This window comes from Giraffa tippelskirchi, chromosome 4 (assembly GCF_054371585.1).
Source record: "Giraffa tippelskirchi isolate mGirTip1 chromosome 4, T2T-mGirTip1v1.2.pri, whole genome shotgun sequence".
Classification (NCBI taxonomy): domain Eukaryota; kingdom Metazoa; phylum Chordata; class Mammalia; order Artiodactyla; family Giraffidae; genus Giraffa; species Giraffa tippelskirchi.
The window spans coordinates 99,116,471-99,185,542 of NC_137278.1; the positions used below are offsets into that span (position 1 = coordinate 99,116,471).

The 69,072-nt window shown below is 53.8% G+C and overlaps 3 protein-coding genes and 1 long non-coding RNA gene across 4 annotated transcripts; 3 read left to right on the forward strand and 1 right to left on the reverse strand.

Annotated features, from left to right (window-relative positions):
* The first annotated feature begins 4,203 nt into the window (after positions 1 to 4,203).
* On the forward strand, positions 4,204 to 6,709 carry DUSP2 (dual specificity phosphatase 2). Its single transcript, XM_081484748.1, has 4 exons — positions 4,204 to 4,709; positions 4,846 to 4,967; positions 5,465 to 5,684; positions 5,813 to 6,709. The coding sequence occupies exons 1-4, from the start codon at positions 4,322 to 4,324 to the stop codon at positions 6,025 to 6,027; spliced, it is 945 nt and encodes a 314-aa protein (XP_081340874.1). The 5' UTR covers positions 4,204 to 4,321; the 3' UTR covers positions 6,028 to 6,709.
* Positions 6,710 to 11,282: 4,573 nt separating this feature from the next.
* On the forward strand, positions 11,283 to 27,561 carry ASTL (astacin like metalloendopeptidase). The gene is made up of 9 exons (XM_081587434.1): positions 11,283 to 11,328; positions 12,341 to 12,466; positions 14,287 to 14,348; positions 16,950 to 17,040; positions 18,054 to 18,171; positions 18,938 to 19,119; positions 21,766 to 21,847; positions 21,938 to 22,092; positions 26,187 to 27,561. Exons 1-9 carry the CDS (start codon positions 11,283 to 11,285, stop codon positions 26,456 to 26,458), a joined length of 1,134 nt encoding a protein of 377 aa, XP_081443560.1. The 3' UTR covers positions 26,459 to 27,561.
* Positions 15,415 to 34,858, reverse strand: LOC145544522 (uncharacterized). The gene is made up of 2 exons (XR_014081465.1): positions 34,133 to 34,858; positions 15,415 to 17,320 (listed from the first exon to the last, which is right to left on the reverse strand). It is a non-coding gene; the product is annotated as an uncharacterized LOC145544522 (long non-coding RNA).
* Positions 34,859 to 34,948: 90 nt separating this feature from the next.
* ADRA2B (adrenoceptor alpha 2B) lies at positions 34,949 to 38,897 on the forward strand. Its single transcript, XM_081484749.1, has one exon. It carries the CDS (start codon positions 35,401 to 35,403, stop codon positions 36,742 to 36,744), a length of 1,344 nt encoding a protein of 447 aa, XP_081340875.1. The 5' UTR covers positions 34,949 to 35,400; the 3' UTR covers positions 36,745 to 38,897.
* Positions 38,898 to 69,072: the final 30,175 nt, after the last annotated feature.

The window sequence follows — 69,072 nt, forward strand, 5'->3', positions numbered from 1 at the left end:
ACGACTGAACAGACTTAGCACTTAGCACGGGTCTTAGTTTTGGCATGCAGGCTCTTTGAGAGGCATGTGGGACCTAGTTCCCTACCAGGGGTTGAACATGAGTCCCCTGCACTGGGAGTGCAGCATCTTATCCACTGGACCAGCAGGGAAGTTCCTCCAGTACAGGTTATTACAAGATATCGAATATAGTTCCCTGTGCTGATGCTTTTGAACTGTGGTGCTGGAGAAGACTCTTGAGAGTCCCTTGGACAGCAACGAGATCCAACCAGTCAATCCTAAAGGAAATCAGTCCTGAATATTCATTGGAAGGAATGATGCTGAAGCTGAAACTCCAATACTTTGGCCACCTGATGTGAAAAACTGACCCACTGGAAAAGACCCTTATGCTGGGAAAGATTGAGGGCAGGAAGAGAAAGGGCCAACAGAGGATGAGATGGTTGGATGGCATCACTGACTCAATGGACATGAGTTTGAGCAAGCTCAGGGAGTTGGTGATGGACACGGAGGCCTGGTGTGCTGCAGACCATGGGGTCGCCAAGAGTCGGACACAACTGACTGTACTGACTGACTGTGCTGTATAGTAGGACCTTGTGGTTTATCTGTCCTAAATATACCAGTCTGCATCTGCTAACCCCAGACTCTCAATCCATCCCTCCTCCTCGGCAACCACAAGCTTGTTCTCTAGGAGACTTTCTTCTTGATGCATCCATAGCGTCCCGTGACAGGACACATGCATGGGGACAGATGCCAGCCCTCTCAGCCACCTGTGGGCCACTTCTGAGTCTGCCTTGCTGAGGGCTGGCTGCCCGCGGGGACTCTTTCCTCACTGGCTCCTCCCTGCCCTCCCCACTGGGCCATCTTCGCAGAGCGTGGAGCCACTGTCCTCGCCTGGCAGGAGCCTGTGGGGGTGGCCCCCACGCGGCTCAGGCAGGGGCCTGGCACCGGAAGCCTGATGTCACCATGACTCACAGGCTCGCTCTGGCATGCTGGGGGTGGCTGTCACTTGTCACTCTCACCTTCATACCTGCTCTGGCCTAAGGGTTGTAGTCACACCCTTCGTTTCTTCCTCTCTCCCCAGGGGCATCTACTGGGGGTGTGGGTTTGGAAGGACGAAGGAAAACACCACCACCACAAAACGCAACAACACAGAGCAAACACAGGGCTTTGTGCGCCTATGGAAGGGAAACCTCTCTGCAGAGGAGGGGTGGAGGCGGAGGGGAGCTAGGTCGATGCGCTGGCCTGGGCAGGGGAAGACGGGGAACCCCAAAGGCAGGAGGCTAGTGACACATAAAGAGCCGTCAAAGTAGATGGTTACAAACAAGAATGACATTGGATCATCACTTGTTCCGGTTGGGGATTTTAATCAAAGAAAACTGAGCCCCAAACCTGCTTGATAGTGTCTGCTCTGTAACAGCCAGGCCAGGAAAACAAACCCCCCTAAAACCTCTGACTATGGCACCCATCGTACCCCCCCCGTCCTGGCCCCTGCTGTCCCCTTACCAGCTAGTGAAGAGGGCCGGGGTCTTCCCTCCAGGACCTGTAGTCTGTGCAGGAGCCAGTGTGACCGAGACCCCTCTTCACCCTGTTCTCCACCCATATGTCCAGAGCCCCGCCTCCTCTCTGCCAGGCACGGTGGTCCTGGAGGGGGTGGCAGGTGGGAGAGAGCCCTCCCAGGGCCATGACTCACCCAGGGTGGGGGGGCCTTTAGTCAGAGCAGAAGTGGGGGTGGGACGTGGGTTCCTGAGCTCAGACTGTCACCCCTTCGGGGGTGGGGGTTTCCCTAGTTTGGGAATAGAAGAAAGGGGGCAAGGCGAGCCCTTCCCTCGTGGCTAAGTCAGGCCTACTTGAATATGTGTTCCAGAGCTGAAAGAGGGACAGCCCCAAACACAGAGGCATTAGCGGGGGACATGCATGTAGTCACCTCGGGCAGAAGTCACTGGTTCTGACCAGAGGGCTGGGCAGGGCCCCCCAAACTTCACCAACAGGCTCCCACTCCCGAGCTCACATGGGGCCTCCCGGCATGGCTCGCGCCCTTCACCCAGGAGGGGAGGATGCTCAGCCCGGCACAGGAGTCCCAGAGCCCCTGTGTGGCTGAGCTGAATTTCACTTCTGAGCCAGAACCCCAGCTGGCCAGTCCTGTCTGCTTCTTCCCCTGGAGCTGGAAGTCCATGGCTCCCAGCAGAGCAGGTGACGCCAGCCCACGGATCAGCAAGATGGGACCTGACTATCCTTCTATGTGCTCTGTAATTTGCTCCCGGAGTCAGCCATTAAATCATTCACCAGGCTGATGCCAAGGATAAGCGCCCGTATCAGCTGCTGGGATCTGTGGCCCAGACTCCTTGGCTCTGTTGTGGGCTTTGCCACCTCAGCCTCTGGACTGGCCTGGGAGGGAGGGACGGAGCACTGAGGGTGTCTGGGCCGTGGCACAGCCTCGGAGCCTTCGGACCAGCGTGGGTGAGCAGTTGGTCTATTATAAGCTCTCATCTTACAGGTGGGAACACTGAGGCCCGAGAAGGTGACCTGCCCCAGGAATCTTTGGAGTCCTTGAGGCTCTTCTCCCCTGCATTCCCCTGCCTCGCAGCACACAAGCTACCAGTTCTGTCTCCAGCATTGCAGAACAGATGTGATGAACGCACAGACACATCAACACATCACTGGGAAGAGTTCAGAGTTAACCAGCCAAGTGGAGGGCTTTGGGGGCCACAATGGGGCCTGGTGGTAGTCCTCCGAGACAGTTTAGACATAGGGGTCTCCAGCAGGACTGGAAGGGTCTTACCAAGGGCACAGAGTAGTCACAGAGGGCCTAAGTGGGGACCTGGGGAGTGGGTTCTGAAATCCCATGCAGCTGGGGTGGGGGTGGGGGCAGCTTCCACTGCAGAGCATTGTCCCCACACACTTGAATGTCTCTGCTTCTGTGGAGTTCAGCTGCCAACATTACTGGCCCCAGTCCAGGGGCCCAGACCCCCACGCACACCTGGGGCTCACCACATCCGGCCCGAAGGCTGGCAGATGAGGTGGGGGTGGGCAGGATGTGGACTAAAGGGCTCCCCAGTCTTACTGCTCCTGGCCCTGCTCAAGTCCAGTGCTGGGTCCCTGCTGCCCAGGGGAATCTGCCGCCGGCCTCTGGAGGGCTCTGAGGGGGAGTGATGGGGCGGGGGAGGCAGATTCAGGTAGCTCTTCTTCTTCCCCTTGGAGAGGCTCCTGAAATTCCCACAGGCCCAGGGACAGCCCAGCAGCGTCAGCTGAGTTCCCCTTCAGGGCCCGCCTGCGACTTGGGGAAGTGCTTCACCCTGAGCCCTGGGGTTTCCCTGAGTTCCACGGGAGCAAGCCTCACTCCACTAATAACTGGAAGGTCATCACAGGTCCCCTGCCCGCCACACGGCGCAGTCCAGGGGTCCTCCTCAGGCCACTGCTCTGGGTCTTGGGCTCAGAAGATGACCTTCTGGTCTCGGTTGGCCTCTGAGTGGCAGCAGTGCTGGTCTCAGCCGTGAAGTGGGTGGGGGGTGTGGGGGTGTGGGTACAAAGCTCCTCCTGCCCAGGGTCTCTATGAAGAAGAGAAAAGGTACAACAAAGCATGACCCCCCACCACCAATGTGGAAATCATCCTTGGTAACAGCGTGTTTAATGGCTCAGCAGTGTCTGGCTCTGTGACCCCATGGACTGTAGCCCGCCAGGCTCCTCTGCCCATACCCTTTTCCAGGCAAGAATACTGGAGTGGGTTGCCATTTCCTCCTCCAGGGGATCTTCCCGACCCAGGGACTGAACCCGTGTCTCTTGTGTCTCCTGCATTGTAGGCGGATTCTGTACCCACCGAGCCATCACAGAAGTCAATTTTTGTAGTAACAGATTCCTAGGAGTGGGGAGGCTCTGGGAAGGAAAGGGAACAGGGAAATGGGAGAGGAAGCCAGTCAAGGGGCATCAAGGCCCTGAGGTGCGGCCCAGGGGTGGGAGCTCTCAGAAAGAACCCTGGGGCGCAAAGGTGGGAGGTGGGTATTTGGGCAAACACCTTCCCTGCAGAGCTGGTCCCCGGCTTCCTCTACCAGCGCATCCCTCCCCCCGAGCCTGCCCCAGTCCCGGGCCCGCCCCTCCTGCGCACCGCGTGAGACCGCGGGGGCGGCACCGGCGCCTTCCTGCTTTGCCCTTGTTTGGTGACCGGGGAGGCCGGCCCACGGCTACTTAAACCGCGGCGCTGGAAAGGGTGCCAGGAACAGACGGCTGGGGCAGTGCGGCCGTCGCGAGAGCCCGGCGAGCGCGCGCAGGGACAGGGGGAAGGAGAGGAAGAGGAGCGGGAAGAGGGGAAAGAAGGCTTCCAGGGGCTAACATGGGGCTGGAGGCGGCGCGAGAGCTGGACTGCGCGGCGCTGGGCGCGCTGCTGAGGGAACCTCGGGAGGCTGAGCGCACGCTGGTGCTCGACTGCCGCCCCTTCCTGGCCTTCTGCCGCCGCCACGTGCGCGCCGCGCGCCCTGTCCCCTGGAACGCGCTGCTGCGCCGGCGCACGCGGGGCCCGCCCGCCACCGCCCTCGCCTGCCTGATGCCAGACCGCGCGCTGCGGGCGCGCCTGGCCCGCGGGGAGCTGGCGCGGGCCGTGGTGCTGGACGAGGGCAGCGCCTCGGTGGCCGACGTGCCGCCTGACGGCCCGGCCCACGCGCTGCTCGCCGCGCTCCTGCACGAGACCTGCGCGGGACCCACCGCCGTGTGCTTCCTGCCAGGTGAGCGCCGGCTGGCCGGCCGGCCCGCACCCCCCCACCCCCCCCCCCCCCCGCTCGCGTCCCCTGCCCGCGGACGTCCGGTGTCCGGCCCCAGGCAAGCCTTCCCGGCTAACCGTGTCTTGCTCCTCCCTTGCAGGAGGGTTCGATCGCTTTCAAGCCTGCTGCCCCGATCTGTGCTCTGAGTCCCCGGTCCCCGCGATGACGCCTGACAACACCCACAAGAACCACTCCGACTCCAGGGCTCCCTCTTATGACCAGGTGAGTTGAGATAAGGGCTCCTTGTCAGTGTCCCACCCACCCCACGGTGCAGGGTAGTCTGCCATTTGTGGATGCAGGAGTGTGCCCATGTCCACAGTCACCTAGTCACCTTGTCCACACACAGTCACCTGTGTGTGTGTCTTTGGCCTCAAATGTCCGTGTCCACAGCCCCGTAGGCGGGGTGTGTGGGTGTGTCTCTGTTCTCAAATGGTACTACAACTTTGGTGTGCCTGGGCAGGGGTTGCTGGTGGGCACCACTGTGAGTCTGGGTATGTCCTGTGAGCAGCGTAATTTGAGGGGTTTGAGAGGAAAGAGTGTATCTGTGGGTGTGTATCCCTGTGTGTCCTCCCCGTATTCCGAGTCTGATCCCTGACGAGTGATCCCTAGCTAAGAGCTCCTCTGGCCCGGGCCAGTCTGCCCTGTCTCTGCCCACCTGGAAGGCGTGAAGCCCTGTGGGCAGGGCTGAGGCCTCATCACTGCCCCTTCTCCCTGTCCAGGGCGGCCCAGTGGAGATCTTGCCCTATCTATACCTGGGCAGCTGCAGCCACTCGTCAGACCTGCAGGGGCTGCGGGCTTGTGGCATCACCGCTGTGCTCAACGTCTCGGCCAGCTGCCCCAACCACTTTGAGGGCCTTCTGCGCTACAAGAGCATCCCTGTGGAGGACAATCAGATGGTGGAGATCAGCGCCTGGTTCCCGGAGGCCATTGGCTTCATTGGTAAGAGGCGGGCCACAGCCCTGGGGCCTGTCGGGGCTCCGGGGAGGAGGCAGGGCATCCGTCTGCTACTCTGCCCACCTTCCGGTCATCCTCTGACCTCGTTTCCCCTCTCCCCATTTCCCTTGCAGACTCAGTGAAGAACAGTGGGGGCCGCGTGCTGGTGCACTGCCAGGCGGGCATCTCGCGCTCTGCCACCATCTGCCTGGCATACCTGATACAGAGTCGCCGTGTGCGGCTGGATGAGGCCTTTGACTTTGTGAAGCAACGCCGGGGAGTCATATCGCCCAACTTCAGTTTCATGGGGCAGCTGCTGCAGTTTGAGACTCAGGTGCTCTGTCACTGAGGCTGGGCCCCACCATGCTGACCCCACTACGGCGGAGGCACACAAAGCTGTCTGATTTCTGGGGACAGCTGGGGCCCCAGTTCACCACTGTCCCTCCCACCTCAGGGACAGCTGGCCCTTTGGAGTCTGAGAAGCCTCCAGGTGGGGTCACTGGAAACACGCGGATGCTGGACATTCTCATCTGGTGCTCTTCTGCTAGGGAGTTGAGGGCAGCCCTCAGCCTCATCCGGGAAGGAGATTGGAGGGCAAGTCTGCTTCCCTCCTCCCCCGTCCTCTGCCAGAAACTAACAGGACTCTACACCCTCGACTCCCACTGGTCCCACCACCCCGTTGGAGCTCTTGGCAGCCTGAGGGCTTTAGGGAACAAGCTGTGACAACCAGCGCCCCTTTCTAGGGGGTGGTCCACCCCGGGGCCTGGAGCCTGAGCCCTGTACCGGGGCTCAGGGAAATGACGCCGATGCTGTGTCTGAACTTCTTGCTTGCGTGTGTGCGTGAGCGTTTCACGCCTGTATTGGCGCTGGAAAGTTATTTGTGTTCAACTGACATTTAACACTCCCTCCTCCACTTCCTCCCAGCCCTGTGGGCAGCGGGGAGGGTGGGGGAGGTTTGGAAACTTAGCACTTTATATTTATACGGAACATTGAGGATGCGTCAATAAAATATTGTTTTGTTTAAGAAACAACTTAAGCGTCTGGTCTCAAGTCAACGCCTGGGGAAGTGCTCAAAGCTGTTTATTAGTCAGACCTCACCTTCCGTTGTGTGGCCGAGTCTGGGAAATGAAAGGAGGAAGATGCAGGGGTGACCTCACCTCCCAGGCTGGTCCTCCCCCTGTTGGTGCCCTTTTCCAGGCAGAGCCAAAAGCGGGGATTTCTGGGAGGCTGGCTCCAGCCTTATTCCAGTTATCAGCGTTGATCTTGGGAGGAGACTGTGTACCATTGAGAGCTGGACTCAGGTCTGCCCTGGTCAGACCCCACTTGCGTTTTGAAGTGTGTGGGTGGATGTGTGTATGCAGCCATGTGTGTGCTTCTTCCTATGGGTATGGTTGTCTATTTGTGACCTGCACATACCTATGTGTCACAGATGTTCCTACCTGCCGGCGTGTGTCTGTGTGTGCCTGTGTGTGTGGTTCCCCTGGGCTGGTATATCATGTCCCTGTACTGGGGCAGTGCTGCTCTCACCTCTTTTGTTTTTTTAGTTCATAAAATTGCATACCTAAAAAAATTATAAATTTATTTGACTGTGCTGGGTCCCAGCTGTGGCGCTCGGGACCATGGATCCTCACTGCGGTATGTGGGATCCCCAGTTGTGTCATGCATGTGTGCGTGCATGGTAAGTCGCTTCAGTTGTGTCCGACGCCATGGCCTGTAGCCCACCGGCTCCCCTGTCCATGGGATTCTTCAGGCAAGAATACTGGAGTGGGTTGCCATTTCCTCTTCCAGGGGATCTTCCTGACCAGGGATGGAACCCACGTCTCTTGCACCTCCTGCATTGGGAGGTGGCTCCTTTTACTGCTAGTGCCACCTGGGGAGCCCCAGTTGTGACATGCGAGATCTTTAGTTGCAGTGTGTGAACTCACAGTTGTGGCATGATTGAACCCAGGCCGCCTGCATTGGGATCGCGGAGTCTTAGCCTCTGGACCACCAGGGAAGTCCCTCAGCTCTTATTCCACATCCCTGGGCTGGGTCCCCTGGCCTCAGAATGCCTGTAGCTGCCAGGGCTCATGGCAGCCCCTGACCCAGAACTCATTCCCATCCCCAGAAAGCATGTGGCCTGATGTCTGGTGGGGAGGACAGGTGAGCTGGGGTGGGCTGCGTTGCTCTTCACACCCGTCAACTAGTGTGTCTTCACTGAGCATGAGTTATGTGCCCAGAGTGGACTGCATGTCTGGGGAGACATGAGGCCTGGGCCCAGCCAGAAGCAGAGGGTGCTGGAAAGGGGGTGCTGTGGTTTTCCAGAGAGCAGGGGTACAGAGGCCCTGGGGGACAGCTCAGTGAGCAGCGGTCCTGCCTCCACGCTGATCCATCTGGCTAACTCTATTTTGTCCTTCCAAACTCAGCACAGGGTCACCTCTGCAGTATGCTGAGTTTTATTCCGAGTGTTCCGACTGTCTGGCAGGATACACCTGAGGAGGGCAGTGTAGTTTGACAGTTAGGGGCCTGATTTGGCTTACCTCTCTGTAGTTTAGTTTCCTGGTCTGTAACATGGGGTTTTGTCATTGGCCCCCACCGAGTAGGGTGGTACTGAGAATTAGAGAGTCAATTCAAGTAAAGGCTTAGCTCAGGACCTGCACACAGTAGGTGCTCAGGAAATGTTAGCTTCTGAAGACCCCAGAAGGGAAGGTGTTCAAGTGTGTAGCTGTGCACCTCAGCCAGCCCGGATGCTCTTGAGGGCAGGGCCTGTGGTCTGCTCAGCCCTGTGCTCAGACCGAATGAACACCGCCCGCCCCCGCTCCGCGGGACCCCCTCCCCTGGGACACTGTGCCCTCTGCTCTAGGGCTGGGGGAGGTGCTCCCCCGTGAGGACTGAGCAGAGCTAGGGGTTGTTTGCAGGGATTTTGCAGGCTCCGATTAGGTCTGTTGGTTCTGTCTACACAACCCCCACACACAGCTCGAGGTGGATGGGGGGCATCTGGGGCCCTGAGTCATCTGGGCCTTCCCAACCCCCAGCTCCTTCTCACTCTCAGCAGGACAGCAGGCTGAGGCCCCTGCTTACTCTGCCGTCACCCAGCTCCATCCCACCCTCTCTCTACCTCACCCCACCTCCCTCTACCCTCCCCTCCCTGTTCTTAAGTTTGCCTTTCAAGAAAACTGCATTTCTTTCCCTTCTTTTCTTTTTTTTAAAGGGACTTTGCAGATAAGATTCTTTTAAAAAATATTTATTATTTTTGGCTGTGCTGAGTCTTCATTGCTGTGCAGGATTTTCTTTAGTTGCAGCAAGCGGGGGCTACTCCCCAGTTGCGGTGTGCAGGCTTCTCATTGTGGTGGCTTCTCTTGCTGAGGAGCACAGGCTCTAGGGTGAGTGGGCTTCAGGAGCTGTGGCACGGGGCTCAGTAGTTGTGACTCCCGGGCTCTTGAGCACAAGTTTAGTTGCTCAGCAGCAAGTGGGATCTTCCCGGACCAGGGATCAAACCCCTGTCTTCTGCATTGGCAGGCGGATTCTTTACCACTGAGCCATCAGAGAAGCCTCTTCCTTCTTTCCTTTTCCTTCTTTTCTCCCTCCCTTCCTTCCTTCAATTTGTGAAAAAATTTTCAATTGTGGTAAAAATATGTAACAAAATGTACCATCTTTACTATTTTTAAGTGTGCACTTTAATTATGTTGAGAGTGTTCATTCACATTATTATGAAACAGATCTCCAGAACTTTTTTGTCTTGCAAAACTGAAACGCTGTACCCATCAAACAATTCCCCATTCCCTGCTCCTTCAGCTTCTGGCAACCGCTATCCTGCCATCTGCCTCTGAGTCTGACTCCTCCAGAAACACCCCGAAAGTGGAACCATACACCATTCGTCCTGTTGTGATTGGCTTATTTCACTTAGCACAATGCCCTCAAGGCAAGCTGCATTTTCTCAAACTACGAATCTGTTTCTCTTATGGTTATCTTACTGAGCACTCATCCGAAGTGGTCAGCTCCATCCCTATACTGTTAACCATGGACAGAGGAGCCTGGTGGGCTGCAGTCCATAGGGTCGCACAGAGTCAGACATGACTGAAGCAGTTGGGCACCTGTCTTCATCATGTTCTCCCCATGATTTCTTTTTAAAGATTTTTTTGATGTGGACCATTTTTAAAGCCTTTACTGAATTTGTTACAATACTGCATCTGTTTTATGTTTTATTTCTTTGGACAGGAGGCATGTGAGATCTTAGTTCCTTGACCTGGCCTTGAACCCATAACCTCTGCCTTGGAAGATGAAGTCTTAACCACTGGACTGCCACAGAAGTCCCTCTGCCCATAATTCTGACTCCTGCCTTTTGAGAAACGCTGGATTCCAGGGAGGGCAGGATGCCAAGCCACCTTGGCTCTGTCACTTCCGTTTACTGGGCGTTGGTGGGGAGGATGTCCCCAAATACTTCACCTCCAGGATTTAAATCCAGGTTGTCCCTTAGTGACCAAGCTCTGAGGATGGGCCTTTTGAGAGGCCAAGGGGGGTATGGAGAAGGGGGAATATGGTTAAGGAGCTTTAATTCTTGAAATGGGGATAAATGTTGATTTTGCAAGGCTATTGTGAGGGTGACAGAGGCAGTGTCCTTGCGAGGGTCTAGCTATCCAGAAGTTCCACTTTTCCACAAATTAGGCTCCTCTGAGGGTGCTGTTGATCCCAGTGTTCAGTTTAGGAGTTTCATTTCTCCCTGCTTGTGTGATTGTTTACTATTTTGCACGTCTATGGGATTTCCCAGGTGAGAATACTGGAGAGGGTTGCTGTTGCCTTCTCCAGGGGATCTTCCCAACTCGGGGATCAAACCCAGGTCTCTTGAATTGGCAGGTGGATTCTTTACAGTCTGAGCCACCAGAGAAGCCCGTATACCATAATAAAAGCTTATAAAAACGTAGTGATTTTTTTCTCCTTCCACAGTCAGACTGGGGGTGCCTCAGGATCTCAGGTAGTGCTCCTCACGTCTGAGCACAGGGCAGGGACAGGAAAGGGGTCTCCCCAGATTGGAGGGTGAAGCTCCACCCTGTGCTGGCTGCCTCTCACCTTTCTGCAATGTTTCTCTGCCCTCTGGTGGTGGGAGGGAACCTGAGAAGTACACCCCCAAGCGGGACACCTGCAGGGTGCCTTGTGCGTGGCTTCTTCCAGTAGTCCCCAACCTTTCTGGCATCAGAGACCTGTTTCGTGAAAGACAACTTTCCCATGGATGGGGGTGGGAGGACAGTTTCGGGATGATTCAAGCATGTTACATTCATTGTGCACTTTACTTCTATTATTACCCCATCAGCTCCTCCTCGGATGGTCAGACATCAGAGCCCAGAGCTGGGGACCCCTGCTAGCCCATTTAGCCAGGCCAGGGTCCAGAAGGCACGGGCCTGGGCTGGGAGGGGGAGTACAGGTAGGAGAGGACAGGGCTGCAGGTGGGAGTTGTTGGGTGGGGCTCCAGGCGGAGCTGGCTGCGAAGGGCCTGCAGGTGGGGGCTGGTGCAGATGCTATTTAAGGAAGGCGGTGGTCCTAAGTCTGCGATTAGGCTGCTTCATCTGGCAGGAATCGGTGCCCTTGCTAGCTGAGGGCCCCCGGGGGCCCACTGTAGGCAGCGTGAGTATGGAAGGTCTCTGGCCACGGGTCCTGATTCTGGTCTATCTGCTTGGTAAGTGGGTTGCCTCACTCTCCTACCCCCCTCACTTTGGCTCCCGCCTGTGGAGCCTCTGTGGGGAGTGGCCAGAGGGCATAGCTGCAGCTTGCAGGGATGTAAATTGATCAGCATGGCTCAGAGAATGGGCTTCCAGGAATGCCCCTAGAAGTCAACTCCCACGGATCCCCCCAGGGGGACCTCCTGAGGATGCTGGGGGGCAGAGGGCCTGCCTAGCAGGAGACAGCAGGAGTGACACCTCCAGGCATTCATGCTCTGCCCTCCGTGCCAGGCTTGCCCAACCCATTTCCAGAGGCCTGGGCTGAGGAGGGGGCCAGGAGCAGGGTCTGAAGCTAACCCACACTGTGTCCTCAGTGTTGAAGCCTGTAGTCTCTCCCTGCCTCCTTTTCACTTCCTCCCCTGCCTCATACTTGCCCAGACAATTGGAGCCCAGGACTGCCTTTTGAAGCCCAGTCTTGGTCCCCCTAGTGGGTTGCCATTTCCTCCTCCAGGGGATCTTCCTGGCCCAGGGATGGAGCTCAAGTCTCCCGCATTGCAGGCAGCTTCTTTACTGTCTGGGCTTCTCTAGTGGCTCAGGCAGTAAGAATCTGCCTACAATGTGGGAGACCCAGGTTCGATCCCTGGGCCAGGAAGATCCTTTGGAGAAGGGAATGGCAACCTACTTCAATATTCTTGCCTGGAGAATCCCATGGACAGAGAAGCCTGGCAGGCTACAGTTCATGGGGTCACAAAGAGTCGGACACAACTGAGCATCTACACTTGTTCCCCCTAAGGAAGCTCCTTCCGCAAGGTTGTCCAGGCCTCAGTATCAGGTGGGGCTGACAGGGGAGGCCTGGTGGGCTCCCAGGACTCCCTCCTGAAGGCCTGCCTTTGTGAAGGGCCTGAGTCCTGAGGTCTGATACCCCACTCCCCTCACCCCATGTCCTGTTATCCTGGGTAACCATTGTGCTTATGTACCTGTGTTATCCTGGGTAACCATTGTGCATATGTACCTGTGTGTCTGGGCCAGGCTTCATCCTAGGAGCACCCTCAGCCTCTCACTGTGCTGGAGCCTGTGGGACCAGATTCTCAGAAGACCTCAGCCCTGAGGAGACCCAGACATCTTGGGACAAGGACATACCTGCAATAAACCAAGGTGAGGGCACTGTGTCTTCTCGGGGGGTGAGGAGTATGAAGTTATCCATGTAGCCTATGAAAACCACGCTGGACACTCAGACGAGTAGAAAAAGCTGCAAGGAGATGTGCCAGCTTGCTAAGTGGGTCGTGGTGAGCCATAGTTCATGGGAAACTTCTTAAGTCTATTTTTCTGTGTCTTCTCTACTGGGGTGTTAGTTTTATGCTGCTGCTGCTGCTAAGTCACCTCAGTCGTGTCCGACTCTGTGCGACCCCACTGACGGCAGCCCACCAGGCTCCACCGTCCCTGGGATTCTCCAGGCAAGAATACTGGAGTGGGTTGCCATTTCCTTCTCCAGTGCATGCAAGTAAAAAGCGAAAGTGAAGTCACTCAGTTCTGTCCGACTCTCAGCCACCCCATGGACTGCAGCCCACCAGGCTCCTCCATCCATGGGATTTTCCAGGCAAGAGTACTGGAGTGGGGTGCCATTGCCTTCTCCTGTTAGTTTTATGAGAAGGGGGAAAAGTAGAGGTTTTAAAATATAACGAGCCCCTTTCCTGGTGGCTCAGATGGTAAAGAATCCACCTGCAATGCAGGAGACCCTGGTTCGATCCCTGGGTCAGGAAGATCCCCTGGAGAAGGGCAGTCCACTCCAGTATTCTTGCCTGAACACAGAAGAGCCTGGCAGGCTACGGTCCATGGAGTCACAAAGAGTTGGATGCAACTGAGCAATTGACTACGGACACACTTGACTTTTATCAGGCTGAGTCTGGTGTGAGTGGAATTATTAGTGGCTGTTAGGAAACATGCCTTCCACCTGGTGTGGGATGACCTGCAGGTGTGAGACGCTGTGGGTCTCAGGAAGTGTGAGTCTCAGGCCTCCCTGCCTGGGGATTTCCGCTGAAGACTTCGAACACACAGATAACCTGGGGCAAAGCCCATAGAAATGAAGACAGGGATTTCAGAGCAGAGCAGGAGGGGGTCGGAGGGAGAACTTGTCCTGGGAGATGTGAACCTGCTGGATGTGGCTCGCCCCACTCCTGCTCTGTGAGAAGCTGGAGCAGGGTGGCTCACCACCTTTGGTTCACTAATTGGAGCTGGCCACCTCCAGATCAGCCTGAGGCTGCGCTGGCACTGTTTTTCAGCGGCTGTGGAGGGCACACTCTGCTAGGGCTGCTGGTGGCCTGATGACTCCCTGTGAGCCTAGCCTAGTGACAGTCGTGAGGCCCTTCGCTGGGAGGCACACCCCCTCCCCAGCTGCTGGGGATGCTGCTGCTCAGACCTCGTAGTAGTCCGAGGCCCTCGACCAGGGATGCCAGGGAAAGTGCTTCCTCCCTTGCCTGGGGCGGCCCTCCCACAGGGACACACAGACATGGGTCTGGCCCCCTGCCTCAAGGTGGGCTAAGTCTTAGGGTCCGAAGGTCCTGTGAGGTCATTCTGGGGCTGCCCTTCTGCTGAACCCAGTCCTTCCCCGGGGTGCTCCAGCTATCAGTCACCTGCAGATGGCTCCCTGGCTCAGGCTCTGCTTCTAGGGAGCCCAGCTTCTAGGACACACTGGAGTTTGAGCAAACCCGGGGAGAACAGTGAAGGACAAGGAAACCTGGCATGCTGCAGTCCATGGGGTTGCACTGACCAAAACCTAAACTTTAGGATGCCAGGCACTCTTCTAAGACTCCTGTTGGGGCTGGTGTCCTAGAGACTTGCCTGAGGTCACACAGCCTCAGTGCCCAAGGAAGGGTGGACCCTGGATTTGCTTGGCTGGAGGTCTCTGCTGGGCATGTCTTAGAGTCTGTTGTGGGGGTGGGGGCTTGGACCAAACATGTGTGTCCCTTCCTTCTCAGGGCTCATTCCAGAGGAATCCCCTGAGAGCAGCTTCCTCCTGGAGGGGGACATCCTCCGGCCGGTGAGTGTGAGCGCGCGCACACACACACACACACACACACACACACACACAGGTGTAAAACAACCTCACAGGCAGTATCAGAGACCTGTGAGCCCATCCCTAGGTGTCATGGGCGTGTGACTTGTGAGCCATCCATCTTTGCTACTCATAGCTCTTCTTGCCAAAGTCAGAGTGAATGTTGTTAGGAATAAGCCAGCCTGACGGAGGGTGTGACATATGGAATGGTGGCAGCAGTCAGTCTGGGAGGGCTTCCTGCAGGAGGGGTTTTGGAACGTCAAGCCTCAGCTTCCTACCCTGCCCCGGGGAGGTGCTCAGGGAGTACTGGGACGAAGGAAGAGACGAGCACATGTTGGCAGAGTGGCTGGTAGGGATATGGAGAGGTGTCTGTGGTGAACATCGGGGGCGGTAGTGACAGTCTGAGGAAGACAGAATGAGGAATAACAGACAAACCATCCTGCCTAGGGATGAGGGGCAGGGTCAGAAAGGGAGAAGGCTGGATGGAAATCAGGGCCTTCCTTTAGGGGTCTGAGGGTGGCAGAAGGCTCTTGAATAGGACAGTGACCTGGCGAGAGCAAGACTGTGGTGCTAGTCCGAGGCTGTCCACTGATGGCTCAGCTTGAGCTGGGCGGAAGAGCTGAAGGCCTGCCCAGGCCAGGGCAGGGCCCTTGTTCCCAGTTACCTAGTGAATGCACATGGAGAAGGCAATGGCACCCCACTCCAGTACTCTTGCCTGGAAAATCCCATGGACGGAGGAGCCTGGTAGGCTACAGTCCATGGGGTCGCTAAGAGTCGGACATGACTGAGCAACTTCACTTTCACTTTTCCCTTTTATGCACTGGAGAAGGAAATGGCAACCCACTCCAGTATTCTTGCCTGGAGAATCCCAGGGACGGCGGAGCCTGGTGGGCTACCGTCTATGGGGGCGCACAGAGTCGGACACGACTGAAGTGACTTAGCAGCAGCAGCAGTGAATGCACAGCGTAAAAGCAGGATCCAGTAAAACCTTTGGTATCCTCTGCAGGAAATATTTTGTTTGGGTTTCTCTTTTTTTAAAAAAATTAATATATTTTTAAATGAAACAATGATGAATATTTTTAATGATAAAAGGTACAATTCACAAAAAAGACATCATAAACCATTAGATATCTTAACAAACAAAGAACATAGAGCAAAAATCAGAAGAAATATGAGGGAAAAGGAAAAATATATGATCATAGTGAGACATTAACATTTCTGAGAATATTTTATCAAGATAAAATATTAGGATCTTGAATGGTATTATTAATAATTTAAATATAATAGGTTTATATTTAATTTTATTAATCATATCCTACACAAATATTGGAACAACAGACTGGTTCCAAATAGGAAAAGGAGCACATCAAGGCTGTATACTGTCACCCTGTTTATTTAACTTATATGCAGAGAACATCATGAGAAACGCTGGGCTGGAAAACACACAAGCTGGAATCAAGACTGCCTGGAGAAGTATCAATAACCTCAGATATGCAGATGACACCACCCTTATGGCAGAAAGTGAAGAACTAAAGAGTCTCTTGATGAAAGTGAAAGAGAGTGAAAAAGTTGGCTTAAAGCTCAACATTCAGAAAACTAAGATCATGGCATCTGGTTCCATCACTTCATGGGAAATAGATGGGGAAACAGTGGAAACAGTGTCAGACTTTATTTTTTGGGGCTCCAAAATCACTGCTGATGGTGATTGCAGCCATGAAATTACAAGACGCTTGCTCCTTGGAAAGAAGGTTATGACCAACCTAGATAGCATATTTAAAAGCAGAGACATTACTTTGCCAACAAAGATCCGTCTAGTCAAGGCTATGGTTTTTCCAGGGGTCATGTATGGATGTGAGAGTTGGACGGTGAAGAAAGCTGAGTGCCACAGAATTGATGCTTTTGAACTGTGGTGTTGGAGAAGACTCTTGAGAGTCCCTTGGACTGCAAGGAGATCCAACCAGTCCATCCTAAAGGAGATCAGTCCTGGGTGTTCATTGGAAGGACTGATGTTGAAGCTGAAATTCCAATACTTTGGCCACCTCATGTGAAGAGTTGACTCATTGGAAAAGACCCTAATGCTGGGAAGGATTGGGGGCAGGAGGAGAAGGGGACAACAGAGGATGAGATGGTTGGATGGCATCACCGACTCAATGGACATGGGTTTGGGTGGACTCCGGGAGTTGGTGATGGACAGGGAGGCCTGGCGTGCTGCGATTCATGGGGTCGCAAAGAGTCGGACATGACTGAGCGACTGAACTAACTAACTAACACAAATATATTTAAAATTTTGTATCTCATATGTTATTAGATGTCCACAGGACATTTAGAAAAACTGGCAAAAAGATAAACCTTACTAAATTTCATGGGTTTCTGCTCTTGATAGAGTAAGTTGCAACTTCTTTATCTAGAACAAAGGATTGTGCTGTGCATCACATAGCTGGCCACTGACATCCCTGTTTCTGTCCCTTCTCTAATGAGCAGCCACCCTCAGTGCTCACATCTTGAGGGCTCCTGGGCCTGAGGTGTGGCAGCCTCGGGGGCGGGAAGCTTGGCCGCCCTGGTCCCTCAGCCGCCCTCTCTCCTCAGAGTCCCTTCCGGCTGTTCTCAGCAACCAGCAGCAAGTGGCCCAAGAGTGGCGGTGTTGTGGAGGTCCCCTTCCTGCTCTCCGGCAAGTACGGTGAGTCGCCCCAGTCCCTGGAGCCGCGGCTTCCTCCCTCTGTAGCCCCGGCTCCTCTTCGTTTAGTTTTTTTTAAATGACATACAGCAGACTGTATTTTTAATGTTTATTTAATTGTATTGGCTGTGCTGGGTCTTCACTGCCGCATGGGCTTTTCTCTGACTGCAGTGAGCAGGGGCTACTCTTGAGCTGAGTGCACAGGCTTCTCCTTGCGGTGGCTTCTCCTGTTGCAGAACATGGGCTCTAGGGCAAGCTTGCTTCAGTAGTTGCAACCTGTGGGCTGTAGACCCCAGTCTCAGTCGTTGTGGCTCATGGGCTTTGTTGCTTTGTGGCATGTGGGATCTTTCCAGAACAGGGATCGAACCATGTCTCCTGCATTAGCAGGCGGATTCTTTACCACTGAGCCACCAGGGAAGTCCCCTCTGTGGGTTTTAATTCCCCTTTCCTCTGTATCTCTGTGCTTCCTCCACCATCACCCAAAGAACCCTTCTATCAGAAGCTCTTCTGTCTCATGGGCCCCTGAGCTGGGATATTAAAGTCCTGGGGGAGCTGATGGGGAAGGTACACCTAGGGACAGTCTGATCCATTTCAAGACCAAACGGCCCAGAAGACAGTGACCAGCCCAAGGTCACACAGCCAGGGTACACCTGGAGCTCTGCTTTTTTCTCCCCACACCATCATGCTGCCCTTTCTTCCTTCCTGTCTATCTACATCCATCCATCCACCCACCCATTCATCCACCCATCTATCCATCCATCCATCCATCCTAATTTTTTGGCCATGTTGTGAGGCATGTGGGATCTTAGTTCCCTGACTAGGGATTGAACCCCTCCTTGCACTGGGAACGTGGAGTCTTAACCACTGGGCCACCAGGGAAGCCCCATGCTGACATTTCTTGACAGTCCACATTGGAGGATGATCTAAAACTCAGTTCCTTCCCCAAGTGCAGACATCTGGGGGAGTGCAGTGGAGGGAGCCTGGCTGGGGCTTTAGCTGGCGTGTCTCTTCCCCAGATAAGCGTAGCCGCCAAGTCATCCTGGAGGCATTTGCTGAGTTTGAACGCTTCACATGCATCAGGTTTGTTGCCTACGATGGCCAGAGGGACTTCATTTCCATCATCCCCATGTCTGGGTAAGTGCTTCGTGGTGTGTGTGCGAGTGTGCCTATGTGTGCATGTGCATGGTGAGAGCCTCAGCTGTCTCAAGTTCAGCCTGAAATTAACAAAACTGTTGTCTAAAACCTGTGTCTGGGCCTGTCCTCCCTGGTCTAGAGTCCCCCTGCCCATCTGAGTGGTCTGCTCAGCATGAGCTAGACCTACAAATACTCAGGGCAGGAGGTGGAGGAGAGGTGGGCAAGGAGGTGCTCAATCCTCCTTTAAAGAGCCTTCCACTCCATCTCCCGGGAGACTACATGACCTGGGGAGTGAGTGCAGGTGTCATGAGACAGACCTGGCCTCAGATCCAGGTTCCATGGTGCAGGAGCCAGGTGACTCTGGCAAGTCCCTTAACTTCTGAGCCCCTTCTGCTTTCTCTCTGAAATGTGGGTGATGGTAATACTGCTTTCCTAGCTTGCTAGGGCCCTAAGAGAATGTGCATGAGAGCTTTGACTCGGGGCTCCTTGTGTGGAGACGTTCACGTAATCAGCTGCTTCCATCATCCATGTTAACATCAGTTGTCACCAACTTCTTACAGTGCAGGCTGGAAACAGGGTTCCAGCTCACTCCATTCAGAGGGCCAGGCAGTGAGGGGACTTGGGAACAGCAAGCTCAAGACTACAGCCCAGGAAGGGGACTCGCTCTGGGTGCTCTCTTATCCCAGGTCTTGGGAGGAGGGGCGAGGGGCTTGGGTTTGCTGATTCTCCTGGCCGGTGCCCACCCAGCACTTTCGTGGCCCCGCAGGTGCTTCTCGAGCATTGGCCGCAGTGGAGGGATGCAGGTGGTGTCGCTAGGACCCAGCTGTCTCCAGAGGGGCCCGGGCATCGTCTTGCACGAGCTTATGCACGTGCTGGGCTTCTGGCATGAGCACTCGCGGGCCGACCGGGACCGCTACATCCGTGTGAACTGGAATGAGATCCTCCCAGGTAAGCCAGGTTGTGCATGGCGGAGTAGGTGGAGGAGAAGTGGTCCTGGCAGAAGGAGGCAGGCATGGCCTGTGCCCATGGAATCGCCTGGCCATTTGGGAAAGTTTGTCCATCTTCCTCACTACCTGCCTGTCTCCCCTGGGGAAGGTGGTATTCCTGCTTTCCTCCAGGACATGGAGAATAACCCAGATGCTGCTGCTCTGGGCCCCGAGGCTTCAGCACCACCCGCAGTTACCCTGAACTAGGGCATCAATTTGCCTGGTCTTGTCTCTCTTCACTGACACTGGCAGTTACCTGAGGGTGGAGTTGATGGTCTTGTGACTCTTGCTCACTTATACTCAACCAGCAGCTCTGCGTGCCTTAGACACTGCTCTTGGGGCTCAGCGCAGGGGCTGTGCTCGAGTTGAGGAGCTGAGCCAAGACAGATATCTTAGAGGTAGTGGGCTATGTGCGTCTGCCAAGTGCCTGATGCAGGAGGTAGAGAGCAACCCTGTAGAGGCTGTGAAATGGATGCTAATGGGCCTCTGGGATAAAGTATAGGGAGACCAGGTCCTAAAAAGTGGCAGTGGGAAAGCTGAGGCTGGTCTGGGGAGTGGATGCCAGGGAGCTGCAGCTATATGTTGGCATGGTGCCAAGTATCTGACTCCAGCAACAGTGAGGGCCTGTCCTTTGGCAGAGGGGGATAGTCTGATATAGGAGGTGAGAGGGGTCAAGACAATTGATTCATGAGGGAGGAGAGCAGAGGAGGTGAGTGATCTGGGTTTGGGGCAAATGAAAGCTTGAAAGGCTTCCTGTAAGAGGAGGGCTTCTTGTATGAGTGCCTTTGCTGCTGCTGTGGGGTTATGGTTAGGGGAGGTGGCCCAAGACAGCAGCCATCATACATGGATGCCCCCCATGCCAACAATGAGATGGGAAAATGGGCAGTGCCTCTTAGTGGGATGGGGGATAGAAATTGAGATCAGAGATTAGTGTAGGAAATGGGGAGGCCATAGTGATATCATGCTATAAAAATAGACTATAATCCTTTAAGTGCTTATGGAGGGACTTGCCAGGAGGTCCAGTGGTTAGGATTTCGTGCTTCCATTCTAGGGAGCATGTCATTGCGCAGTGGAAAAAAAAAAAACAAAAAACCTCAAGTGCCCATGGAATCCTTGTAAAGGCTTATGATAGCCACAAAACTTTCAAATTTGAAAAAGAGTTAATACAAACATTTTGATCATGATGTAAAAAGTAGAAGCTAGTAACAAATCAAAGTGAAAAATGTTATCCAGTTGAAAATGAAAATTTAGAAAACAACAAATGTTTTTTCAAGCTATGGAGTTAAAGAAATTGCAGGAATTCTTAGAACATGAAAATTAGAACCAAGGGTTCATAGCTAAAGCAATGCACAGGGGAAATATGTAGACTGAAATACTTAGATCAAGAAAAATAGAGGAAAAATTCGGCATTTCCATTTAAGTTAAGAAAAAAAATGAAAGCAAGAGGGAATTAGTGAAGGGAAAAGGAGAAATTAATGAGTTAGAAAACAAAACAGCACCAATAAATGAAAAATCTGTTTTTTCTTTTAACAATAAAATTAAACATCAGCTACCCTAATGGAAAAAATTGCTTAAGGATGAAGAAAAATGAGAATGTTTGTACTTAGTTAATATGTACAGAACAAACTGCTAAAATATACAAACTGGTAACATCAATTAACTGTGGAGGTGGGAACTCAGAAAGGGGATAGAGTGGGAAGCATTATGTATCTTCATATTTTCTGATTTTTGAGTCAGATGAATATATTGCCTACTCAAAATTATGTTTAATAACTTAAAGGCTTTTAAAAGGAAGAAGTAAGCACTCTACTGGGTAGGTATTTCCAGGCAGGGATGGGATATAAAGGTGTTAGATTACCATTTTAGTGGTAAAGAGGCTGGTGAACATGGGTGAGTGTGAAGGCAGCTGGCTGGGCCTGGGGTCTTTGGGGGAGCAAAGATGGGGGTACAGCCGTTCTTTCAGAGGCTCACTGAAGGGCAGGAGAGGAGTTGAGGGAGGGAAGCTCATTGCTCCCAGGCCTGGAGGGGCCAAGGGACAGGAAGAAGCAAGTGCTCTGACCAATGGGAAACGGCTGAACTCCACACCTGGAGTTGGGGGTGGGGCAGGTGCTGTTGGCTGGAGGCAGGGAGGGCAGGTGGGCTTGCTTCTGGGGGTGGGGTATACCCACGGTAGTTGGTGGGCTCGCAGGCCTCCAAGCCTGGGGTGGGGAGTAGGAGCAGGGTGAGGAGTAGGTACTTTATCTCACCAGTATTGGACATCCAAGGCTCTGAGCCGTGTGTGACTTCTTGAAAGCTGTAGACTATATTAGTATAAAGATAGTTTCACTCAGGGCGAGCCTGAGAGGAGGAGAGACGGGGGAGAGAAGTCTTAGGAGGTGATGGCAGGCCAGCCACCAGGTCCCTATGCCTGTATTAATACATCAGCTGGCGCAGGTCTGGAACCCTCCCAGGGCACCGAGGAGACGGGGGTCAGAAATGGGGGTGGGGTGAGGAGATGCACTCTGGGTGTAGTTTTGGACCCCTCAGGTGGGCTAGACACTTCAGGGAACCCCGACCACCTCCCCTTCCTCCCCTGGCCCTCTTCCCCATCGCCAAGTGTTCTTTCCAGGTTTTGAAATGAACTTCATCAAGTCTCGGAGCAGCAACATGCTGGTGCCTTATGACTACTCTTCAGTGATGCACTATGGGAGGTGAGGACCCCCTTTTCTCGCTTTCTTCCCTCTGCGCTGTCCTGCCAGCCCAGCCAGTCTGGACTCAGGCCCCTGCCTCCTGGGTTTCAGGCTCGCCTTCAGCCGGCGCGGGCTGCCCACCATCACTCCACTCTGGGCCCCCAGTGTGCACATCGGCCAGCGATCGAACCTAAGCAACTCGGACATTGCACGGGTCCTCAGGTTTTATGACTGCAGCCCAGGTGGCCATGAGGCCAGTGGGAAAGGTGAGTGACAGGGAGCAGAGTGATTTGAGGAGCTGGAAGAAGGCTCCTCTGTTGAGGTGGTATTAGTGAGGGTCAAGGGCTAGGAGGTGAGTCTGTAGAGGTGAGCAGGGGCAGACCAGGGGCTCACCATTCAGATGCAGAAAAAGCACTTGAAAAAAAATTAACACTCAGCTATGATTAAAAACTGTTAGCAAATAGGAATAGAGGTCACTTTCCTAACTTTAACATACCTACAAAAAAACCAGACCAAAAATCATTTTAAATGTCAAATATTAAGACGAAGACAAGTTTTTCCACTCTTGTCTCATCTATTCAACAATGTAGTAAGTTTTAGCCCTTGTGGTACAACAAAAAACGAAGTCTTGAAGTTTGGGAAGTAAGAAAAAATGTCACTATTCACAGATGACAGTCTGCATTGAAAGTAATCTACAAAAAATTACTAGAACTAAGAAGAATTTTTAAAGGTGAATATAATCAATATACAAAAGTCACTTGTATTGTAATGCAGCATCAATCTATTAAAATACATTTTAAGCCTTTAAAAAGATGCAGCTGGTCCAGGCAGGGGTGAGAGTGCAGAATCAGGCAGTGGCTGTGCAAGGGAGATGCAGGAGAAGTGATGAGGATCAACAGGAAAGAGAGTTCAGATGGCTTCCAGTATTCTTTTCCTTTATAGGTTATTATAACATGTTGACTATAGTTTCCTGTGCTATATACCAGGACCTCTGATTTTTAGCTGAGCACATGGCTGGCTGGCTGGGATAAAGTCTACATTTGTCAGTTTCCCTTGCATTTGGGCATGACCAGGTGACTGCCTTCTAGCTTGTGAGATAGCCATCAGTTGGCAACTGTTTTTTCGTCTTGTGAAGAAACATTTTTCTGAAGTTGGTTGCTCTGGTGACCTTTTCTCATCACCATTACCTCATTAGTAATTGGGGAAATGCAAATAAAGACCACAGTACCCTTTTTTATCCCTTAAATTGGCAGAAATTTAGAAGTCAGATACTGACAAATACAAATAAGATGATGAAGCAATGATGACATTCATACTCTGCTGATAGGAGTATAAACTGCTGCACCATTTTGGAAAACAATTTGATAGCTTGTAAAGTTGAAGTGTGTATATCCCATGACTCAGAATCTACTCCTTAGTATTTTTGCACATGTGTACTCCCAACTCCAGTTGTAGGCAGTCTCTACTCTACATTCTGTCTCTATGGTTTGCCTACTCCTGGCATGTCATATAAACAGAATCATACAAGATGATCTTTTGTGATTGGCTTCTTTCACATAGCATAATGTTTTCAAGGTTCATCCATGGTATAGCATATCAGTACAGTTGATCCTTGAACAATCTGAGGGTTAGTGGCGCTGACCCTCTGTGCAACAGACCCTCTGACTGCCTACAACTTTAGTCAGTCCTCCACATCTGAGGATTCAACTGACTGTGTAGTACTGTAGAATGTTTACTGAGAAAAAATCACGTATAAGTGCACTCATGCAGTTCAAACCGGTGTTGTTCAAGGGTCAACTATACTTCATTTTTATTGTTGAATGATATGCCACATTTTGTTGATCCATTTATCAAAGGATCTTTGGGCCATTTCTACTTCTAGTGGGACAATAAACATTCATGTACAAGATTTCATGTGGACATATATTTTCTTTTCTTTTGGATACATACTTAGGAGTGAAATTTCTGGGTCCTTTGGTAACTCCATACTTTACTGCTAAATTGTTTTCCAAATTGGCTGCACTAGTTTTCATTTCTACCAGCATATATATGAAGTCTCATATATATGCTGGTAGAAGCCCTTGTCAACACTTCTGGTTATAACCATGCCCAAGTGGGTGTGAAGTGGTATTTTGTTGTAGCTTTGATTTGCATTTCCTGAATGGCTGTGAATACCTCTTTATGTGCTTATAGGTCTTTTGTATGTTTGGAAAAATGTTCAAATCTTTTGCCTGTGTTTTGGTTGGGTTGTCTTTTACTGGTAAATTGTGGGAATTCTTTATATATTCTGAATACGTGTCCCTCATAGGATATATCATTTGGAAATACTTTCTCACATTTTATAGATTGTTTAACTTTCTAGATGGTGTTCTTTGATTATAAACATTTAAAATTTTGATGCAAAGTCCAACTTATATTCTTTTATCACTGTGCTTTTGGTGTCATGTCGAAGAAGGATTTGCCTAACTCAAGGTCATGTAGATTTAATCCGATGTGTTTTGCATGTACACCAGGGCTTCCCTGGTGACTCAGATGGTAAAGAATCTGCCTGTGATGTGGGAGACCTGGGTTCAATCCCTGGTTTGGAAAGATCTCCTGGAGAAGGGAATGGCAACCCACTCCAGTATTCTTGCTGGAAAATTCCATGGACAGATGATCCTGGTGGGCTACAGTCCATGGGGTCTCAAAGAGTTGGATACAACTGAACTATTAAGCACAGCACATTTTGCATGTGATTATGCAGCTCCAGCACCATTTTGCAGACTTATTTCTTATAATATCAAATATTACAAAGATTTAAAAAATTAAACAATAAGAGACCATGGCAAGAGTTTTTGGGTAACTATTTGAGAGGTTTGACTAGCTTTAAGAACAGAATTGAGAGGTGGCTAGAAGTGATCATGGGTCAGTGGAAAGTGCATCAAGACAGTGGATATACAAGCAAGTTTGGGTATGGAAATAACGACCCCATGGAGAAGGGAGAATAGATTCATGGGGCAGAAGAATATCTAGAATATTCGAGAAGGAGCTGTTCTCCTTGGGAGCTGAGGCACTTTCTTGGACCTAGTGGCAAGGAAGAAGATGGGAGCAGATTCCAGTTGGTGTGTGGTCTTGATGTGCTATGAGGGGCTTCAGTCCCAGGCTTTGATGGCAAAAGAGTGAGGTGAGAGGCTGAGGAGAAGAGGATGTGTGGGGAGGGAAATGTGTGGAGTGGCTGACTGGTGCTCAGGAGAGGAAACCTCTGAGAGACGTTCGGTGGAGTCGTGGCGGTGCTGGGCTGCTGGGCGGCTGATGGAGGTGGCCTAGGTTAGTCACCTCGTCCTCTAGGACTGGGGTGCTAGGGGCAGTTCTGCCAGAGTGGGGGGGCCTGAGAATGTCTCAGGGAGTGACTGCAGAGAGGTTTAGGGGGCCCATGCCAGGTGTGGAGGGTGTTTTGGAAGTGAGGAGGCTATGGAGCAAGAAGATGGGGTTTGGGGGCTCAGTAGGGCTGCAGGGTCATGGTACTGAGGCAAGTGGGCTGGAAGCAGAGGAGGCAGAGGTCAGGAGGAGGCAGAGGTCAGAGGGTGTGCTGCTGGGGCCCACTTCAGTGGGCGTGGTCTCTGCAGGTCCAGGCAGGGAGTGGCCTGGGAAGTCACTGGTTGAAGCATGTCAGCTCAGATCGGTCAGTGTTCACAGATGGAAGATACGGCCTCATTAGGAAGCATCTGGTGGGCGGGCAAGGATGAAGGCAGTGCTTAGGGGGTGTGGCTGGCCGGCCAGATAACTGGGGCCCAAAATGAAGTGTCATACGAAGTAGCCGGTGGCAGCCAGCCGTGGTCTGGGAGTGGCGGTGAAGGGCCAACAGGACCCACCCCGCTGAGCTCATGGGCCTGACAGTCACGCATGTCCTGCTGACACCCTGGGTTTGGGTGTAGCTGCAAGTGTAGGAAAAGTTCTGGAAAAGGCTACAGGTAAGAGATGTATCTTACCTGGATACATCTTACCTGTATCTTACCTGGATACAGGTAAGAGATGTGGTGTTGCTGTGTACAGTGGCCCCGGGGGGTTTGTGCTGAGGGCTGCAGTACTAGGTCAGGGGGTGTGACCATCAGCGAAGCCAGGGTATGGCTGGGAGGTCACTGAAAATCCCAGTGACCTGACCTTCTGACGGTGACCTCTGAGGCCAAGTGGGGAGGGAATGGCATGGCTCCAAGGTTCTTGTCTCTCGGGGGAGTTGGGAATCAGGGTTTTGAAAGTATTGGGCAGTGGCATGGCAGGAACATGGTGGGTTCTAGGTCTCTGTGAACAAGGCTGAAGGGCGCTCTGGCTCTCACACTGTCCTTCTGTGACTCTGGGACATAACCTGTCTTTCCTACTCTAGGGCTCCAGACCCCTGGGAGTGGTAGGAGCCCCACTCCTGGCTCTAGGTCACAGCTGCAGCAGCTTCTGAAGGAATTGTTGGAGGAATCCAGGAGATCTGACCCCAGAGGCTTTGGGGCAGAAGACCAGTATGGTGCTGCTGGGTCTGAAGAGAGCCTTCGTGCATGGAAGCCCCCAGCCCTGAGGAATTCTGATGTGAAGACCTCTGCTGACCCCACCCCCTCAGCCCCCAGCTTCCTCCCTGAGGTCAAGGCCTGGGGCAGTCTTTCCTGACATTGCCCTGGAGCCATCCTGGCAGCACCAAGTGCCCCATCTCTAGAAGAAGACTGATTCTCATCCATCTAGGCTGTTCTGGGGATCCCTGCTCTGCCAGGGGCCCATGCACCCAGAAATCGCTTTATGAGGACACCCAGAGGTCAAGCCTGAGGCTTCTGTCCCTAGGTGGGGAAGATCCTGTAAGCCTTGGCCCCTCTGGGCAGCACCCCTGCCTCCCAGCTTCTCTGGCTCCCCAGTCTGAGGCTTGGGCCCCTGTCTCGGCTCCTTCCTTCCCCGTCATGTTTCCCCCAAGGGCTCCTGGGGACAGAGAGACCCTGTAGGTCTGTCAGGGGCAGGCAGGCCTGTGGGCCAGATGCCTGACTCTGCCCGCTCTCATCTCCTGCCTCCCCTCTAGGGACAGGGCTCTGGAGGGGTGGGCCTCCCTAAAGGCCCCGGGAGCCCCTCTGAGGTTGAGGCGCAGCCACCCGCAGGCACTAACAGCACCTTCGTCGTTCCCTCAGGCCGTCCCGTGCTTGGGACCCAAGGGGCAGCCCCTCTCCCCATTGTCTGAGCACTGGGAACCTGGGAACATGGCTCTGTAACCACGGCCTGCAGCCCTGCGCTCCAGGAGGCTTCCAGAGCCCCACTTCCTCCCTTGCCTCCGGAGGAGACGAAGAGGTGGGGGCCCTACGTGCAGGAAATTTGCTGCGGGAAACTCAGAAAGAACATGAGGACCCTGAAGTCAGGACTCAAAGCTGCTGTCACCCCGCATTGCTCTTTCCAGGAACTTTGCCTCTACTCAGACCCCACCCCTCCCCAGACTTGGCCAGAGGAGGCCCTGGAAGGTGGGAAGGGGCTGTGGGGTCACCCTGATTGTCTTCCTTCAGCCAATCCCCACTCCTCTTCTTCAGCTCCTGGCCTCCCTGGTGAGGGCTGTTCAGGGTCAAAGTCTCTAGGGACAGCAGTGAGCACGCCGGGATCCCTGCACCCCCACCCCCTGTGCTACTGGTCTAGGGGCCTGCTTTGGGTGGGAGGGCAGCAGGAGCCCCTGCCCGTCCCAGTGGGGCCAGGTCCCCCTGATGTCTTGGGAAAAATAGAAATAAAGTTGGGAACTTGCTCCAGGAGTCTGGTGCTGGGCTGTGCTGACTACCTCATACCTCATACTTTGACCTCTCCTGACTGCCTGAGAGGGGCCCTCTAGGCGGTGAGACCCACATTTCAGAGGCAGGAACAGACTCGGGAAGAAAACTGGTGTGCCCAAGGAAATATGGCTGTGCCGCAGGGCTGAGGTGTGCCCTCTGTCATGCTCGTCACTGTGCCAGGGGACCTGGGGCCTCTGCCCTTAGTCTATCTTGGGCTTCAGTCTTGAGTCAAGGCTTTTCTGAGACTGCACCAGGGCCTGAGCTCAGGTGTGAATGTCAGGGCAGGATTGTGGTATGGGGAGGCTGTCCATTGTCTTGCTCCCAGACTTGGGAGGTGGGGTACCACAGTTTATGGTACAGAAGTAGGGGCTCTGGCCATGCTCCTAGCAAGGTAGCAGGGTGATAGCTCCCTGGAAGATTCCCAAGAAAAGACTTTGGGCCGACCCTGGGCTAGAGATGGTACGTGTACCTGTTTATTGGTACGGCTACCTCATGACCTGTGGGTCTCTGAGCAGCCGAGCCAGGCCGCTGACTCCAGACTGGGGTTTCTTGATGGCCACTCTGGGTCAGAGGAGGTGATGTGCTCTGTGCTCTGCAAGGCCCTCCCAGCTCTCAGAGGCTGCTGCCATGAGCCTCTGTTACATGTGGCTTTTGATCTTGGATGCTGGGTTCTCTGGACAGGGCAGTGGGGCTGGTTGATCTTGATGCCTCATGGGGAAGACTGCTTACTCTTTTTTGGCAGTGATCAGGGACAAGGCTGTCCTTGTCCTGTCCTTCTGCAAGAAGACTCGAGTCTGTGCCCCCGGCCAGCTCTGGGCCCAGACTTGTTCCCTGAGCCCCACACTGTCCTGATGATCCAGTCATGGTCTGGTCCCCAGAGCCCCAGCATGGAGCGTGTGATATGTATGGGACCCTGGGGTGTCAACCAGAGCCTGGGAGCTAGCCACCACCTCTCAGGGCCTGCGACTTGATCGCCAATCCCTGACCACAAAGCTCATTCATCAGTTTATTCACTCACCCAGCACACATCTGTTATATTTGGGGGCCAGGCAGTCTCTATTATAGGTACTGGGAATAACATAGGGAGCAAGGCAGGTTTTCTATTCTCACGGAGTTTGTTCAGGGATGGGGAGAGGAATGGACAGTAAACAGGCAAATAAAGCATCTGGGATTGATAAGTCATGGAAGAGGGGAGCATTTGTTGAGGGCATTTCACCTGAATGGCAGGAGGCTGCTCTCCTGGGGCCATCTGGGGAAAGAACAGCCAGTACAAAGGCCCTTAGGCAGGAGGAAGCAAGGTGTGTCAGGCCAGTGTGTGTGGAGAGAGGTGTGTGCTTGTGGGGTGTGTGTGGGCAGTAAGGAGGAGGCAGGCAAGGGCCTGGTCAGCTAGAGAGGGATTGTTTATTCCAAGAGCAACAGGGGGAAGCTGCTGGAAGTTTCTAAGGAGAAGTGTGACACGACCGGATCAAACATTTTAAAAAGTCATTCAAGGGCTTCTCTGGTGGCTCAGTGGTAAAGAATCCACCTGCCAACACAGGAGACACAGGTTCGATCCCTGGTCTGGGAAGATCCCACATGCCGCGGAGCAACTAAGCGTGTGCACCACAACTACTGAGCCTGAGCTCTGCAACAAGAGAAGCCACTGCAATGAGAAGCCCGGGCACCGCGACTAGAGAAAGCCCGCATGCAACAACAAAGACTCAGAGCAGCCAAAAATAAGATTATCTTAAAATAGTTATTCTGGATGCTTCTTGAAAAGCGAATTGGAATCAGGAAGAACAGCTGGTAGCCACTGCAGTTGTGCAAGCAAGAGTGGTGGGATGATGGGAAAGGGCAAAAGTGGGTGTTTTGGGAGTATGTTTTGGAGGTTGAAATAAGCACACCCGCGGTTGGATGAGCAGGGGATGAAGGCATCTCAGCCTTGAGAACTGAGGGGAGAGAGTTCAGGGGAAATAGGTGTTTTAAGTCGGGGGCTGTGCTGTGCTTAGTCATTCAGTCGTGTCCGACGCTGCAACCCTGTGGACTGCGGCCCGCCAGGCTCCTCTGTCCTTGAAATTCTTCAGGCAATAATACTGGAGTGGGTTGCCATGCCCTCCTGCTGGGGATCTTCCCAACCCAGGGATCGAACCCAGGTCTCCTGCATCACGGGTGGATTCTTTACCAACTGAGCCACCAGGTAAGTCGGGGGCTACTGGATGTCAAATGGGTGAGTCAGGAAGTGTGTGGGCTGAGTGAGCCTGAAGTTCAGGGCAGGGGACGTACTTTGGAGAGTGATTAGTATCCAGGTGGGTACCAGGGGCTGGATGAAATTGCCCAGGAAGAGTTCAGGTGCAGAAGGAAAGGATCCTGGGGCTGAACCAGTGCTGAATCGCTCCCTGCACAGTTTCTCAATCTTGGCCCTAGCAGCATTTTCTGACTGATGACTCTTCGCTGGGGAGAGGGGTCTGTGCTGGACCTTGTAAGGTGTCTTTGGCCACTACCCGCTGGATGCCAGTAGCAACCTCCTGCCTCCTGTGATGAGAGTCAAAAATGTCTCCAGACATTGCCCAACATCCCTGGGAAGGGGCAAAAACCAGTCTTAGTGAGAATCTCTGATTTGGGGTTTGGGAGAGGGAAAGGAAGGTGAGGAGGAGTGGCCTGTTAGGAGGGAGCAGGGCCTGTGGGGTGTCCCCCAGGGAAGGGTCCATCATATATAATGCGGCTGAGAAACTGCATAGGAGCAGGACACAGAAGTGAGCCTGGCACTTGGTGATGTGGAGTCATGAATGACACCCAGGAGTAGGTTCAGTGGAGGGTGAAGGGAGAATGTGAGGGCTTAGAGACAGTGACTGGGTAAACAAGAAGATGGAGGCTGCAGGGGCTTCCCAGGTGATCCTGTGGTAAAGAACCCGCCTGCCAATGCAGGAGATGTAAGAGACGCGGGTTCAATCCCTGGGTCAGGAAGATCCTCTGGAGGAGGGCATGGCAACCCACTCTAGTATTCTTGCCTGGAGAATCCATCCCATGGACAGAGGGGCCTGGTGGGCTGCAGTCCATAGGATTGCAAATGAGTCGGACACGACCAAAGTGACTTAGCACACACACGCATGCACGCAGAGGGTGTGGAGGGCTTCCTAGGGCTGGCCCTTAGAGTGGAGTGAGTGACAGCTGGTGAAGGGATAATCAACAGAGCAGAGTCCTGGGGGACATGAGAGGACTTGAGGTCCAGGGTGTATGCAGAGGACCTGCCCCAAGAGCCGAGATGCGGCTTGGAGGCAGGTGTGTGGGGAATGCGTGCCTGTGGGTTGGCTTCCCTTTTCTTTTAAGTAGAAGGCAAAGCCACAGCTTGAGAGGAGGGCGCAGGCAGGAAGAGGAGCAGGAGATGGATGCCAATTCTGAGGCGTGGGGAAGTGAGCACACTAGGAACGTCTGGAGATCTGTGGTCACAAATTTAAAGCGAAGCCTGTCGATGAGGTGAGTGTTTTGCTCTGGAAAAAGCAGCCGCTTGGTCAAAGGCAGGATGGATGATTTTAGGTTTGATCAGGGTTGGGGTTTTGTCGGGCGAGGTATGATGGAGGGAGAGAGGATGACCGACTAACATCACAGAGGGCACGGCTCAAAGGTCTGGGGAGGTGGGTGGTACAGGGTGGTCTGGGGGTAAGGTCCCTGGGGATTTGAAAGGCTGGGGCTTCTGGGGAAAGCTGGGGGTGGGTGGAGCCTGGTTGGGGATTGTCCCCATGGGCTCTCAGGGCATGAAGTGCAGCAGCAGCTTGAGCTGCTGGCGTCCTGGCCCAGGAGACAGTGGGGCCAGTCTTGCCTTTTGGACCTGGAGAAGTGGTTCCAGGGCTTTCAGCTAACATGGTGCATTTCCTGCTGTGTTCTCATGGCCAGGATGGGACAACTGTCTCCCCTTTCTTTGGAAAAGATGTTACTAGGTCACCTTTCCACCATGGCCCCTCTTTTCAAGGACATCACTGGGGGTTCCTTCATTTGGGCACCACCTGTCTGAAAAAAGCTTATGTGTATTTCATCCGCTGATGTCTACTGCCATTACCCTTCACTTTTCAACAATCTCGGCCAGGTACTGTGGGCAGAGAAGGGATGTCTGCTCTGATGAAAGAGGTGGTACAACAGGCCATCAGACTCCATTGTGGTATAGCACTCTGGGCGTGAAAGTGGCACCAAGGGAGGACAGGGTACCTCCCTCTGCTTGAGAGGTGGTGATGGGTGAACGGTCCTTGAAAAGAGAGTAGGGCTCCCCCAAGCACAGAAAGAAGGGTGAGGAGGGTGTTTCTGGCAGAGCAAACAGTCCCTGGAAAGGACTGGAGATGTGGGTTCTCAGGGCACATCCAGGGACCAGCATGTAGCCTGGTGTGGGACGGATGGTGGACCAGAGCCTGTCACTGCCTCCCCCTCCCCCTCACACATGGCTGGGAGTAATGGCAGCAGCTGCTGCTGGCTGGTTGCAGGTCTGGGACTGACCTCTGCCAGCCCTGGTGGAGCAGGATGATACTGGTAGGTCAGAGCTAGTTTGGGAAGGGCTGGAGAAAGCCCTACTGCGGCCTGAGGCTCTGATTCACAAAGGGCTGGGGAAGGGGTGTGTGTGTGGGAGATGCAGGTGGCAGAGAGGAGCAGGGAGTTGAGTTACGTAAGAGTCCCCACTGCCCCAAGAGCCAGCCGCTGGTCTCGGGGCTGGGTGGGGCTGAGGGACGGCAGCGGGTAACACAGAGCCTGGGTGCTGGCTGACCGTTGTGGGTTCCTGTGGGTTCTTTCTGCTGTCCTCAACCAAGGGTGGTACCCAGCAGGGCCCAGGGATGGGTGGATGTGGAGCTGCCTCGACAAGGAAGGCCCAGGTGAGAATCAGCATGGGGAGGGTGGGGTGGGGTGGGATTGAAGAGCCCTGGCCTCAGTTCTGCAGAGCCCTGGAGGCCTGACCTTTCAAGGAAAACAGGCCAGCAGACAAAAAGCTGCTGTGAGTTCCAGTGTCTGGGGAGATACCCACTGGCCCCCCAGCCTGACAGTAGTTGGAGAGGATGAGATAGTCCTTCTCAAAGCCTATTTGGGCCACCAGAGTGCTCAGATTTCCTGTTGTGGGACAGAGAGCATGGGGCAGGGAGCCACGGGGATAGGCAGGAATTTGCTCAAGTGGCTGATTCCCAAGCTCCAATGGCCATCCGTTTGTCCTTCCTCAGCGAAGGGTCTGATGACTCCTCCCCATCCCTGGTGACCCTGGGGTGGAAGCCCAGCAAATGGAAGGATGCATTCACGATGCCTGTCTTTGGAGGGGACCAGGGAGGCTGGCTGCCTCTCCAACCGAGCCTAGGAAGCACCTTCCCCACCAGGCTGTGGGCACTTGCATCTAACAGAGGGGCTGGCAGGAGGCAGGGAGAGCCCAGGATCAAGGGAGATCCCCCTCAGTTCTGCCCCGTGTTGGGGAGTGGGGACGGGTACCACCTTTTCTGAGCCTGGCTACGGGTGAGACACAGTGGGCACCTTGAAGCCACACTCCCTGCTCCCATGAAGATGGAGCAGGCATGTGGATCAAGGCCATGTTCTTCGGGGGAGCCCTACTTTCAGAAGCTGATTGATGCTTATTTATACAGAGGATGCTATGTACAGCTGTGGGCTAGAAATACGAGGGCTGGGTCTAGGCTGGGGTTATAGCATTAAAGGCTCTGGAAACAGTGAAAAAATGCCCTTGAAGCTCCCCAGGGTGGCACTGCTGGCAGTAGCCACAGGGAGCGTGGGTAGGAGGAGGGTGCGTGAGGAGCCCTTGTCCTTTGAAGCTCTTTGAGGCCAGAAGGCAGTCAGGGTGGGGTATGTGCTTAATCGGGCTTCCCTGGTGGCGCAGATGGTAAAGAATCTGCCTGCAATGCAGGAGACCTGTGTTCGATTCCTGGGTCGGGAAGATCCTCTGGAGAAGGGAATGGCAATCCATTCCAGTCTTGCCTGGGAAATCCCATGGACAGAGGAGCCTGGCAGGCTACAGCCCATGAGGTCGCAGAGTCAGACAGGACTGAGTGTGTGCTTAATCGGAAATTTCTTCTTACCCTAGCTGTACTTTCCAGGGCCACTTCAAGAGGGGTGTGCGGCATGCATGGGGGGGGGGCATCAGCAAGATTGGAGCAGGGAGGGGGTCACTGCACAGCTCTTCCCTTGCAAGCTGCCCCAGAAATCCACATTTTCTCTGAAATGAAAGTTACTTGCTCAGTCATGTCTGACTCTTTGCAACCTCATGGACTGTAGCCCACCAGTTCCTCTGTCCATGGAATTCTCCAGGCAAGAACACTGGAGTGGATTGCCATGCCCTCCTCCAGGGGATCTTCCTGACCCGGAGTTGGAACCATGGGTCTCCTGTATCGCAGGCAGATTCTCTACTGTCTGAAAAATTGTGTCAAAAGACTCTGCCTTTGTCTAGATCTCCTCGCTCAGCACCAAGGGACATCCTCTTCCTACTGGTCACCAGGTCGGAGTTTGCAGCTGCCCAACACCGCCCCCCTCCCCCCACCCCCTTCCGCCGCCTGAGTATCAGGTGTTGCTGAGACTTGAGTCCAAGGCAGTTTTTTCTTACCTCTTTGCCCTTAATAGGGGAAACTGAGGCATCTGCAGGAGAAACAGGAAAGCTGAAGTCGGCAATCCCAGGCTCTGAGCACTTGCTTGACCCTCTGGGCTTGGGAGCCTTCTCAGCGACCCAAGGACGCGGTGAGGATGCGGGTCCCCGGTGGCCGAGGACGAGCTCGCAGGCGGGCGGCGGCAGGGGGCGCTCGCTACCTTGCCACGTGCCTCTTCGGGGTCCGCAGGCCCGACGGAGTCCAGTCGGGGCGGGAAAGCATTTGGGGAAGGGTCTCCCCGCTCGCCTCACGCCCTCCGCTCGGCTTCTGGCCTCTCGGGCTCCGGGGAGCGCGTGTGGTTTATGATGCGCCAGAGCCCCGACAATCCCTCCCACCCTCTCCTTGGGGCTCTTGGGCGGCTGGGAGGGGAGATCTGCTTGCGCTCACCCCCCTAGACCCGAGGGCTCGGCCCTAGCCACACAATCCGCAGGAGAGACGTCTCACCTCTGTGCCCGCGGACCCGCCAGCGCCGCGTCCCGACTCGTTTCGTGCACCGACCCTTCCACTTCTGCAAGCATCCTTCCCTCGGTCCCGAAGATCCCAGACGCCGGGCCTCGCTGACCTCCCGCAGAGTGGAGGCCGGGAGGAAAAAGGTAGAGGCGCCAGAGCGGAGGCCGGGGGCGCGGGGAGGCTGCGGCCCGCGCGCCCCCCAGCGAGGAGCACCTTCCATCCACCCTGGGTCCCCCACCCCCCCGCTCGCCCCGCCTCCCTCACTCCTCCCGCTCCCGCCTCCAGTCTCCTCCCTCCTCCAGCCAGCTTGCTCTCCTCCCCACTCCCTGGCCGCGGCGTGCTGCCTGCAGGCGCGGCTTCGGGTTACAGGAGCTCCGGGAGCGGGTCGGCCTCCGCGCCTCCTCCGAGAACCGGCGGCGCACCCCCTGCCCGGCTGGCCGGGCCCCGCGCCCCAGCGTGAGTCCAGCAGCCTCCCTGCGTCAGGGTGCAACTTGCCCCTGGTTCGCGGCGGGGCAGGGACCTCAGAGGGACAACTTGGTAAACTTCTCTGGGGCGGACGGCAGGGGCGTCGGGCGCCGGTACACTAGGATGTAGGAGGGCCGTGGCCGGCCCCGGGGCGTCCCCAGACCCCTTTCGGCCTGGCCACGGGGCTCCAGCGCCTTTAGCACCGCCAGGGGGGCGACCCCCTGGTCTAGCCGACCTGGGTGGGACAGCGCCATCGCTGGCTGTGCGCGCGCTGGGGCGAGGAGCGCCAGCTCTGGCCGCATCAGGTCCCGCCATGGACCACCAGGAACCCTACTCGGTGCAGGCCACTGCGGCCATCGCGGCGGTCATCACCTTCCTCATCCTCTTCACCATCTTCGGCAACGCGCTGGTCATCTTGGCTGTGCTGACCAGCCGCTCGCTGCGCGCCCCACAGAACCTGTTCCTAGTGTCACTGGCCGCCGCCGACATCCTGGTAGCCACGCTCATCATCCCCTTCTCGCTGGCCAACGAGCTGCTGGGCTACTGGTACTTCTGGCGCGCCTGGTGCGAGGTGTACCTGGCGCTCGACGTGCTCTTCTGCACCTCCTCCATCGTGCACCTGTGTGCCATCAGCCTGGACCGCTACTGGGCCGTGAGCCGGGCCCTGGAGTACAACTCAAAGCGCACCCCGCGCCGCATCAAGTTCATCATCCTCATCGTATGGCTCATCGCAGCTGTCATCTCGCTGCCGCCCCTCATCTACAAGGGAGACCAGGGTCCCCAGCCCCTGGCCCGCCCTCAGTGCAAGCTCAACCAAGAGGCCTGGTACATTCTGGCCTCCAGCATTGGATCTTTCTTTGCACCCTGCCTTATCATGATCCTGGTCTACCTGCGCATCTACCTGATCGCCAAGCGCAGCCATTGCAGAGGCCCCAGGGCCAAAGCGAGGCCTGGGGAGAGGGAGTCTAAGCAGCCACACCCTGTCCCTGGGGAAGTTTCAGACTCAGCCAAACTGCCAACCTTGGCCTCTCAACTGGCCACTCCTGGAGAGGCCAACGGATGCTCCCAACCTCACCCAGGGGAGAAGGGGGAGGGAGAGACCCCTGAAGACCGTGGCACTCCTGCCTTGCCACCCAGCTGGCCTGCCATCCCCAACTCAGGCCAGGGTCAGAAGGAAGGGGTTTGTGGTTCATCTCCGGAGGAGGAGGCAGAAGAGGAGGAAGAAGAGAGTTGTGAGCCGCAGGCCTTGCCCTCGTCTCCTGTCTCAGCTTGCAGCCCACCCCTGCCGCAACCACAGAGTTCCCAGGTGCTGGCAACCCTGCGCGGCCAGGTGCTCCTGGGCAGGGGCACAGCCACTGTGGGGGCGCAGTGGTGGCGGCGGCGGACGCAGCTGAGCCGGGAGAAGAGGTTCACCTTCGTGCTGGCTGTGGTCATCGGCGTCTTCGTGCTCTGCTGGTTCCCTTTCTTCTTCAGCTACAGCCTGGGTGCCATCTGCCCACAGCACTGCAAGGCGCCCTACGGCCTCTTCCAGTTCTTCTTTTGGATCGGCTACTGCAATAGCTCGCTGAACCCTGTCATCTACACCATCTTCAACCAGGACTTCCGCCGTGCCTTCCGGAGGATCCTGTGCCGCCAGTGGACCCAGACGGCCTGGTGAGCCCACCAGCCTGCTGCCCGTGTGGCCTGGTTCCAGGTGGTGGCAGGGTCACCCTGCTTCTCATCCTGTTTTAGGTGGCCACCTCCATGGGGCTTTCTGGTCCCTTCCTGGTCCTGAAGCCTCATCCTGGGGACCCCCTGGGAGGGTCAGGGGGTCTGTTTAAAGGCTCCCCTTGAGGGCTACAGTCCATAGGGTCGCGAAGAGTCAGACATGACTGAGCAACTAACCCATACACACACACACACACACACACACACACACACTTGCTGGCTTGGCTGTGGGGGGCTACAGTCCATAGGGTCGCGAAGAGTCAGACATGACTGAGCAACTAACACACACACACACACACACACACACACACACACACACACACACACACACACTTGCTGGCTTGGCTGTGGGGGGCTACAGTCCATAGGGTCGCGAAGAGTCAGACATGACTGAGCAACTAACACACACACACACACACACACACACACACACACACACACACACACACTTGCTGGCTTGGCTGTGGGGGGCCATCTTCTCCACCTACTGCCTGTGCAAGGGCAGATGGACGAGGCTTGGCCCATCCTGAATGTAGCTGAATATTCTGGGCTCCCTTCCCAGAACCGCAGACCCCTGACAACCGGTGGGGTTCCCTTCCCTAAGAATCCCATGTCTTCTGGTTGACTGCTTGCTTGCAGTGTTTTCTTTCTTTCTCTCCTTCCCCCGGAAAACAGCAGGAAGCCAGCCTTCCACTTTTTCCAGGAGGGCCTGCTGTTGAGGAAGAGGCAGAAATGACGACAGGCATCCGTGTTGGGTGCCCAGGTCCCGAGGAGGCACTGGGTAGGGGTTTGTGGGCTGGCAATGTCTTTGGGCCCTTCTTTGCCTTCGTCCTGCTTTTGGGTTTGTAACTCCTTTAAAGACCAGAATCTTGTATCGTTTTCCTCACTTGGTGGCCCTCTGGAAGGCAGGTGGGCTCCAGGGGCCTCAGTGGGGTGGTCTGGAGGCCTGGCCTCCTCCTCGATGGGAGAGCCCTGATCGCTAGTGTTCACCCCTGCAAAAACTGGGGTGACAATAGCTTGCTGCCTACTTGCCGCCAGGAGATGAAAGGCATGGCTGAAAGCGTTGAGCTCCATGGGGTAACGCACTAGAGAACCAGAAAATATGATTATTCAGTGATATAAAAATCCCCCTTTTCTGTGTTTACCACCGCCTGTCTTTCTGTAGACTTTTGTTCTGTGCCTGGAGTGTGAATTCCTACCCCAAACTGGAAGTGGGGAGTGGCAGACAGAGCCACAGTTTCAGTTCAAGGATTTCTTTGAGAATGTGTTCTTATGCCTGCAAAGATTTGAGTTATTATGCTGCATGACAACTTCTCAATATTTCACCTGCAACACCAAGAGGGTTTTCATTGGATTGGACCTCCCTCCCCCACAATGGGGGAGAAATCTTTTGTCGTCAAACTGGTGAATGTTTCCCCAAGATCACTAAAAATACCCACAGCAAGGGAATGGTGTGAGATGAGAGTGTGTGGCGGATTGCTAGGGCTGTAGCAGTTGGTTGGGGCCCCATGGACTCCTAGGGGAGCCTCCCACTGGAGTCCCCAGGCTGGGCTCCAAGCCCCATGTGAAGCCCTGTGATGTGTAGCTGATCCTGCCCCTGGTGGGTGCCGTCTGCCTATCTCAGATCCAGCCGTATTGCTCCACCCCACTGAAGGGGCTCCAGGGGCCTCTCCCATCCCACCTGGAACAGTTGGGAGCACTGGAAGGATGTTTCCCAGTCTTCCCCCTGGGTATGCCTGGCTTCACCATTAAGCCAGTGAGCATCTTATCTTGGGGGCTGGGCTGAGCAGCACAGGCTCTGGTGGCATGCTGATGGGCCTGGCTGGATTTGGAGGGATGCTGAGGGAATTTTCTGGGGTGGAGAGAATGGAGGGGACCAGAGTCCCCCCTGGGGCAGGAGGCCATCCAGCTCATTCCTTGGCCTCAGGGCAGGGCCAGGGAGGCTGGGCCCAGGGGAGGGGCTGACCTTTTCCTCTGCTGACTAGTCTCATTGTGCCCCCAGGGTACCCCTGCTGCTGTTGCTGGCATCCCCTTGTGATATGCAGGTTTTTATTTTTTTTTAAAGTCTGAGCTATTTTATCAATAAAGGATATTTTGTAATAAGCAAGCTGTGTCCTCATTGCCCAAAGACGACCGACAGTAGTTATTCCTCAGCTACTTGTGTAGCAGATTCCGGGCACAGGCGCCCTCCCAGGGCCAGTTGCCTTTTCCTCCTCTGGGTGTGGCTGGCTCATCCCCACCCACCCACCTGAGTTTGTCCACTCAGCTTCCCTTATTCATCATCACAAGTCAGTGGGGTCAGAGTTGCCAGGGGAGTTTGAGACTGGCTGCCTGGGAAGGAAGGGAGAGAAGGCTTCCCAGAGGAGGTGACCTTTGGGCAGGGCCTTGGGTGAAGAGCAGGAGTACACCAAGAGGGACGACAGGAAGGTGTTTTGGGCAGGAGACCACATGGGGACCGGCAGAGGTGGTTAGACACCACCCACACAGGATGGGAGAACACGGGGAGGGAGGGAGGGAAAGAAGGTCACTCAAAGGAATGTTTTAAGCTGCTGCCTTCACCCTGATGCCTAAGGAAAGACTGAAGGCAAAAGGAGAAGAGAGTGGCAGAGGATGAGACGGTTGGATGGCATCACCGACTCAATGGACATGAGTTTGAGCAAACTCTGGGAGACAGTGAACGACAGGGAAGCCTGGAGTGCTGCAGACCATGGGGTCACAAAGAGTTGGACGTGACTTAGAGACTGAACAATAACAACAACGACTTGAGTGAGACGCAGGAGATTGGGATGGATCTGCTTTATGTCAGGCTCTCCGGCATGAAGATTCAGAGCTGGAAGGTCTGCGGATGGTTCCTGTCAGTCTCCCCACTTTCCAGGTGAAACATCTGAGGCCCCAAGTTTCTCCATGAGTTAGGTCAGGAGTTGAGTCCAACAGGCTTCCTGTCACTTCAGGGAAGGCAGTCTCTGGGGCCTGAACTAGGTTGGCCAGGTTCTGTTGGCAGGGGAGGCCAGGAAGCAGGCTGGTTGTATTAACAGTAGCAATTGGCAGAGGCCACGGGTAGGACTGATACCAATGGCAGACCCCAGGGAAGGATGAGGCCTGGGAGGGGAGGGCCCAGATCTGGTGGGGGGGAGGCCACGCCCACCACAACCAAGCTTTCTTACTTTAGTGGGACCATGGCTTCTGCTGGCAGAGGAGGGGCAACAACCCAAGACTCTAATGCATTCATCATCATTGGTGGACTAGGGAACCCTCGGCTTCAAGGGATACTTTACAAGGAAGCCACGCCCTGCCTTGAGGAGCTCCCATCACCTCACACCAGCCTGTATACCCACCACTAAAAGCCTCAGCCAGATGAGGGCAGATCAAAGTAGCTCATGTTTGCTTGCATGCTAAGTCGCTTTAATTGTCTCTGACTCTGTGTGACCCTATGAACTGTAGCCCATCAGGCTCCTCTGTCCATGGAATTCTCCAGGCAAGAATACTGAAGTGGGTGGCCAGGCCCTCCTCCAGAGGATCTTCCCAACCCAGGGATCAAACCTGCGTCTCTTGTCTCCTGGATTGGAAGGCAGGTTCTTTACCACTAGTGCCACAAGGTAGCTCACCTCTTCCCATTTACTGAGCTCATGGCTTTTCTGGTGTCTTTGTCTGATTAACTCACTTCATCCTTATGCTCATCCTATAAGGTAAGTATCAGCCCATTTTATTCTGGGGAAACTGAGTCTTAGAAAGGTAAGACGGCTTGCCTGAGGTCATCTAGGCCCAAGCTCTTTCTACTGGACCACAGTGTTCCTTGTTCTGAAAGAAGATGTTCTGGCCTTGTCTCTGGAGATGATAGCAGAAAAAGACCCCTGCTAGAGCCCCACTGTTGGCAGCCCAATTTGAATATATTATCTTGTTTAATCCTCATAATGTAGCTGGGTGTGGCCATTTTACAGAAGAGGAAACTGGGACTCAAGGTCACCCAGCTGCTGCTGGGTGTCAGGGGATGCTGAAGCTGCATATGGCTTGATTCAGTTAGTGGTAGTGCTGTGATCCACTGCTTATGTCTGTCCCTGCCAGGGAATGAATGAGTGATATTGTGTATGTCACAGATTTCCATTCCTGACAGCTCAGTCCAATCCCTGGATTTTGTTAAAGAAGAGATGGAAGCCCAGAGAGAGAGATGACGGGTTGGACTCTTCACCCTCATCCCCTATCACCATAGGCACATAGCGGGAGAGCCAGGTATTGAACCCAGGCTGTCTGACTCAGTACCCGTCACACCACTGCTTCATACTGAAGGGACTGCGTCCAGACACAAGGAATCAAAGGCCTACATTCAGGACACATCTGCTGACAGTCCTCTGTGAGACAGGTCCTGTGCTAGGCTTGTCCCCATTTTGCTACCATATTCAGTCCTCAGACAAAGAAACTGAGGTATCAGCCTGGGGACCTGCCCAGGGTAATAGGGGGTGCAGCTGGAGCTGGATCCCAGGACCTCTGGCTCCCACCCTGGCCCTCTCCTCCTCTCACACCCTGTTCCTGCTGTTCTGTGTGAGCAGCACCTACTGTTGATTTCACCCTGAGCCCTCATACTTTATGTGAGGGTTAGTGGCTCAATGAGCTGAGCTCAGACCAGCAGAGATATGGGGTTGGGGGTACAGCCCTTCTCCTCCCAGGAGTTGTCTTGGTGAACACCCTGGAGGTGAGGGAGGGGACAGGAGGCAAGCGGGTGAGCCATCTTGGCCAGGCACTTCCACCTTCTGGAAGCTCCTTTCCTTAAGATGTCCCTGGGACTCCTCCCTTGGTGGTCCATTGGCTAAGACTACACACTCCCAATGCAGGGGTCCAGGTTCCAGCCCTGGTCAGGGACCCACATGCTGCAACTCAGAGTTTGCATGCTGCAACCAAAGACCCTGCGTGCCTCGACAAAGATCAAAGATCCTACTGCAACTTAGTGCAGCCAAATAAATAAATTAAAAAAAATTTCTCTGACCAAAGGGAGGCACCAATAGAGAAGACAGAGAAAACACAGCCGGGGGAGGGCTTAGGAAGACCCCTCCCCTCATCTGCATCCACTCTGTGGGAATCTGGGTCCTTAGGTCACAAGGAATAACCTTGAAACAGAGTTTAGACACGGCCTCTGCCTCAGGCCAGTTACTGAGAAATCCGGGGTGCTGGGAATTCCTCGAAGCATTGTTACAGGAGGCACTTACGATCCACCAGCTTAGAAGGTACCCATGGCAGGAGGGCACTGCTGCCCTGCCAGCAAGACTGTAGGTGGAGGGAGGCTCATGGGTCCATCAGGCCCTTGCCCCTCCCCATCCTCCGTCTGATCTCCATCTTGTGTGTTTTGGTGGAGGGGGCAGGTCTTCAGGGAAGGGGACATGCGACCTGCTAATGAGGTTGCTGCCGCCTCGGGAGGAGGCATCTGCCCAGCTGGGGTCGACACCAGGCCTTTTCATGTCCCTGGTGCAGGCTGGGAGCTCTGCACAGAGGGCCTGGTTGCTGTGGGTAGCAGGACTGGCGTGGGATTTTCATGCCAGCGAAAATCACAGGGAAGAGGTGGTACAGAGGCCAAGGTCATACCCTGCTTCTGCTGTCATCTCTCCATCTGTTCCTGGGCAGGGCTGGGTCCCTCTCGGGGCCTTGATGAACCTGTTTGCCCATGAGGGATCACCCCTAGCTTGAGGATTCACCTCTGCCCCACTCCCACTCCAGCTCCCAGGAAAGTCCAGACATAGAGATTCCTGGAGTTAATCAGTTGCTGTTAGAGTCGACATCCTGGGCAGATTAGGATTGTTTTCCTCATCTTTGTACCTCAGTGCAGATGCAGACCAGGTCTGGAATCAGTTTAGGGCCCTCTGAGTTGGGCAGTGGTGAGAGGAGTAATGACTGCTTTGAGTCATTAGGGCCAGTGCCTGACATACATCATCTGAGATTGGAGAGATTGACGTACCCATTTTACAGCCAAGAAAACTGAGGCTAAGGGAGGTTGAGGGCCTTCTTTGAGATCACTCAGAGCAGGACACGAATCCACCCGATCTAATCTCAGCTGTGGCACTCACTGGCCTCAGTGCCCACCTCCTCAAGACCGGGGAGCAGGCCCTGGGGCACCCAGCCCAGCAAAGTCCCTGCCTTGATTAAGTTGGGGGTCTCACCCGCAGAGACCCCCATGGCTTTGGGGGGGCCTCCCTGCTGCTGGCACTGGGCAGGGAGTGGGAGGTCCCCACCCTTCCAGGCTCTGCTGGCTGTTGGCAGGGGAGCAGGGAGCACTCAGCTAAAATTAGATTCTTCGAGCTCCCGCATCCGCATCCGCTCCTTCTTCCGTCCGGCAGTGGCGTGTGGGGATGGTGGTTGTCAGAAGGCCAGGGCTTGAGTAGTCTTGGGTGTCAGCTTGCACCCTCCCCAGGGCTCACTGCCTCTGATCTTCTCAAACCCTCGCCTGGCCTTTGGCCAAAGGCTCTTTCCCTTCTCTTGACCTTGTGACCATTTATTGATAACAGTGATCTCAAAGGGAGAGGCACCTCCCTCGTGATACCCACCCTCTACCCCTGGGTATCTACCCTGGTCCTTCCTCTCTCTCCCCTCTTTTCCCTTCTCTGGCTCTTCCCACTTCTGGGTCCTCAGGGGTTTTCTCCACTTTCTCTCAGCCTCCCCTCTGTCTGCTGCTGACCCTCTGACTCCTGCTTTGCCTTTGTGGATGGTCCTGGCTTTTCCTGGGGCTGGCAGGCTCCATGGGCCATTGTGATGGCAAGGGGACCAGAATGCATTGGGGACCAAAAACAGAGTCTCCTTCCCTGGTGAGTCGGAGCTATTTCTGGCTATTTCTGTAGCCCTCTGGGGCCCCTGGGCTCTCCCGCAGGCAGGGGAGGTGCTGGGCCCCAACCAAGTGTGCAAGGTCCTGACCTCTTGACTTCCCTGGGGAGGGGGCATGCCCCTTCTGGAGTCACGCCTGGTAGAGGAGTGGGGGGTGGGGAACTCTCCGATCTTAGTGCAGCCAGGGCTCGAATGGAATGGCAGTACCTCCAAATGGCAGGGGACCTGGGCTGCTTCAAGAGGGAAAAGGGCTGGGCCACACAGGCAGTGGGGAGCCTCGCTGTCCCTGAGACGCCCCTGTTCCCAACCCAGCACAGGTGCAGCTGGGAGGGAGGGAGCGTGAGAGGCTGGCTGAGCCTGCCACTTGGAGTCCCTGGACACTTGGGGCCGGCGAGGGTTAAACCCGGCCCTCCCTGTCCCAGGGCAGGAGAAGGTTGGGCGAGGTGGTCACAGACAGCAGGCTCCCCGGGTGCCCGTTGTCGTCAGGTGCTCCTGTGACACAGCTGTCCCAACTGCAAATCCCAGCTGTGGCCTCTCCACCCCCTGCTGGAGTTAAGGTAGGCACAGGGCTGGCAGCCCTCAGAAGGATTTCCTCAGCTGGTTCGGAAGCACCGGCCAGGGTCCAGAGGCTTGGGTCACGGCCCCAGCCAGGCTGCCAAATTGCTGTGTGACATTGGGTAAATCCCTTCGCCTCTCTGGGCTTCAAATTCCTCATTGTCTGGTGGAGTCAGACTAGACCATGGTTTAGATGATGTGCTGGGGCATGGGGCACAGAGAGGAGAGGGAACTGAGTCAATGGTCTCCTGCCCCCACCTCACCCCTGTCTATTGTTCAGGAAGCAGCTCCCCTCCCTGCCCACCAGGCTTCCTCCTCTGCTGGCATTTAGGGCCACCATCTCCTCCCTAGCTGAGGCTCAAGTAATGACCCTCAGTCACTTCCTTGGCCTGCTTGTGACCCCTGTGTCCCAGGGAAATCTACATGGCATGAACCTCAGAAGGGTCATCTTGAAAGACACTCCCCCAAGGCAGGCTGGGGGCTGGTGGGACGAGGGAGGGGGTAGGCATGTGCCTGGGGTAGCAGCAGCAAGCCTGGGCTTGACATCGTGTCTAAAGTAAGGCTGAAAGGGGACTTGAGTTGGGGGTTGGGGGTCATGGAGGAGGAAGTGAGCCCAGGTCCTTCAGGGGGGGTAGGCAAGGGAGGGGGCTCCCGGGGAAAACAGGCTCCCATGGGGTCGTGGTCTAGAATGATACAAGGACAAGATGAGGTTCTTAAGTAATCCCTGCAGTGGGCACATGTGCCTGCAGGCCTCCCGGGCAAGGGCAGGGACTCATCTACCTTGATGCCCTTTCCTCGCCTAACAGCACAGTGCGGCACAGAGGCGGCACACAGGAACATTTGTTTTCCCACTAATTTGGGACAGCCTTGGCCTTGGTCACGTAAGGTTGGGAACCCTGCACTCTGGGAATGCATCTCTGATTGGATGTTTAATTTTTCTGCTTTGATTTGTTATGTTTTTCCCATAGTTTCCTAGAGAAATTCTCTTGGAAGATTCCATCCTGGGCTTGGCTGAGTTACAGGCAGAGAACTGTCCTGTGGAGCTGGGGAAGCACCGGGGCATCCTGGGCGGTGGTGGCAGGGACATGTCCCAGAGTGGGGACAAGCTAACATGGCAGGGCAGAGAGGACACAGGCACGGAGAGGGCCTGCTCGAGTTATCCCAGGGGCAGCATGAAAGCAGCACTTGGATTGGCAGTCAAACCTGGCTCCATCGTCTACTGGCTATGCGGCCTCAGACAAAGTGCAAAACCTCTCTGGGTGTAAATTACCTCATGTTTAAAATGAGATAATGTTAACTTCCTTAAGTTTGGGAAGGTGTGTTGAGAGGAAGAGATGATACATAAATGTCCTAGTAGAGAGTGGAAGTGCAGGGTGGGCACTGTGAATGGCAGAGTCATTATGATGACCCCTCTGGAAGCCCAGGTCTTCTCCAAGGTGAGCTGGCTCAAGCCGCTGTCCCCCAAGTGTGCCCTGACTCACTGTTCATTGGCCTGATAGAAGGAGGGTGGACTCTGCCCTGGAAGATGGCCTTATCCTGCACATGGAATCTCCTCTACCTGCCTTCCCTCACCCTTCCATGACCTTCTGCCAGGCTTTCTCTAGTGTGTGGCTGAGAGGGAAATGTTCTCAGGCAAATGTTGAATACACCACACCATATCTGTGCCTACAGCCTTCTACTATGCCCATGACAGACATTAGTAACAGAGACCAGCACTCTATGAGCTGAGGGTAAAGGGGGTGCCAGAAAGGCATAATCAAACGATTGCAGCTAATGTACAAGAGGAAACCTATTTGCCTCTCAGGTTTAAGGGGAGTTCTGGCCTTGTCCTCTGTAGGCATGGGGGAAAGGGCTGCCAGTGCGATGTGAGGGGAGCCGCGGGGGTGAGTAAGGGAGCCATCTTTGGAGACGTCTAGGATCCTGGCACTGCAGCGGCAATTGGGCACCCAGAGATCAGATGTCAGATCCCAGGAGGACCCCAGAGATTCTGAGAAAACTGTATATGGAAACACAGTTTCCAGCAGAGGGGAAGTCTGGGAGCAGATGAGGCCAAACATCATGGCGAGAATTGGGTAAAAAATGGGGGTTTTCCTGGGCTTTCACACTTTTCTTTTTTGCTGTGCCATGTGGCTTGTGGGATCGTAGTTCCCTGACCAGGGATTGAACCCGGGCCCTCAGCAATGAAAGCTTGGAGTCCTAAGCACTGGACTTCCAGGGAATTCTCTGGGCTTCACACTTTGACCTGTGCTGGAGCAGAGCAGTAAGAGTGGGAAAGAGATGCTGGGGCCGCTTGGAGGTCTTATTCTCTCAGGAGTATGCAAAGCAAGGCAAGGATGGTTCAAGAGCCACCCAGTCCCCACAGCTGAATGGCCTGTTATGCTGCTTGTGAGTTTGCTCACCTAGTTTGAGCAGACTTGTTGCTCCCTGTGCTCCAGGAGAGGAATTTGAGCTTCATTCCCCTTCACTTGTACACTGCTCCACAGCAATGGGGCCAGTCCAGCAGTCCCCATCCATCCATGAGCATCATTGCTCACTGCACCCACCCAGTCTCTTCCCCAACCAAGCACTTACCTCCCTTCCCTGCTGTAAGTTTTTCTCTTAGCACTTATCTCCAGCTATCATACTAGCTATTTCACCTACCTATCTGCTCCTTACCATTGTCCTCTCCTGGATTGTAAGCTCCGAGAGGGCTGGGATATTCATCTGCCTTGTTCACTGTGCATCCCAGGACTGATAGTGCCTGGCAAAGAGTGAAAACATAAGGGATTGCAGTCAGCTGCCCCAACGCCAGTCCCTAGGGCACTAATGTGTCCCTGGGAATGTGGTGAGGTAGAGAAAGTCACAGTTATTTGAATTCCTCCCAGGGAGGGAGGAATAGTAGGCAGATGTGGGCTGTTGGCCAAATCATCTTTGGGGAACCCAGAGGGTGGGCTGTGAGTCCCCCCACTGCACAGATTTAGCTTGGCAGAGTGCAGCATGCAAGTTTGGGGTGGAAGGGAATTGCTAGGATGATGGAAACAGGCAGTGGTGGCCCCTGGTGATGCCTGCTACCCCCACGCCCATCTTGGCTGCCGTCTTGGGATGGATGGCTGGTCCAGGATAAGAAGTTTGGAGGGCCCTGTGCTGAACCTGCCTGGACACCTGGGTCCCCTCCTGCCCTACCCTTTCAGTGTGCCAAGCTCTGTGACCCATTCAAAGGGCTACAGAGAGAGCCAACACTGACGAGGCAGTCCAAGTGCAGATTGGAAAAGAATTTCCAGACCAAGAGCATTTCAGAAGGGAGTGTTTATTAAAAACAAAGAGCAGAGATGATGTAGGTGCTGCAAGCACAGCGGGCCAACCTCCTGACAGATCAGGGAGAGCGGAGGAGACACTGTTAGCACAGTGGGCTGGCTCAAGGGAGAGTCAGTGTTTTTCATGGGCTAGTAGCAGGAGGAGAAGGGACGACAGAGGATTAGATGGTTGGATGGCATCACCGACTCGATGGACATGGGTTTGGGTAGACTCCGGGAGTTGGTGATGGACAGAGAGGCCTGGTGTGCTGCAATTCATAGGGTCACAAAGAGTCAGACACGACTGAGCAACTGAACTGAACTGAACTGAGTAGCCAATTTCTACAGCCTCAAGGCAAAGGAAATGCCTACGGAATGGTAGTATTAAGCGATTGGTTGGGACACTATAGGATAAGTACCGGGGTGGGCATTTTTGCCTAACTGGGGGTGAGGAAGCTAGCTGGTGACAATCAGGGGCTTTTAACAATGGTCACAAAGGGGCTCAGACAATTTCAGAGGCGACCTTGACTCTGAGCTCCCGTCTGTGGCCTTGGGCTAGGATCCCACGAGCACCAGCCTGAACACTGTTGCCCCGTTGTGCCGTGGTGGAGGGGGCGCTTCCAGCACAAAGTCACAGGGCGCTGAGGGATGGACTGCAGCAGGGCTGGGTCTGGGTGGGGGCAGGAAGCTGGAGCAGGCCTGCTGGAGGTCACACTCAGCAGGGGACTGGAGGCTGGAGTCTCAGGCGGGAGAGGGTAGGGGGGAGGGCAGTGGGCCTTACTGTCCCGGCTGTGGCTCGGGTGTGCTCTCCCCCACGTTCTGAGATGCCTCTGGCCCCAGGCTGCCTCTCCCTAGGGGCCGGGGGCAGGGCAGGGTGAGGTCTGGGGCCAACAGTCCTGCTCCAGAGGCAGCAGACTAAAAATAAATCGGGATGTTAGGGTCTCCTGGCTCCAGGAAGTGGGGAAGAGCGATGAATGTCAGGAGGAGGAGGAGGAGGGAGGAGGAAAGGGGCAGAGACACAGCCGCAGCTGGAGGCCTCCCATGAACTGGTTTGTTTATTTTCTTCTCTGGTCCAGAAGTCTCTCAGGCCACAGCTCCCTCCCAGGGTCTGGATGAGGGGCGCTGGTCTCTGCGGACCTGTGGGGTCCCTGGACCCCTGGCTAGCCGCCCAGCATCTCATTTCCCATGCATTCCTTTGAGACCCTGTCAGTGGAGACTCTACTGGTAAAGGACCACCTGCCAATGCAGGAGACATATGAGACTGGGGGTTCGACCCCTGAGTTGGAAAGATCCCCTGGAGGAGGACATGGCAACACACTCCAGTATTCTTGCCTGGAGAATCCCATGGACAAAGGAGCCTGCTGGGCCACAGTCCATAGGGTTGCAAAGAGTCAGACATGACTGAAGTGACTTAGCATGCAAGCATGCAGTGGAGAACAGGAGGTGGGGACCATGTAGTTGAAGGAGAAGGGGACCAGGTTACCAAGCCCCTGTTTGGAGGAAGAGAATGATCCTGGGAGCATCAGTCTCCTCTCTACCCTCCATCCCAGGTACAGGAAATGGGCCCTGAGGTTTAGGGACTTGTCACATAGCTGGTGATGCCTGGATCTGCGATCAGAGCCCAGGTCTCCCAAACTCAGGTCACGGTTCTCTGTGGGGCTGGGGGGGCTTCAGCTCAGATCTGGCCCAGCCACAACCCATATGCCCTTTGAGGAAGGGCAGGCAGTAGAGAAGGGCCAGTGGATGTGCATGGAATTGTGAGAGGAGGCTGGCACCAGCCACGCCACAAGTCATCAGAGTTCACGTGACACCCACTTCTGCCCACACTTCAGGCTTCCATACCCTCAAGGGATTGGCTTGTTAGTGACATGTGCCCCCCCACCCCGTGCCTCCAACACTTTGGAGGTTGGGGGCCGCTTTGCAGATGCCGAGGGGTTACCTGGTGAGCCCAGCGCCTTCCGCCCCTCGGCTCAGGGGTGAGGCCAGTGCGGAGCCCATGGTTCATCTTGGATGCAGAGCTCATCTGGGTCACATGGAGGCAGCCCCTCATGTCCTGACCTCTGGCCTGGGGGAGGGGGCTCAGAAGATGCAGCCCCATCTCCGGCTCTTCCCAGAGCTCCTGGCCTCTTCCTCAGAGCATCCGCTCCCCTAGTCTTCCCTGGGACCAGTACACCCCCTCCCACCCTTCTCTCTCATCCCCACTCAGTAAGCACCTCCACTGGGGTGAAACCTGATGATGCAGAGGTCACGTGCCCTGGCAGCTCCGTGCTGGGCCACTCTTGCTCTTCTGGGGGCCTTTGGCTGTTCATCTATCCCCCCACCCTACCTCATCACTATTGTGAGGGGGCCATGAGCCCCTCAGGAGGGCTGGTTCAGGCCCTGTGCCACTGCCAGCTGCAGGGACTGGCCTGCATGGAGAGGAGGCACTGAGGAGAGGCCCGGACTGACAGACAGCTTCCAGCAGGGACCCCGTGCAGGGATATCAGCCCCTTGATTCTATCTCCTGTTCCTCTTCTTTTTCTTTGTTTTGTCAAGTCTGTTGATAAATTCTCTAGAAAGTCTTAAAATCTTCAGCCCCGCCCCACCAACTGTAGTCCTTTCCATTAGTGATCTCTCTTACACACACACAAATGCACACACACATGCACACATGCACACACACGCACACACACACACACATGATCCTCCCACCCCTCCACTAGCTCCACGCCCCAGTGGTAAGTGCTATGGGAGCTCCCAGCACCTCAGCTTTCTCCCCTCCCAGCTGGATCAGGCCTCGGCCCTGGTAAGCCTTTCCGGGTTCTGGGGCAGTTTCAGTGAGATGCTGGAGTCCTGGAACCACCCTCAGAGTGAGCCAGGAGAGTGTTAAGAGGGCCCTACTCTCACCCTGACACCAAGCAGGCCGAGCTCTGAAGGCCTGTGAAAGGCCAGAACCTCATCCTCCCAGAGACCGGGATTACTAACAAACGTGCCCTCCCGCAGAGGCCAAGCATGCACTTCCTGGCTGCCCGCGCTCGCTCAGGCACTCCGCATGTCCCAGCACCCCCTTGGCCTGGTGGCCTTGAAGTGGAGGTCAGTCTGCAGGCTCTGTGGGTGTGAGGCCAACAGGCCAGTGGATGGAAGAAGAGAGCAGCTGCGTACACTCGGGCCTCATAATGGGGGCTGCCCTTAATGGCGGGGAACCGGATGGGAGCCTTGGCCTCTGAATTCCCCAAGCCCCTAGACTCGGGACCCCCAGAAAACAGAGCCCAGGCCCTGCCATCACCCTGCAGAAGCCCCCTAAATTCCTGGAATCCTGCGGAGTCCAGAGAGCTGCTTTGGCACCTGCTTCCTGATAACTCAGTTGGTAAAGAATTCACCTACAATGCAGGAGACCCTGGTTCGATTCCTGGGTTGGGAAGATCCCCTGGAGAAGGGAGAGGGTACCCACTCCAGTATTCCGGCCTGCAGAATTCCACGGACTGTATAGTCCATGGGGTCGCAAAGAGTTGGACATGACTGAGCAACTTTCACTTTCACCTTCCTGCTCAGCCAGGCCTGGAGCAGCCCTGGAGTGTGGCATCATTAGGGCGCTGGAGCTGGCATCTGCTCCTGACCAAATGAGGTCCTTGCGGAAGTCACTTCTCTCAGCCTGTTTTCTCTAAAATAGAATTATTTTGAGACAAAATGGGATGGTGTCTGTAGAGAACCAGTGCATTCAATATTTTGTCCCTTGCTTTCTTCTCACCCACAAATGCTGTCTCAGACCTTTTCCAGCAGGTGCTGGAGGGTGACATGTTCAGGGACGGTCCATCTCTAGGCCTGCCCAGGCCCTGGGAATCATCCCAGAGTGGCCTTCTGATACCAGCTTAGTTGCTGTGTGACCCCAGAAAAGTTACTCAACTTCTCTGACTCTTGTACTGCCACCTCTAAAATGAAGCCCGTGCTGTGCCTTGCTCAGAGGGTCGTGGAGATTTAAGTTGTGTTGGTGCTGTCACAGAAACTGTGCCTGAGTTTGCTGTCAGGCTAGGCGGGATGGAGAGAAGGCAGGGCCTGGAGATGGGGGTGTCGTTCAGAATATTGCCCTGGGAAGACTCTTGAACTTTAAAGATCCTGGCTCAGCTGAGGCTGGGATGAGGGTCTGGGATGGGAATAGGGGCTAATGGGGCCTGGGGCTGCCTCCAAGACTCCTCTTCCCTGGGCTGCAACACCAGCCCGGGCTGTTCCCTCTTCCGTCTGTTATTCATCACTAATTGCCCTAAATGCTACATCTCTTGTCATGACAGCATATCCATCTTTAGGTAAAAGCCTTGTTTGCAGGGGAGTCAGGTTTTCTCCAGCCCCCTCTCAGGGTTCCCCCAGCTGGCCCTCTCCTTCTCTGCTCCCTCCTTCTATTTGGGTCTTTGGAAGAGGTCACTCCTGGTTTCCACGTTTGCAGAATTCCTCTGTGCCTTCTGTCTTCTCTGTCTCATGCTGGGTCTCATTCCTCCTCCTCCCTTCCCTCGTTCTTTCTCGTCTCTCCTCCTTTCTCCCTTCTCTTTGCTTTTCCCTGGATCCCGAGTCTCTTGATTCCCCTCTGTCTCTGTCTCCCTCCTTCTTTCCCAATCTTGGGTGTGGTAGGATAGCATGAAGGCTATGGCTGGAATGGGTCTGCTGTGCGGGGGCCTCAGGAAGCCTGTGGGGGCTCCCTGGTCTGCAGCGAGGTGAGCCCAGGGTATGCAGACCCCCAGAGCCTCCAACCCGTTTGGTGTGTGGTCAGGAAGGCCTCCAGCGGCTCCTGCAGAAGCGTGGGCCCAAGGGGCTGTCTTTCCTCCTTCACCCCCACCCCCTGCCTTCGGCCTGTCCCTCTCTGGGGCTCCAGGCTGTCCCTCCCTGGCTTCTCTCCCAGGGGCCTCGCACACTTGACTGAATGTTCACTACACGCTCAGCACCATCCTTAGGGCATCCACCCAAGAAGCCTTGCAAGAGTTCCAGGAGGTAAGTGGTTTTCTTCACTTTTACAGGTCAGGAAATGAAAGGTCAGAGAGGTTAAGCAACTTGCTTGAAGCCACACAGCTGATCAGTAGAGGAGACAGGAGTTGAAGTTCCATTCCAAAATTGATGCTCTTAACCACGGTGCTCTAAGAGTGGTCCTTATCACTGAGCGCTCACTAGGTGTTGGGCACTATGCATTGAGCAACATTTGGAACTCCTTTAGCTCTTGGAGCAACCCTACAACTTGGGAAAACGAGCATCTCTTTTATCGACAAGCATCTTTCTTAAGGTCACAGTTGTCAGGGGTGGGGAGCAGGATTTGAGCACAGGCCTTTCTGCCTCCAGACCCTGGGCTCTTAACTCTGAGAGCGCTTGTTACCCTCTTCCTCTCCTGTGGGGAGGGGGCCACAGCAGAGAGAGGACTGCATCTGGGGGACAAGAACACAGTTGCCTATGCACTAGCTCCTTCTGTCTCCTCCCCGACCCCAGGACAGCTCCCTCCAGGCCTACCCAGGGGTGTTTTTTGGGAATCAGAGGAGGAAGCCGTATGGTGACAGGCAACCACAGTGTCTTCTTCTTTGTGGGGTTCCATGCAAATGGGGAGAAAGTTCCAGGTCACCAGGAGAGGCCCCTGGTCCCATAGCTCCCTGTGGGCCTCCAGGGCAACTAGAGCACAGCATGATCACCCCCGAGCCTCCCAGGGCCCGAACCCCCAGGATCTTCGGGGGCAGGAGGGCCGGCCTATGACTGAGGGAGACTGAACTGTCACAGACTGTGGGGCCCCAGCCTCCGAACATGCTCTCCTGGCCCAAGCCGGCCAGGAACATCCACACCCTTCTTGCTCTGCTACTCTGGTCCCTAGAGAGCAACTTGGGCTTGGAACACGCTGTCCCTGAGCTGCGTGGCTGTCGGGATGATGGAGAGGCTGGTTATTTTTAACAGCTGAGACTCATGGGCGGACAGGGCCTCTTCTAGGCCAGGGGAAGAGGCTTCGAGGGAGGGCGGGGACCAGAACTCCAGGTCCCCGTTTCCCGTCCCCGCCCTCCTGCCCTGTCCTCTTGACTCCTGGGCCTAAGAGCCCACGGATTTTTCAGCAGGCCCCAGGCTTGGTGGGATCGATGGGTGGAGAGTGGCTGCCACCTGGCTCTCAACCCCAAGGAGAGCCTGGTAAGGTGGGAGCCCCAGAAGTGCCTTTCCCTCTTCAACGCCCCTCTCCCCTGCCTCTGGCCTCGCCTTGTCTTTCCTTCCCCACTCCCCAACCCCCGCCAAAGATTTATTTATTTCTTTATTCTCTGGCCACGCTGCGTTTTTGTTGCTGTGAGCGGGCTTTCTCCAGTTATGGCGAGTGGGGACCACTCTTTTTGGTGCTGGGCGGGCTTATTGTGGTCACTGCTCTTGTTGCGGAGCACAGGCTCTAGAGTGCGGGGTCAGGAGCTGTGGCTCACGGCCCTGTTGCTCCTCAGCATGTGGGATCTCCTGGGACCAGGGATGGAACTCACGTCCCCTGCATTGGTGGGGGGATTCTCAACCACTGGACCGCGGAGGAAGCCCTCCTGCCAGCCTTTTCTGTGCCTCTGAGGAAAGATGCTCATTCTTCAGAATCCAAAGGCTCTTCTCAGCTCCAGCTAGAACACACAGCATGATGAAGTGTGGGCCCTGTCGGTTCCCAATTTCCTTAGATGCCTCAGGGCTCGCTCCTACCAGTCCTAACGTGCTGTTTACAGGTCCTGCAAGGAGCCAGGTCCATGCTGAGCACCTGGCCTGCCTTCCTTCCTCTCGAGGAGGATGGACATGCTTTACCAACCCCCATGTGGATGTCAGATTCTTCAGCTCTTGGGATGACCCTCTACCGCCCTCCCGTGTGACTTTCAAAGGACACAGGATGCCTTGTGGGAGCAGTCTACAGCTGGGCGTGACCCCGGGGCTGGGAGACCAGGACCTCACTTCTGTCCTGCTCTCCTGCCATGTGAGCGGGACGCATCCCTCCCCCTTTCTGGGCCTGGGGTTCATCACGCCGGCCAGGGCAGCCTGAGGAAGAATGCTCCCTAAGACCTTTCTCACTTGAGGCCCAGTCTAATTCCACTCTAGGGTCCAGATCATGGAGATGCGTGATGGGTGAATGTGCCAGTTTCTTTAATTCTTATTTATTTATTTGGCTGCGCTGGGTCTTAGTTGTAGCATGCGGGATCTTTAGTTGCGGCATGTGGGATCTAGGGGGCCTCCCTGATGGCTCAGATGGTAAAGAATCTGCCTGCAATGTGGGAGACCCGTGTTCGATCCCTGGGTCGGGAAGATCCCTGGAGAAGGGAATGGCTACCCACTCCAGTATTCTTGCCTGGAGAATTCCAAGGACAATGGGATGTAGTTCCCTGATCAGAGATTGAAACTGGAGCAAGGAGTCTTAGCCACTGGGCCACCAGAGAAGGCCCCAATGTGGCAGTTTTAACATGACCTTCACTTATGGCAGGATCCCTCCCCACTCTGTACTCAGAGGACCTTTTGAAAGATGACTCAGGTCAGACCGAAAAGTGCACAGCCTAGTGACTGTTTCCATATGTGTACCCCTCTGATCAAGGTGCAGAGCATTTCCTTCACCCCAGAAAGGCTTTGTCCCCTTTCCCAGTCAATATCCCCAGGAAAGAATGTAATTTTTATTTCTATCACCATAGATTAGTTTTGCCTGTTCTAGAACTGTCATATAAATATAATCAAAACATATAGGTTCTTCTGAGAGATAAGAGGCTGGGAAGTATGTGCATAGCAGTTTGAACAAATCTGAATCTCCTAAGCGCTACTGAATAAGATCCCAGGATATTTGAACAACTTGCAAGTTTAGCCTTCTATCTGCTGTGTGTGATCTTTGAAGAATTAAAAAATGAGAATAAAACACCAAAACTAATATATATATATATATATATATATATATATGCATATGAAAAGTGAAATTGTTAGTCACTTAGTTGTGTCTGACTCTTTGTGACCCCATGGACTGTAGCCCACCAGACTCCTCTGTCCATAGGATTTCCAACATTATACTGAGCAACAAAAGTAAGACACAAAAGAATGTATGTATATACATCATTATATTGAGAAGAAAAATCAGACACAAAAGAATATACATATGTATACATTTTTTTGTGTCTGATTTTTCTTGCTCAATATAACGCTGGGGAGAAACATCCAGGCTGTTTCAGTATTGGTTCAATATCTCAGTTTACTTATCCATTTCCTGTTGATAGACACGTGGAAGTTGTCCAGACTTGACAACTATGAAAAAAGCCGATATGAATATTCATGGACATGTCTCTTGCTGAGCACACACACTCATTTCTTTTAGGTAAATGTCTAGGAGTGGAATTATTGGGTCATAAGATAGGTATATATTTAGCTTTAGCAGATAGTGCCAGTTTTCCAAAATTATCCTACCAGTTATACTTCTATTGGCAGCATCTGAGAATTCCAGCTGTTCCTCGCACTCATCAGCACTTGGTGTTATCAGTCTTTTTCTCACTCTTGTGAGCAGGTAATATCTCTTTCTGTTTTTTAAAAGTTTATTTTAATTAATTAATTAATTTGGCTAGACTGGGTCTTAGTTGTGGCATGCAGGATCTAGTTCCCTGACCAAGGATCGAACCCAGGCCTGCTGTTTTGGGAGCTCAGAGTCTTAGACACTGGACCACCAGGGAGGTCCTATGTATAGATTTTTGAGAAGCTGCCAAACTGCTTTCTAAAGCAGCTGTTTTCTAAAGCCAAACTGTTTTCTAAAGCAGTCTTGCCAGCAACGAGTGAATGTTCCAATTTCTCAGCAGCCTCAACAACACATTTTCTTGTTTAATTTAAAAAAAATTTTAAAAATTTTGAGGACTTCCCTGGCAGTCCAGTGGTTGAGATTCTATGTTTCCACTGCAGGGGATATGAGTTCAATCCTTGGTCAGGGAACTAAGATTCCACATGACATGGAGCACAGCCAAAAAAAAAAAAAAATCTGGCCTCTTTAGTGGATGTGAAGTGGTATCTCACTGTGGTTTTGTTTTGCATCTCTCTAAAGTGAAAGTGAAAGTGAAGTCGCTCAGTCGTGTCCAACTCTTTACGACCCTGTGGACTGTAGCCTACCAGGCTCCTCCGTCCATGGGATTTTCCAAGCAAGAATACTGGAGTGGGTTGCCATTTCCTTCTCCAGGGGATCTTCCCGACGCAGGGATCAAACCTGGGTCTCCCACATTGTAGGCAGATGCTTTACCATCTGAGCCACCAGGGAAGTCCAATCTCTCTAATGACTAGTGATATTGAGCATCTTTTAATGTGCTTTTTCCTCATTTATGTATCTCCTTTGAAGAAACATCTATTCAAGTCCTTTGCCCATTTTTAAGTGGGATTATTTATCTTTTTATTATTGAATGGTAAAAGTACTTTATATAGTCTACAAACCAGATCATTTCAGATCTATAAGTATCTTATTTGCAAATACTTTTCCCCAATCTGTAGGCTTTGTTATTTTCACTTTCTTGATCATGTCCTTTGATGTGCAAAACTTTTAAAATTTTGATGAAGCCCAATTTATCTATTTTCTTCTTTTTTTTAATACATTTAAAAAAATTATGTCTTTTTAAAAAATTTAATTATTTCTTTATTTTTGGCTATGCTGGGTCTTCATGACTATGTGGGCTTTTCTCTAGCTGTGGAGAGTAGGGGCTACCCTCTAGTTGTGGTGTGCAGGCTTCTCATTGCTGCATAGTTTGCATTGTGTGGCTTCTCTCGCTGCAGAGCATGGGCACAGGTGCTCCAGCAGTTGTGGCTCCCAGGCTCTAGAGCACAGACTCACTAGTTGTGGCACATGGGCTTAATTGCTCCATGGCATGTGGGATCTTCCCGGATCAGGGGTCAAACCCGTGTCCCCTGCATTGGCAGGTGAATTCTTTACCACTTAGCCACCAGGGAAGCACCTACTTTTTTCTCTTTTTGTTTGTGCTTTTGATGTCATATCTTAGAATCCATTGCCAAATCCAAGGTCATGAGGATTTACTCCTATGTTTTGTTCCTAGGGTTTTATAGTTTTAATGCTTACATTTGGATAGTTGATCCATTAGGGGTTAATCTTTGCATACATTGTGAGGTAAGGGACCACCTTCATTCTCTGGCACGTGGATACCCAGTTGTCCCAACACCATTCATCAAAAACATTATTCTTGGGGAGTTCCCTGGTGGCCTTATGGTTAAGATTCTGGGCTTTCACTGCTGTGGCCTAGGTTCAATCTCTGATCAGGGTACTGAGAGCCTTGCAAGCTGCATGGGGTGACCAAAAAAAAAGCAAACAAAACAAAAACTATTCTTTCCTCATTGAATGCTCTTGACATCCTTGTTGAAAGGATGTAGATACATGGGTTTATTACTGGACTCCTGGTTCTATCCTATTAGTCTGTATGTCTAGCCTATCTGGATTATAAGTGTATTTTGTTCCCTGAAGAAGTCAGGCTTGTCTTCTTCACACCTGCTGTTCCCTTTGCCTGGAATACACTTCTGTTCAGTTTTTTAAAAAACATTTATTTATTTATTATTCACATTTGTTTTTGGCTCTGCTCGGTCTTCATTGCTGCTTGGGCTTTCTCTAGTTTCAGAGAGTGGGGGCTATACTCTAGTTGTGATGTGCAGGCTTCTCATTACTGTGGCTTCTCTTGTTGAAGATCACAGTCTCTAGGGTGCCCAGGCTTCAGTAGTTGCTCTGCGTGGGTTTAGTTGCCTTGAGGCATGTGAGATCTTAGTTCCCCGACTAGGGATCGAACCCGTGTCCCCTGCATTGGCAGGCAGATTCCTAACCATTGGACCACCAGGGAAACCCCTCTTTTCAGTTTCACATGACTCCTTTTTATCATTAAGGCCTTCTGCTGCTATTGCTAAGTCCCTTCAGTCGTGTCCGACTCTGTGTGACCCCATAGACGGCAGCCCACCAGGCTCCTCCACCCCTGGGATTCTCCAGGCAAGAACACTGGAGTGGGTTGCCATTTCCTTCTCCAATGCATGAAAGTGAAAAGTGAAAGTGAAGTCGCTCAGTCATGTCCGACTCTTCACGACCCCATGGACTGCAGCCTACCAGGCTCCTCCGTCCATGGGATTTTCCAGGCAAGAGTACTGGAGTGGGGTGCCATTGCCTTCTCCAAAGGCCTTCTGCAAATGTCTTATTATAGAAGCCTCTGCTTGTCACTCTCCGCCACATCCTCTGTTTTATTTTCTTCATAGTACTTACCATGCTTGAATCTGTAAACTCCATAAGAGCAGAGTCTTCTGTCCTAGTTATTGGGCAGAAGGTGCCCGCACTTAACAGGCCCTTAAAATATCACTAAATGGACAAGTCACTGTTCCCTGGCCTGGAACACCCTTCCAGCACTGATTCAAATGCTCCCTGTCTTTCAAGTTCCCATCCCAATGCCATCTCCTCCCTGGAGTCTTCCAAGTTTCTCTGTGTTGTGGAGGAAAGTTGCATAGGTGGGCTTCCTGTATTTGATTGAAAGATCACTGAGGGCAGGGCCCTGCCTCTACATCCCCCATCTGCACCCCATAGCTGGAACAAGAGTGAGCCCTTGCCACGGACAGGCTCTGGTCCTGACCCTGGTCTGAGTATAGGGGGCTGGGGTGAAGGCAGATTTGGGTGGGGGACTTACCAATGGATAACATTTAAACTGAGAGACAAAGTCAAAGATGATTTCCCAGTGCTTAGCCTCAGGATCTGGTATGACCATTATTTTCAGGGGACCCAGTGTGGAGCTCAACAATGAGTTCAGTCTTCCACTAGCTAACTTAGATGCCAAGTGGATGGACAGAAGTGCCCAGAGGCAGCCAGGATCCTGGGCAATCAGATTAGGAGGTGGCAGAGCCAGTTTCCAAGGACTACGAGCCTAGGTGTGGCCTGTGAGGTGAACAGGGATACTCACAACCTGTAGGTGCCTGGTAGGCTGCAGCCCATGGGGTCGCGAAGAGTCGGACATGATTGAGCGACTTCACTTTCACTTTTCACTTTCGTGCACTGGAGGAGGAAATGGCAACCCACTCCAGTATTCTTGCCTGGAGAATCCCAGGGGCGGAGGAGCCTGGTGGGCTGCCGTCTATGGGGTCACACAGAGTCGACACGACTGATGCGACTTAGCGGCAGCAGCAGCACAACCCTGTAAGTTAGACTATGTTAGATACACACTAGCAAGCATAGTGTGTTCTCGTGGCAAAACTCTATTAGCCTTTGCCCTGCTTCATTCTGTACTACAAGGCCAAACTTGCCTGTTACGCCAGGTGTTTCTTGACTTCCTACTTTTGCATTCCAGTCCTCTATAATGAAAAGGACATCTTTTTTGGGTGTTAGTTCTAGAAGGTCTTGTAGGTCTTCATAGAATCGTTCAACTTCAGCTTCTTCGGCGTTACTGGTTGGGGCATAGACTTGGATTACCGTGATATTGAATGGTTTGCCTTGGAAACAAACAGAGATCATTCTATCGTTTTTGGGATTGCACCCAAGTACTGCATTTTGGACTCTTTTGCTGACCATGATGGCTACTCCATTTCTTCTAAGGGATTCTTGCCCACAGTAGTAGATATAACGGTCATCTGAGTTAAATTCACCCATTCCAGTCCATCTTAGTTTGCTGATTTCTAGAATGTCGATGTTCACTCTTGCCATCTCCTGTTTGACCACTTCCAATTTGCCTTGATTCATGGACCTAACATTCCAGGTTCCTATGCAATATTGCTCTTTACAGCATCGGACTTTGCGTCTATCACCCTGCTTATTTAACTTATACGCAGAGTACATCATGAGAAACGTTGGGCTGGAAGAAACACAAGCTGGAATCAAGATTGCTGGGAGAAATATCAATAACCTCAGATATGCGGATGACACCACCCTTATGGCAGAAAGTGAAGAAGAACTAAAGAGCCTCTTGATGAAGGTGAAAGAGGAGAGTGAAAAAGTTGGCTTAAAGCTCAACGTTCAGAAAACTAAGATCATGGCATCTGGTCCCATCACTTCATGGGAAATAGATGGGGAAACAGTGGCAACAGTGTCAGACTTTATTTTTTTGGGCTCCAGAATCACTGCTGATGGTGACTGCGGCCATGAAATTAAAAGACGCTTACTCCTTGGAAGGAAGGTTATGGCCAACCTAGATAGCATATTTAAAAGCAGAGACATTACTTTGCCAACAAAAGTCCGTCTAGTCAAGGCTGTGGTTTTTCCAGGGGTCATGTATGGATGTGAGAGTAGGACGGTGAAGAAAGCTGAGTGCCAAAGAATTGATGCTTTTGAACTGTGGTGTTGGAGAAGACTCTTGAGAGTCCCTTGGACTGCAAGGAGATCCAATCAATCCATCCTAAAAGAGATCAATCCTGGGTGTTCATTGGAAGGGCTGATGTTGAAGCTGAAACTCCAATACTTTGGCCAACTCATGTGAAGGGTTGACTCATTGGAAAAGACCCTAATGCTGGGTAGGATTGGGGGCTGGAGGAGAAGGGGATAACAGAGGATGAGATGGTTGGATGGCATCACCGACTCGATGGACATGGGTTTGGGTAGACTCCGGGAGTTGGTGATGGACAGAGAGGCCTGGCGTGCTGCAGTTCATGGGGTCACAAAGAGTCGGACACGACTGAGTGACTGAACTGAACTGAACTGAACTGAGCAAGCACAGAGAGGTGAAGCAACCTGCCCGCGGGCTCACAGCTCCCAAATTGGAAAGATGGAAGGTACACCCAGGTTTTGGACTCCAAAGGCTGCCTGCGCCAGAGAACTAGAGCCACAGGAGTCCCTTCTGTCCAGGAACTGCCCGGGACCTCTGTCCAGCGGATGCAGCAGCTGAAGGCAGAGACGAGGTAGGACAAGGCTCATGAGGCTCACGTATGGGGGAGGTGGTGAAGTCACACTTCGGGCACCTGCAGAAGCTGTTTGTGAAGGGATTAAAACATCAGTCATGTTCATGTAGGCACAGGCTTGAAGATGTGACCTTGTCAGCCTAGTGGCTGGAATGAGTAGAGATCCTCTGCTGAGACAGCCCGGGACCTCTCTCTGGCCTTTCCACACCCTCTCTGTGCTCTTCTTAAGCCCCTCCCTGCCAGCCTTCTCCTTCCATTCTTCCCTGGGGGCGGGGTGGGGGGGGAGTGAAGGAGAGGGCCCCAGATCCCACTTGCAGGTAAACCTCTCAGCTGCCAGCCTTCCCTGCTGCTCTTGGACATCCTCTCTGGCTGCTTCTGCCAGGAGAAGGCAGCTGTCTGGTTTCCCAGTGTGTGTGTGTGTGTGTCTGTGTGTTGTGTGTGTGGTTATAACATCCTGGTGCTAGAGGGACCAGTCCACCACGTGAGGCTCCCTTAGAGGCTAGTTTTTTTGAAGCTATTCCTGCTGTCTGTTTCCTCTGGTTTGGTGGGATAGAGCCCTGAGTCCGCCCATCAGGCTGGTTCCCCTACAACCCTACCCCAGACCTGAGCAACAGGCTCTGTTCACGGACATGGCTGCACCCAGAGAGGAGCCAGAACTCTCCACCCCAGGGAAAGGGTGGGCTGGGGGCTGGAGAAGGGGAGCAGTGGGAGAGGCGGGGCAGGTGGGGAGGGGTAGCAGTTCTGCCTCTTGCCCCTGTTGCTTTGTGACTGCAGGCAAGCTCCCTCCCCTCTCTGGGCGGCAGTCCCTCCTCCCGGGATTAGGGAAGCACATTGCTCACAAGGGCCTTCTTGAAGATGAGGTGGGATAACACAAGTCAAGCACTGGGGTTTGGCGGGGGCGGCGGGGTTATGGTGGTGACTTCAGTTAGCTGGGAGGGAGGTGGGAAGATCGAGGGCAGGAGGAGAAGCAAGTGACAGAGGATGAGGTGGTTGGATGGCATCACTGACTCAATGGACATGAGTTTGAGCAAACTCTGGGAGATGGTGAAGGACAAGGAAGCCTGGCGTGCTGCAGTCCATGGGGTCGCAAAGAGTCTGACATGACTGAGTGACTGTGCGACTGAACAACAGGTGTTCAGTGGATGGAGTGAGGATGGGTGAGGGGAACAGCCAGCAGTTGTGATCAGGGTCAGGGGCTGGGGAAAACCCCACAGGAGGTCCTCCCACCTCCCCTTGCATAACCTGTGTCTAGAGTCTAGAAGGGCGGGAGGAGGGAGAGGTTGTTACCAGGCAGTGGAGGGGGAGGAGGAGGTGTTACAGGAGCTGGCACCTGGTCACCAGGTGGCCCATACACACGAGGAAACACTATCTTTATCCCCAGTCACTCAAGAGCCAAGATCCAGGGCTAGATGACCCACCTGCCCCACCCACGCTTCCCTGGGGGAGGCCCCCCCAGTCTCTTCAGTGGTCCCACCACACCCATGCCATCTCCCACTGCGAGGCCCTGGCCTAATGAGGCTGCTGGGAGACAGTGTCCCTGCAGGGCCCACTCAGTCTGGGTTAATGGCGCCTAGCTGGCCCTGAGCGATGTCCTTGGCGCCTGCAATGAGAAAACATGGTTATTGGTCCCTCTGCCCTTGCAGCTCCCAGATGCTTGCAATAGAATTACAACCTCATATCCACCCTCCTGGAGCCAGGGTGCCCTTCAGCTGCCCTGGGGATAGGGCTGGCTGTCCTGCCTAGGACCCCTGCAGGGACCACCTGGATGAGGCTTCAGTGGTGGGCTGGGACAAAGGAGGATGAACCCTGAAGCTAGGGATCCAGAGACTTGGCTTCTGGGTCACCAGGGACCCTGGGCCACTCACTTGACCTCCTGGCCTGGTTTCCTTACCCTCTGCTTCCCCCACCTCTCTCTCCTTGGCAGCCTTATCTCTTTGGAGCCCAGACTTGCCCATGGCACTTCTTGGCTGCTGTCAGTGGCTCCTCACTGCCCAAGGACAAGGTCCAGATGTCTCGGCTGGGGCCCCTCTGGGCTATTTCTCCCCACCCTTGCATCCCCCAGTTACCTGCCATGCCCCCAAGTTGCCCAGTTCCTCCAAGTGAATGGGAGGCAGAGCGTATAGTTAGAGACCTGGGCTCCAAATGGATTGCTCAGGGCTGAGCCATCCATGTCTCTGAGATCTTTGGGTTCCTCTTCTTCCTGAGCACCCATTAGACTGCATTTCCCAGCTCCCTTGACCTAGGAATGACTCGGGCCAGTGGAAAGGGGTCAGCGGAGACCCATACCACTTTTTTTGGCCCATAGAAATCTCCCTCCTGCAATCCTTCATTCAGTCTCCCCTCTGTAGCAACTCAAAGGCCACAGGCTAAAGATAGTGGCACCAGGGCATGAATGGAGTTTGGGTCCCTGAGTCATGGCTGGGACGTGAGCTGCCTGATTCACATGGAACTGTGATGTGAACTATTTCTGCTAAACCACAGAGATTTGGGTGTCCTCGTTATAGCAGTGCGCCTACCCCAACTTCCAAAAATCTTAGGAGGAACTGTGGGCAAATCATGTACCATTAGACTCAGTTTTCTCATCTAGGAAATGGGATGATAATACTTCCCTCATAGAATTACAGGATGGGGTGACTTTGGGCACCCAGAGCTTAGTAGCTCTCAGTTATTGAAGCTATTTGACATCAGCCCTCGGTCTTCACAGGTGCTGTTTCCTCTACTTGGCTGTTTCTCCCCCTCCTTATCCCCTCTGGGCCTTGCTGCTCAGAAAGAGCCCCAGCTTTATGTCTCCCCTGCCTGGTCTCTGCAGCCTGTGGACACACTCTGCCAGCAGTTTCCTTGCTGCAACCTTCTCAGTTGTCTGTCTGTCTGTCTGTCCCTGGACTGGGCACCTCCAACAGCCTGTGTGGAGCCTGGCAGAGTAGGCCCTACAAGTGGCTCTTTGGTTTATAAAACGTGGCTTGTCTGTCCTGTCCCTCAGGCTGGGACCAAGCTGTGATGAGACTGAAGTCCTCTTGGGAAACTGCTCTGGAAAATGGAGAAGTCTCCCCAAGACTCTCAGGGGTTAGTTCCTTGACCCAGAGCACCCCCTGTCATCTCAGCCCCACTCCCTAGCTTATCCACTTAAGTTCTTGGCCTGCCTTGGTTCTCTCTGTCTCTCAGGCCTAAAGACAGCAGTTGCCAAGGCTACTGGCCTCAAGCAGAACTCAGGTGAGGCCTGTAACCCCGGACCCAAGACATGAGCCAGCTGGGGGCTCCTACTGACCATTGGGCCCTTCCTCACGTCCTTCATCTCCTCCCTCCGGTGATGGGGTGTGGCCACCTCTCTGTTCCTGTGACGTGTGGGGTAGGGGTGGGAATCACTCACAGGAGGCCTGGGGTCGGGGGAGGAAGGAGGAAAGTGTGTACCTTCTTGTTCAGCTGTGACTGGGCCTGTGAAAGGACAGGAGGGGACTCTGCCGGGTGGGTCCTGGGCCAGTCCCCCACTGCCACTGCCCCAGCTGCCAGGTAAGTCTGGGGAGGGGGCACCTCCCCCGGAGGCCACGGGGCATGGGCTGGACCCTGAGGCAGCATTTTCTTTCAGCGTCTCCTCCTCTCTCTATCACTGATGCTTCATATCCCAGGTGGCTCCTGCGTGGAGAGACAAGGACACAGAATGAGCTCCCAAGGTCATTGTCCCCAAGATGGTTCCAACTTGCTGTGGGGGCAGCGATTTGCCCCAGATGGAGCCCCAGTTTCTCCTGGGGGGCTAACCCAGTGGGGTGAGGACACTTCGCAGGGCATGCAGGCAGGACTCCTCCACCAGAGCCTATGATGGCCCACGTCCACTGTCCCCGCAGGAACTCTGCCCTTTGCCCTCTTATTGTAAGGCAGCCTGGGGAGTGGCCACCGGGTCGCCTGACATTCTTGCCCCCAAGTCCACCTGCCCTAGGAGGCGCCTGCAGGTAACCTGCTCAGGCAGAAGACACACCGAAGAACTGATTTCCAACACCATTATTGACACTGCCACTGGTGGACTTCTAAGGAGAAGAAGGAGCTGAGCTCAGCCTTAACTCTCCATCTCCGCCAACACCGCAGCTTCAGTCTTCCCTTCTCCTAACTGGTGACGTTTGCGGGGCGCAGAGCCCACTGCCCTCACTCAGCTCTGGGTCTGGCCTCTCTACTGAACCTCACAGCCGCATCATTTCCCTATGTTTGTCAGGGTTTCCAGGCCACGATTTTAAATGGCACAACTGCCATTTATGTAATTGTTCTCTTGCTTTTGGAAACTTAGGTGGTTTCTGGTTTTTTTCAGCACATCAGAAAATGCCGCATGGAACACTTTGGAACATAAATGCCTTCTCCTGCAGGAGCTTGGCTCTCCAGGTGAGATTTCCAGAACTGGGGCTGCTGGCTCGAAAGGCTTCAGGGTTTTGAGTCAATGCACGTTGGGGTGGAATGGCCCTCAGAAATGACCCGGTCCCTCCATCCTTCAGATGACGAGATGAGCTGTAGAGGGGGGAGGTGGCCTGATGAAGGTGACCCAGCAAGTTTGTGGGGCTGCTCTTTCCTCTCCTTGAAGCTTTGTGGTCTAGAAAAAGAGCACCAAGCTGCTGCAAATGATCCTCCAAGGAGATTAAAAAAAAAATCTTTGTTGAGATATAATTCACATATCATTGTATCTCTTTATTGAGATATCATTCATAATATACTATATAATGTACCCAAAGTGCACATTTTAAAGGCTTTTAGTATGTTCACAGAGTTGTATGTTCATCACTGCAATCAATATTAGAACATTTTCATCACCTGAAAGAAACCCTTGTATCTGTCATCTCCAACATCTCACACCACTTCCTCCCCCCAGCCCCTGGCAATGAAATCCACTTTCTGTCTCCATGCATTTGCCTACTCTGGACATTTCATATAAATGGAATCACACACTATGTGGCTTTTTGTGACTGGCTTCTTTTACTAGCATCATGTTTTCAAGATTCATCCATGTCGTAGCCTGTATCAGTAGTTCATTCCTATTTATGGCCAAATGACACTTCATTGAATAAATATGCCACCATTTGTTTATCTACCCAACAGTTGATGAACATTTGGGTTGTTTCAACTTTTTGGAGCATGCCTGGTTCTTGGGAGTGGGCTGGGGGAGGGCTCAGGCCCCTGGCGGGGCTTCCTCTCCCTTCACCCAGCTCTGCTTCCAATGAGCCTCCCCCTCACAGCCTGCAGGCAAGTGCCAGGAAACTGCCCCTCATGGCTCCATCTCCCTGGAGTGTGGGTGGTGGTCTTCACTTGCTAACTCTCCCATAGCACTTCAGCTCATATCCCCATCCCCACCCTGGTCTCCTCCCTTCCTTCTCCATCATTTCCCACCTTCTCTGTGGTGTGGGGAGGCCATCACAGGCCCTCTGATCTCCTGCCACCTCAGCCTGCCTTCTTTGAAACATCACTTTCTGCCTCCACAGCTTGCAAAGACTTTTTCAAACAGGTACATCCTTTCTCCTCTCATCAGGCCGGCTGGTGGGGATGTAGTCTGTGCGGTCACTCTGGGAAACACCTAGGCTACACGTATGTGTAAGTCTGGAGCCACCATCCCGTGCTGGGTATTTTTCCCAGGAAGCTCCCATCTGGATTTGTAGGAAGCTGCATGCGGATGTTTCTCGCAGTGTTATTTATGGCCATGATGACTGGGATTAAATTAGTGGTCCAAGGACTTACCTGGTGGTCCAGGGGTTAAGACTCTGCACTTGCATTGCAAGGGGCCCAGGTTCAATCCCTGGTCGGGGACCTATTTCCCATATGCTGCAACTGAAAATTCCGCGTGCTACAATGAAGATCAAAGGTCTTGTGAGCTGCAAGTAAGACCTGGTGCAGTCAAATACATGAAAGGGAAAGGAAAGGGAAGTCGCTCAGTCGTGTCCGACTCTTAGCGACCCCATGGAGTGCAGCCCACCAGGCTCCTCTGTCCATGGGATTTTCCAGGCAAGAGTACTGGAGTAGGTTGCCATTGCCTTCTCCAATAAATTAGAGATCCAATAAGATAAACAACAAGTTCCTACAGGGATCTATATTCGATAAGTCTCTGTATAGCACAAGAAACTATATTCAACATCTTGTAATAAACTTTACTGGAAAAGAATCTGAAAAAAAGAATATGTATATAATTGAATCACTTTGCTATACACCAGAAACTAGCACAACATTGTAAATCAGCTATACTTCAAAAAAAATTTAGTGGTCCAACATTAGAGTACAGGTAGGTGTGGGCCATGGGCTTCTCTGGTAGCTCAGCTGGTAAAGAATCTACCTGCAATGCAGGAAACCCCAGTTCGATTCCAGTTAGGAAGATCCCCTTGGAGAAGGGCATGGCAACCCACTCTAGTAGTCTTGCCTGGAGAATTCCCTGGACAGAGGAGCCTGGTGGGCAACTCTTTGCGACATGGAGACCTGGCCTCCCGAAGGTGGCCGTCCCCCGTGGAGGGGTGGGAGCTTTGGCCCCTGGAAGCAAGCCCGAAGATGTGGATGCTCAGAAATGTGCAGACATGAGCGGCTCTACTGCCCCAGCCTCTGGCGGACCAGCCTGGAGCCAGGTCTGACTTTCCTCCCCATCACCCTGGAGGCCAGTGCCTCCATGGGGAAGAAATGAGGGAAGCTGGACTGGGGCCTGAGGGACACCCAGGGCAGGAGGGAGGGGAAGGCGCTGTGAAAGCCTCACAGCTTAATCCCATCTGCCTCTTGATGAAAGCAGTCCTGCATGGTATGTGTGAGTCGTGGGTGCCAGAGAAGAGGCAGATGGGCTTCCCATTTACCCATGGAAGCCAGAAAGCCAGCCCGCCATGAGCAGGTAGGGGGTGGGGTGGCTTTAGTGCTCTGGGCTTGGAGAGACAGGAGTTGTGGGTCCCCTCCACCTCGTCTGTCCTTTACCAGTACTGTGGCCTTGGACAAGCTCTTCTCTCCTCTCTAAGGAAGTTGTGAGGTAGGTAGACTTCCTCTATAAATTACATGCTGACTGAAGTAGGAGGTGGTGTGGGGAGCTGGTCTTCCAGTCAAGGATCCGATGACCTCGCCAGGCAAGCAGAGTGGTCCCAGGGGGAGGGCAAGCGTCTAGGCGACAGGAAGGCCCTTCTCTTTCACATCCCCCTCCCTTTTTTTAAAACTCTTTTGGCCATGCATCTTAGTTCCCCAACCAAGGATCAAAGCTGCACCCCTTGCATTGGGAGCACAGAGTCTTAATCACTGGACCACCAGGGAAGTTCCTGCCTCCCATTCCAGAATGGGCAGCTGGGCAGCTGAGTGTGAGTCCAAGACAGACCTCCGTCCTGACCTGGACAGAGGTTTAGAGGCTGCAAAGGCTCCATCAGTTTGCATTTTGCAAACTAGAAGGGGCTATTCTCATGAGGAAGTTTATTAGGATGGTGAGCCCGGTCTGACACACTTGGGAAGCAAATCAATGATGTGGTTGGTCTTTCTGCACACAGTCGGCCCACAGTAGGAGAGTGAGTGGCCTTGAGTTGCCTGCTCAGGGTAAGGCTCTGAGTGGGTCGTGGGAGCCACACTGGGCAGCCCGCCAGCCTCTCACCACTTGGCTGTGGCAGATGCACTTAGGAGTCCCTGAGACAGCACAGGTGTGGCCACTTTCCTTACTCTTGAGTGTGCTAGTTTGGTGTCACTCCCCTGCAGCGAAGTCCCTTGCTCAAGGTTGCAGGGTCCTTGAGTAACAGTCCTGGCTGGCACTCAAGGTCTCAGAGCCCTGGGCAGCAACCCAGCACTTGGGGTTTCCGCCTTGCAGGCCCTCCCAGAAAGCATGTGTGTTTGGAACCTCGGTTTTGCAGCAGCCTAGCCAAGAGCATAGCACCCCT

Coding starts and splice junctions, on each gene's coding strand:
- ASTL (XM_081587434.1), top strand. CDS start 11,283: ATGGAAGGTCTCTGGCCACGGGTCCTGATTCTGGTCTATCTGCTTG. Junction 11,329..12,340: donor GATTCTGGTCTATCTGCTTG/GTAAGTGGGTTG, acceptor TGTCTGGGCCAG/GCTTCATCCTAGGAGCACCC. Junction 22,093..26,186: donor CCATGAGGCCAGTGGGAAAG/GTGAGTGACAGG, acceptor TTCCTACTCTAG/GGCTCCAGACCCCTGGGAGT.
- DUSP2 (XM_081484748.1), top strand. CDS start 4,322: ATGGGGCTGGAGGCGGCGCGAGAGCTGGACTGCGCGGCGCTGGGCGCG. Junction 4,968..5,464: donor GGGCTCCCTCTTATGACCAG/GTGAGTTGAGAT, acceptor CTCCCTGTCCAG/GGCGGCCCAGTGGAGATCTT. Junction 5,685..5,812: donor GGAGGCCATTGGCTTCATTG/GTAAGAGGCGGG, acceptor TTTCCCTTGCAG/ACTCAGTGAAGAACAGTGGG.
- ADRA2B (XM_081484749.1), top strand. CDS start 35,401: ATGGACCACCAGGAACCCTACTCGGTGCAGGCCACTGCGGCCATCGCG.